Source organism: Chenopodium album, chromosome 11 (assembly GCF_948465745.1).
Source record: "Chenopodium album chromosome 11, dcCheAlbu1.1, whole genome shotgun sequence".
NCBI classification, from domain to species: domain Eukaryota; kingdom Viridiplantae; phylum Streptophyta; class Magnoliopsida; order Caryophyllales; family Amaranthaceae; genus Chenopodium; species Chenopodium album.
In genome coordinates, this window is record NC_137844.1 from 26,452,234 (window position 1) to 26,517,518 (window position 65,285).

The 65,285-nt window shown below is 38.7% G+C and overlaps 1 long non-coding RNA gene and 1 other non-coding gene across 3 annotated transcripts; one reads left to right on the top strand and one right to left on the bottom strand.

Moving 5' to 3' along the window:
• The first annotated feature begins 37,394 nt into the window (after positions 1-37,394).
• LOC145569763 (small nucleolar RNA R71) lies at positions 37,395-37,501 on the top strand. Its single transcript, XR_014096296.1, has one exon. It is a non-coding gene; the product is annotated as a small nucleolar RNA R71 (small nucleolar RNA).
• Positions 37,502-38,883: 1,382 nt separating this feature from the next.
• LOC145568764 (uncharacterized) lies at positions 38,884-42,639 on the bottom strand. 2 transcript variants are annotated; one of them, XR_014095939.1, is made up of 3 exons: positions 41,859-42,639; positions 41,390-41,471; positions 38,884-40,064 (listed from the first exon to the last, which is right to left on the bottom strand). It is a non-coding gene; the product is annotated as an uncharacterized LOC145568764 (long non-coding RNA). The 2 variants fall into 2 exon arrangements; XR_014095938.1 differs by having other exon boundaries at positions 38,884-39,433; positions 39,993-40,064; positions 41,390-42,639.
• Positions 42,640-65,285: the final 22,646 nt, after the last annotated feature.

Sequence of the window (65,285 nt, forward strand, 5' to 3'; positions counted from 1 at the left end):
CGGTTTTTACCAGAGGTTTATCAAAGATTTTTCTTCAATCGCCAAACCTTTGACCGAATTGCTCAAAAAAGAGGTTGTTTTTTACTTCAATGAGGCTTGCCTTGAGGCGTTTCGTAAGCTCAAGGAAGCTCTCATTTCTTCTCCCGTTGTGCAAGATCCGGATTGGAGCTTGCCTTTTGAGCTAATGTGCGATGCTAGTGACTTTGGAATAGGTGTCGTTCTTGGTCAAAAGAAACAAGGAAAATCATGTGTCATCTACTACGCAAGTAGGACTCTAGATGAGGCTCAAAGGAATTACATAACAACGGAGAAAGAGATGTTAGCGGTAGTGTTTTCATTCGATAAGTTTCGATCCTATCTTATATGCTCAAAAGTTATTGTGTACACGGATCACATTGCGGTGCAGTATCCCATGACCAACAAAGAAGCAAAGACTCGCTTGATCCGTTGGGTTCTCTCTCTCCAAGACTTTCACATGGAAATGAGGGACAAGAAGGAATCAGAGAACTATGTAGCGGATCATTTGTCTAGGCTACCATTTGAGAACAAGGAGGATGTACCGATTAATGATGAGATAGGATTCGAGGCTCTCATGGCTATGGTGTCAACTTCTACCCCTTGGTACGCGGATATAGCCAACTATCTTGCGTGTGGAGTCGTTCCCCCGGAGTACTCTTCTCAACAAAAGAAGAAGTTTTTCAAGGAAGTAAGAAGGTACTTTTGGAATGACCTATACCTTTTCAAGCAATGTGGAGATGGCCTTTATCGGAAGTGCATTCCAGATCATGAAATTCAAGGTGTTCTTGAGCATTGCCACTCACTACCATGTGGAGGACATGGTGGTGTTGACAATGCATAGAGACGCCCACCAATTCGTTGCGCAATGTGATAGATGTCAAAGGAGCGGAGGCATTACCAAGAGGGACGAAATGCCCCAACAATGTGTTTTAGAAGTTGAACCCTTCGATGTTTGGGGGGTGGATTTTATGGGGCCTTTCATTTCTTCTTGTGGGAATCTATATATCCTGGTAGCGGTCGATTATGTGACAAAATGGATCGAAGCCATACCCTCACCTACCAATGATCACAAGGTTGTGCTTAAGCTCCTAAAAAAGATCATTTTTCCTAGGTTTGGAGTTCCGAGGGTGCTAATTAGTGATGGAGGCTCCCATTTCGCCAAAAAGCAATTTGAAGCTCTTCTCAAGAGGTATGACGTTCATCACAAGGTTTGATTACCTTACCACCCTCAAACTCAAGGACAAGTGGAGGTCTCGAATCGTGAAATCAAAAATCTTCTGGAAAGGATGGTGAACAAATCAAGGAAAGATTGGTCTCTCAAACTTGATGACACACTATGGGCTCTTAGGACGGCGTACAAGACTCCAATCGGCACGACCCCCTATAGGTTGGTCTATGGAAAGGCTTGTCACTTGCCGGTTGAGTTAGAATACAAGGCTTGGTGGGCTATCAAAGAGCTCAATATGGATTTATCGTTGGCCAGTGAGAAGAGATTGCTTAAGCTCAATGAACTTGAAGAGCTTAGAGATGATGCTTATGATAGCTCAAAGGTATATAAGGAGAAGACCAAAAAGTGGCATGACCAACATATTCGAAACAAGAACTTTAAGGTTGGAGATAAGGTTTTGCTTTTCAACTCAAGGCTTCGTTTGTTTCCGGGTAAACTCAAATCAAAGTGGTCGGGTCCTTTTGTGATATCAAAGACTACTCCTTATGGCTCCTTTGAGTTAGATGCGGATGGTAACAAGTTTATGGTTAATGGTCATCGTTTGAAGCATTACTTTTGCAAGGAAGAAGTTGGTATCATCGAATGTATAATACTTGATCCTTTGGATCCCAAGCCTCCCACTTGAAGAATTTTTCTCATGGTCAAGCTAGTGACCTCATAAAGAAGCGCTTCTCGGGAGGCAACCCGAGTCTCTAACCCTTTTCTTTTTCCTCCTTTCTTGATGCTTTGTTATTTTCCTATCTACAATGTTGGATTGTCGGATTTTTGAATTTTGATTGTGTTGGAATTTTTGATATGCTTTGCCTTAGCATGATGGTATGGTGTTTAGTGTGTTTTGAAGAGAGGTGTTTGTGCATATTGTGTTGCAAAATGGCATTCTTTGAAAAAGCTAGGTGGTTCGACCGAAATCCCTGAAGGTTCGGTCGAACCTTTTGAAAGGTTTGCCCGAACCTTCTTGAGTTCGGTCGCACCTCCTCTAGAACCTTAAGTTGAAAACATTCTGCCAGAACTGCAGAAATTCATATTCTAGAGTAGGTTCGACCGAACCTAGGTTCGCGCAGACATAGCTGTGTTTGGTCGCACCTGCTCTGGAATCAAAACTTGAAAACTTTCTGCCATTTTTGAAAATTTCAAGTTAGAGAGAAGGTTCGACCGAACCTTGAGCAAGTTCGGCCGAACTCACCCATGGTTCGACCGACTTACCCATGGTTCGGCCGAACCTTTGTCGATTCTTTTTTTAAAAAAAAAACGGGGCTGCTCTTCTTCTCCATTTCATTTCATTTGACCCCCTCTCTCTCTATTCTCCTCCTTCTCACTCTAACCTCCATTACAACCCCCTCCTACAACCTCAAACCTCCATCAAAATCACTCCAATCTTCTCTTTTTCTCACTTATTTTCCATCCTCTACTCCATTTCTACAATCTCCACCAAAAATTCCTCACAAAAATCCCATCTTTTCATTTCCCCCAATTTTTAGGGTTTAAGTGTTTTGGTGTTTTTGGGTTTCTACTCACTTACAATCAATTGTAGTATGATTTTCTTAACTTTTGCAAGTTTATTTCTTCAATTTCTCATAGTTATACCATGTTTTACATGTTTAAATATGAATTATGGTATTTTTGAAATTGTTAGTAATACCTTACTTGTTTCTTGTGGTTGTTTGGATTTACATGTTGCAATTGATTTGTAATTGATAGTAGGACGTGTTATTTTCATGATTATGCATGTATACCTTGGTTTTGTTTGATCTCAATGTCTTTGCTTAAAAATGTTGATTTCATGCTAGGGTGTTCATGCTACTATTTGGTGATTGAGAAATTCATGAATTGGATGTTGTTGGAGAATGATTCTTATTGTTTTTGGTTTGATTTTGATGGTTTGGTGAATGATTATCACATAATTAGGAGACATCATGCCAAAATTCACCTAGACTTTATTAGGACTTTTATATGAATGTCGTAGGATTTCTTGCCCATGCCTTGATTTAAACGTATCCATTTATGCCTTGATTGTATTATTGTCATCCTTTTTATCTATTTCACAACTCAAGGCAACCACTTTCACGCATACACTTTTACCGTGGCTAGCGTTCTTATGACATCTCTTATCAAATTTTCCTAATAATACCTCTTGGTAATTTTGTAGAATCATGGTTCTCGGAAAGAGCAAGTCAAAGAGGAAGAGAGTGGGTGAATCTTCTTCAACTAATTCCCGCCTCCTCCCGGCATCAATGATCATAGCATAATTTCTCCGAATGAGCATTTTTGGGACGTTTACAAAGCCCTCATCAAGCGTGCCATCCATGCAACACGGTTCTTTTGTCCTACCACTTTGCAAAAGCTCGGTATCTTGGATGAGGTAGTCCGTTTAGCACAAAATTTTGGTTGGGGCAACTTCATCTATCTTCACGCTCACACCTATGAGCGAGTGACTTTGGAATTCCTTGCCTCTCTTCGCAAGGAAGTCATTGAGCCGGAATTTAATGATGAGGTGCCTCAACTTGTAAATCATTTCCGCATGTTCAATGAGGATCACTCCCTCACCGAGAGTGATCTAAACGAGATTTTCCATTGGCATGCGACCGGGCTAGATCATCCATGCAAGATGACATCCACTCATCGCATCCCCTACAACGAGCAAGAATGGTGGAGGAGCATATCCACCAGGGATGGTTTTCGGACCAACACATCTAAGGTTAACAACATCATCCACATAGCCTTGAGATATTTTGCTCGGCTCCTCCAATATGTCGTGTTCTTCAAAGAAAACCTCGGCTCAATGGTTAAGGATGAGTTTGCTTGTCTATTCTTGGCCGACAACCCTCAGCGCCTCAAGTTCCAATGCTCCTCCACCTTCATCCAAAGGCTTTTGGATACTAGGGACAACCGTCTTGGTGACGATATTTTTATGGGGGGCATGATCACTATCATTGCCCTCTCCTTGAAAGATGGAGCTTACAAGGAGCAAATAGAAATGCTCCCCTTTGTGCACCAAACCCAAGAGGAAGTCACCGACGAGTTCCCTCCCTATTCTCTCTCCCTTAGTGCTCTCCGTCACAACTGTTTCATCAACTACTCAACAAGCAAGCGCAAATTCATCCTCTTAGTGGACAAAGAGGTTGAATGGTGTGTCCTTCCGGACCCATCCCTCACTACGGTGGACCACTCCTCTCCTCTCAAATGGAAGATCCCCCGGCAGCACATCCCCGATGAATTAAGAAGAACAAGAGCCCGGGACGCAATTCCTCATCCTCCACCAGTCCATCGCCAGGAGCAAACTGTTCCCCCCCTTAGCGGGGGAGGTGAGGCATCTTCCTCTTCCTCCGTAGTACCCTCGAGGATATCCGTCGGGATAACCAAGCTTCCATTGAACAATGGGGGTACTACGGGAGGATGAATTATGATAACCTTGTACAAACGGGCATCCAAGCGACCTATGTTAACTACCCCTACCACCCCCTTCAAGAGGGTCTGGTTCCACATTGGGACCCCTATGACCCCAACAACCCTACCCCCAACGTCTACCCCTATTGGGAAGGTCCCATCGACCCTTCTCAACGCATTGGCACCCCACCTTATGATCCTTATCGCCCGGGTAGGTGTGATCCGGCTCGCACAACCACCCCAAACCCTTTTGATGGTGGATGGGGTGACCAGGGGTGGCCCTATGAGCACTTTAACCAACCCTTCCACCCACTTATGGACACTCCCGGGTTCGATTTTGAGAACCCCCCTCAACCTAGATGGCAAGGAGACAGGACCCCATGATGAGGGTTCCCTTCGTTCCCCCCGGAACTTCTAACTTTTAACTTTTGCTCGGGACGTGCAAAAGACTAGTGTGGGGGAGGATGTTCCTTTTGGGTTTGTTGAAGTGTACATAGGAGGGGAGGGTAGTGTGGTAGGGTAGTGGCTTGTACATGAGGAGGACTACTGAGGATTGTGGCCTTGTTGTAGTTGATGATGTTGTTGATGATGTTGTTATGGTGATGTGATGATGATGATGATGATGTGATGGTGATGATCGTGATGTTTTGATGATGTTTTTATGATGATTTTTACTGATTTTTGACGTTTTCTGATGATTCTTGAGCTTTGTGTAGGCGAAGATGCTCCCAAGAAAAAAAAATCCAAAATTCCTGACAATCCAAATTCCCTTAATCCAAACTTTGTAGATAAATTTTTATTTATTTTTCTTTACTTTTTATCTATAACTTTAGTCTTTTTCTTTGGTTTCTAATTTTTTTTTTTATTTTTCTTGTTTTGTCATAGTTTCTTTTGTTTTGGCTCACTTTTCTTGAAGCTTGAAAGCGGAAACGAAGGAAGTTAAGGAGCAACACAAGCTCCCTTGGTGAGATTGTATGAAATATCTTGTCTCCCATTTCAAGCGGCATTTGGTGAGACATTTCCTCTCTTTTATTTGCTCTTTCTTTGATTGTTTAGTCTAGGTTAGCTTAGGAAGAAGTTGAATGGTTCGAGGATGTTTGCTTTTGGTTTTATGGAACCTAGGATCGTTGATGTTGTTATTGAACGATCTCTTATATGACGATTGGGATTTGAGTGAATTATATGCCTCGGATGTGAACCTTTTTTATTTCTTCCTCTTTCTTTTGTTTTGTTTTCCCCTTTTTGTGTTACAAGCATAATATGACAATTTGAAATGATTTTTAATGTGTAATTTGCTCACTCTTTTGGATTAGTTTGCCTCGATGTGTCTTTGAATGCTTATCTTCCTAGTTGATGAGGGTTTGCACGGTTTGAGAATGATTTGGGTTGAGTTAGACACATTGTAAGCTAAGGTAGCCCGGTTTAGAACTTTTGAGGCTGTTTGAACCCCTAGTTCACGGGAAAGTGGTAAGATGGTGTTGCTTTCTATGGTCGATAGGATTCCCTTAGTTAGTATTTGCTATATTTCTCATCCCGTGTGAGCGTCATTTGTTCTAGCCTTCATCATTCTTGTGAGCGGAATTTAGGTGTTAGGGTTTGGTGAGTCCGACTCACCGCAGAAACAAACCCTCCCAAGGAACCACTCGAAATAATTAAAATCACAAAGCATAAATAAATATTCACAAAGAAAAGATAACGAATCTTACCCTCAAAGCGAGCTTCGCCCAAAACCCGGGGCTCTTACTTGAAAGCTACTAGCACGTCAAACGCCGCGCCTCCGACGGTATCCACCCACAAACGGGCGAACACAACTTTAAGGTCTACTACCTTGGGGTTATGTGAGTTTAAGAGTTTTCCCAAAAATTATGGAATGCTCTTTTTAACTTCCACTCAAGCACTTTACTCCAACTCCTAAAGTTTGGTATTTATAGAGGAAAGTATGAGTGGGAATTTCTATCCCATCAATGTGGGATCATGAAATTCCACAAATTAATTTAAAGCTAAATTAAATTAAAATTGCAAACTAATAATAAATCTACAAGTGGCATTACCATGTGAGATGGGTTGGTGAGGACCACATGGAGAGTAGGGGACCATACTTGCTCCCCACTCAATACTCTCCTTGTGCCACATGTCCTCTCCCACTTACTCCCATATTCCAAGCTTCCCCTTATTCATGGCCCTATGACCCGAGCCAAGCCACGAGCCAAGCCCGAGCCCGGCCCGCACCAGCCCGCACCTGGCCCGAGCCCAGCCCGCACCTCACCCGAGGCCAGCCCGCACCAGCTGCTGCTATGCGGCTGCTGCTGCCGTGGCACGGCGCGGCTGCTGCTGCCGTGGCACGGCGCGGCTGCTGCTGTGCCTAGCCGCGGCTGACCGGGGCTGCTAGCACGGTGTGCTAGCTCGTCTTGCCCCTAGCATTCGGATGCTCGGGGCACACCGATGCTAGGGTTATTTTCGGGAATATGGTCGATTTATTATTATTTTGCGCGTCTCGTCTTTTATCATTTTAGACTCGACTTCCGACGATCGGTTTCGACGCTCTAAGCTCGAATTACCGACGTCTAAATATTTAACACTCAGGCGACGAATTAATTCGTCGAGTTGGTTCGCATATATTTGCTTGGGTGTGAACCGAAGGGTTCAGTCAAGATTAAGCTGTAATATTAATTATATTAATATTACTGATCGGAAACGGCCTCCACCCAGGCATTCCGATCACTTGACCTTACTGAATATATTAGTTTTCTAATAATTCTGAACCCGCTATCAGAATAATACACTTGTTCGAAGGACATCATTCCTTTCAATCTCCCACTTGTCCTTCCGGACAAGTGTGCAGTTAGTGTATAGCCCTTATCCTATGTCTCTTCATGTCTCTTCATGAACTACAGAGTAAGATTACTAGTTATCTCTATTACGTCCAGAAGTGTTTCTCGAAATCCGAGTTTGACTGTCAATAAGCAGATGATTTCTAAAATCCATCTGAGCACGGCCATGCATTTTTCACAGTCTCGCTCTTCGAGAGGCCTTGTAAACAACAAGACACGTTCCCTATTGTTAGTAAGGGGACATTTCCAGTCTTGTAATGTAGCTTCTCTTACTAAGAGGACTCACCCGCCCGATATCTGTCGTTATAATCCCCAGTTACGGTAGACGTTTGGCGGATACCAAAGCGGACCAGTACTCAAACAAGAGATCTCCCACTACTCATGGTCAAAGGAAAAGAGTTCCGATAGTAATAATGAGAAAATACTTATGACGATTTTTTAAATCTCTTAAAGTATCCTCATAGGTCTATCCAGTATGGTTCTAAACCAATACCTGTGCAAATGATTTGTATCCTCATAGCACAAGAAACGGTGCTACAAATCATACTACACACTAATCTCTAATGGTCATTATTCGTCCACAAAATACGACCTTGATTAGGGATAATTTTCGATTAAAATATTCAACGTTCACTTAATAGGTGTTTCTTTATCCAAGCCATTGACTTGATACCCTATTTTGAATATTTATTAAAATCGAATGGACTCATTATTTAATTCTAAACCACAATTCTAAACCACAATGTTTCATCTTATGATAAATGGTTTTTTCCAAATGTTTTAAGAGTAGTACTCTTCATAAAACATTCATAGAAATCACACTCATATTTCATATGCTTGATTTCTTTCATGCAATTATGAATGTTGTCGTTCACTTATTGCATAGGTTTAGTTATAATTACTTTGCAAACCTTAGCATCTTCATTATCCACCATTTCCATAATAAGATGATAAAATTTTGAGAGTGTTAATGGATTACATGTGATTCAGGATTTATTGTCCAAGCAATGGCTCCCACTCATTTTCATGATTTCAGACCTTCTACTTGACAACCTACAATCATTAATGTTCAACAAGGAACCTTTCCATTTAACATCTATCTTATTATTGCCTTTAAGGCAACAATATTCTCAACATATATTTTAGTAGACTCCCTGATGATGCCTTGCTTGGGTTTCACTCCAAGCGACTCACAACGATTTGGGATACCCTAATCACTTGTGATTGTGGAAATTTTACTTAAATTCCCGCACATTATACATGGACGCACATCCATGTTACCATTCTCAAGCCACGACGCTTCTTGCCTCGTGCTTATAAATGGATTCCTTGCTAAGGATCTAATCCTTGTTAAGGTTTGTGCTTGCAACATCAAAACTCAAATTATATTTGTTTCCATGCGTCAAGAACTCATCCAACTACTTATCTAAGTTCTTTGGATGTTCTTGACTATAATCTAATGATCTAATACTTAGATTAATGTCGATTGGTATTATATACGTACTTCACATGCTCTAAGCATGTCAGTCATTTTACGATTCCATATCATAGCTTTACATGATGGATTTAATTCTAGAATTATTCTCAATTTTATTCCATCCATGTGACATTTAGCTCATACAGTTACACAGAGTCTTGCCAAATTGTTCGCTATATGATATGATTGAAAGTCTCTTACTAGAGTCTTTCTCGTTTGATTTAGTACTTAGCCTAGCTTATACTTAGTTCAAACATTTACTTAGCTTCATACATATGGGTCGAAAGCCTTTCAAAGTCCTTCATGTTTAACATGGTAATTTCCTTTACTCATTTAAACATTTTAATTAAGTCTATACCATAGAACTTAATTCCCAACATGTACTAAGTATCGTCTTTAGCTCGGTCCATTGTCGAAAATACTTTCAAATCTAAGCATTCAGCATTTGATAGTTATTTCATAATAGAGTTCGTAAACATCTTGTTGGACCATTACTTTTACTCCCACTAAACTTCTTGTTCATCAGAATTTCTATGTTTCTCCATAAGTCAATCCTCTTATTAACTTTATGAGAAAACACGTTCCAATTCCTTCATGCAATGCTTCCTTTAATCCCATGACGGATTCCATGTGCTTGCTTTCAAATCTAGCATTATTTAGATTTTCAAAACCCTTAGACTATTCCATAGTTACTTCCAAAATTCCATTTTGGGAAGGCGGTTTTGGTATCTATTTGCCATATTTCATATACGCAATTTTGCTAGATCAATCACGAAAAGACTTGAGCATTCCGATTGGGGAATGGGATTTTATTAAAATCAACTCCTTGAAATTAATTATATCCTTTTCAACCAACCTAGCTATGTATGCATATACATTTCCACATTTTTCAGTTTTCTCCTTGAAAACTTATTTGCAATCGATGGGTCTTTCACCTTTCATGCAGATTAATCAAGTTTCAAACATGATTTTCAAACATGGAGTCTATTACGGATTTTCATGGCTTTTAACCATTATTCGGAAATTGGATTTGTCGTAGCTATCTTACAAGACACTATTCCTTTACTATCTAATAGTAAATAGTATGCTTGTAAGTCTTAGGTTTGTTTCTAACTTAATAGAAAATTTATAGGATTCAATCCAAGCCTTTGGTGAATTCTATACCTATACGGGGTAATTGCATCAATCACTGAGTTTTAAGGCGCTTTCAAAGCCCTTTTATTATGTTGATCTTACTCCAACATCTTTAATGTTTTGTGAGTAATGAATTCTCTTTGAAGGCACTTGTAAAGTCCTTTTGAGTATTCTTGATCAAGCATTATCTCGAAGTCCTTTAAGGTCTTCCGAGATTCTCAGTTCTAGTTTGTTGCTAAGCTCGATGGTCATCGAGTTCATTTTCCTCCCACTTGTCGTTTTGGAAACGTGTTACTTTCCAGAAAGACACTACTTAGAGCAACAAATAATTTTTTTTTTGTCCTCAATTAGGATGTGGAGGTAATACCCGTAGTCTCACTTGAATGCTTACAAAGAGAAATGTATATTGTCTTTGGGTAAAAGTTCGTTGTGAAACAAACAGTTAGCTCCTACTTGAGCTATCTTAGTCTTTATTGAGCCATTCAGCTCCCACTGAGTCACTTAGCTCCCACTGAGCCACTTTGCTCCCACTGAGCTAGTGAACTCCCACTGAGACTAAGAGCCTTAGATATATACTTGAAAAGACTTTTAGAAGTTATTTCTATCCATAACTAAATATGGCGTCCGTTCTTAGCTTCAACATTTTGTTTAGTGTAACATTAGTCATTTGTGCAAATCTTTAAGAACTTTATAGGAAGGGTTGTGAACCATCATCGTTCGAGTCATTTTCAAATGACACCGAGGTCTCCGTGAAGACACACCATGTTCTTTGTGGAGTTATTTATGAAAATTTCCATTCATAACTTTGAGATAGTCACGCTTGGCTCAAGCAAACATCGCTCGATCTAATCTAGACGTTTTGATATCTTGCCAAGTCGATTCTGTACTTCACTGAACTCTTGAGCTACTCAAGTCAAGTTTGTTCACATTTGATGAATATAGCTATATCCTTTCAAATTCTTTGTGAAACGTTGAAGTAATTGAATCCTCTTTAGCCTTCGGAGTCAATTGTCTATACCAAGAACAATAGCTCTCTGTTTTGTCGGTTTCAACAAGTAAGACTTTCTTGTCTTAGAACGATTCCAATTCGAGCAACTATCAAGAGCCTATCTAATAGAGCCTTGAGTACGTTCTTGTCGATGTGACATTTCTAAAGATGTTTGGAACGCAAATCAAGCCCATGACTTGAACTTAGTGAGTTTATCATGTTAGGGAAATGTTTGTTTATAATCAAGCATTCTTGACTCAACGCTTGGATAGACATGCCATTCAAATAAATCTCGCAACTATTGCTCATTATTTTGAATGTGAGTCTTTCCGTGTGTAAACGGATCAATTGCTGATTATGGAACATAATAACCATTACTTGTTCCAGCCTTTGGCTTAAAAGGTCTTTAAACAAAACATACGACCTTACAACTGATGTAGCTCTTCTTGCTTCATTCTAAGCTTGTAAGTCGATAACTTAGCTTAACTTCAATAGTTTGAGGTCACTATCATAGTGGAACACTCAAGCAGTATCCGATACTTGTGAAGATAACGAATTGCTAAGTTAACTACAATAACATGAACTCATGAGTTGAAATGAAATCTAATTCCTTTTCTTCGTTCCTTCTTTCCTATATTTCTTATCATACAATATCTCATAATCTTACTTTGAGAATCATTTCTTTAAGTACCTTGACTCTTATACTTTGTTAGGCATAATCAAGCACCTAGTGCGCCGTTAAACAAAGTTCCATCTTTTCCATTAATTCTTACTCGAATTACTACGTCAATGAGTCCAACTCAATTATGTATGATGCGAAAAGATACGTTGGTTGTCAAACATTGACAATCTTGAGTTTGCAACTCAATACCTCATGTTTTATCAAAATTACCTAGTATTTTGATTACATGATGTCCAACCGTCCTTTCGGACTTAGTCATAAAAGTCATTTATGAGAATTGTATTTTAGAAATGCTTTTCCTGTCTTTCAGAACTATTCTCAAGGATTTCCTTTACCAATCATGGAAACAATATTATTTGATTTAGCGTACTATGAATATAAGTGCAACGTATAACCATTTATCAAGAACATAATAAGTTTGAAATTTAATAGCATTCATGCAAACTTCAATCTTATTAAACGTCTTATTTACGCACAATAATTGTCCCTATTTGGCGAAAATAAGGCGATTCCAAGATCCGAAGAAACAAAGAGTGGTTAAGCATTCTTTGGCTTGTCTTAAACACTCAATCTTCTAGGTAAGCATTGCCTTGCTAATGGCTCTATGCCACTCTTGGTTAGACAATCGTCGCATCCAATGCATCTTTGACGATGTATCTCTTTTGCCACGGTATGTGAGGACTCCTCACTCATACCGATGAGTTAAACCAAAACCAACGTGCACACCCGGTGTGCCTTATGCCCCTTAGAGGAGTGATGGCACCTCGCTTTGGCGTAGCCTACCATCACCATCGTCCGGTTAGTAAGTGTTGTTTTGGAAAGGCAAGTTTGACTCAATATTATTAGGGACCTAGGATTTCTATGTTGGTTGATTTAAGTGAACTTAACTAATCATCACAACATCAAGAAAACCTAAAAATGCATCTAACGAATATTTCACACACATATATATAACCATAAAATATAAAGCGAAATAATAGATGCATATTGGCAACTAGCATGACCCCTTGAAATCTTCATATCTTCAAAAGGTCTTCATTTGCATTTCAAGGCTTTGTCTTCCAAGATACGCCGTCTTCAAGACTTAACCAAACTATGCAAAAAGTAGTGTCTATAACTAGGAATAATCTAAATATTAAAGTACAAAAATACTTAACGGTGCGTAGACCGTATTTAGATTTACAAGAATACATAACGGCACGTAGTCCGTATTTTCTATCATAGTCGGGTCCCACTAGTTGCCATTTCATAAAACCTGTGAGAGAGAGAGAGAATATATATATATATTCCATTCATCCATTCACTATTTGTGAATGGCCCATGCAATTTACAAAATTAATAACAAGTAAAATGCATTCAAACAACGCGCGCACTAGTAACTAATCTAGGTGGTTAATCCGATTAACACGCCTAATTAAAATTAGTCAAAGTTGTTTAACCGATTATAAAAATTACGTCATTAATAATTGAAGCTCCCACTAAAATTCCGCATTTCCTTAATTAATCCAATTAATTAAGTCGGTAGCACCCAAATTTGTCAAAATGAAATTTTGCCAATGCCGCTCAATAAACCCGAGGCCTAGCCTCCCAAAATTTTAATTTAAATGAACAAAATTAATTAAAATAAATAAACGGCAAAATGATTAACTTCAAGCCTACTACGGCTAGTCACCTCACCGCACCAAGCATACGCACATGCCAAGACCACGAACACACGACCCACGGCACACGGTCGCGAGCCGCTGCCACAAACACAGCCGCGCGTGGCTGCTGCTGCCGCGCGTGAGCTGCTGCTGTGCGTGGCTGCTGCCGCGCGTGTGGCCCACCATCGAGGCGGCGCAACCACCGTGGCAGACACATGCGGGCTGCTGTGCAGCCCGGCTCGCCATGGTGGTGCATTGCCTCGTTTTGCGTGCCATTACCTTGGGATTTGATCCCTTTTCCGCGAGACAAAAATAATTAATTCTAAATTAATTTTAGAACTAATTTAGTGAGCAAAATAAAATTTTAAACAAGTCTAACTTAATAAAATTTTCAAAGTGCAATAACCAAAATAAGTCCAAGAACCATCTTTAATTAAATTGGTTTAGCTTGATGCAAAATAAAATTGAGGCAATTTCTCACTTTCAATTTATTCAATTTAAATTAAACTTGAGAATTTGACAAAGTAAAGGGAAGTTGGAAAAATATGAACTTTAATGTTCAAATGAAAATTCCAACATCTAAAATTTGTGAATCCTTGAAAATTATATCTTCCAACATGAAGATAACCAAATTTCTATCACAAAAATCGAAACTTTACGTTTCTAATCAATTTAAAATGATTAAAACAACAAAGTTCAACTCAAAATAACATGGAACTTAGTGGTTTTCAAAGATTCAATCACTTATCATAAATAAAGATTGAATCTTTAACACTTAGGAAGCCTCAAAAATAAAATTTTCACACTAAAAGGCAATTAGTTTGCAATTATGTGAAAATAAATCAACCTTTAAGCATCAAATACTACCAAGTAAGTGTGCTTTAAGGGGACATAAAAGTGCGGAAAATTATGCAAATAATCAACCATATAGTCAACAATTTATGCCATTAATTTCAAGGTTAGAAAAGACTTAAAATTTTTCGTCAAAAACGAAAAACCCATCGAAAAAGGCATTTCCGGTCAGAATTTGGCTAAAATCACAGCCCCATAGGATAAAACCATTTCCAGAACACGTTTTCCACCCAAAATTCACTAGTCTTGGGCGAAAATCTGGGTTCTGGGCCAAATTCGACATTAAAAACGGGATTAAATAAATAAAACCGAGCTACTAATCTAATTAGCAACATAAACCAGAAAATTAAGCCAAAAAATAAACCTTGAAAAACATGATTATAAAAATAAACGAGCGGGGCTCTGATACCGCTGTTGGGGTTTGGTGAGTCCAACTCACCGCGGAAACAACCCCTCCCAAGGAACCACTCGCAATAATTAAAATCACAAAGAATAAATAAATATTCACAAAGAAAATATAACGAATCTTACCCTCGAAGCGAGCTTCGCCCAAAACCCGGGGCTCTTACTTGAAAGCTACTAGCACGTCAAGCGCCGCGCCTCCGACGGTATCCACCCACAAATGGGTGAACACAACTTTAAGGTCTACTACCTTGGGGTTAGCAAGGTCCGACCCAAACCCGAGTGTTATGTGAGTTTAAGAGTTTTCCCAAAAATTATGGAATGCTCTTTTTAACTCCCACTCAAGCACTTTACTCAAACTCCCAAAGTTTGGTATTTATAGAGGAAAGTATGAGTGGGAATTTCTATCCCATCAATGTGGGATCATGAAATTCCACAAATTAATTTAAAGCTAAATTAAATTAAAATTGCAAACTAATAATAAATCTACAGGTGGCATTACCATGTGAGATGGGTTGGTGAGGACCACATGGAGAGTAGGGGACCATACTTGCTCCCCACTCAATACTCTCCTTGTGCCACATGTCCTCTCCCACTTACTCCTATATTCCAAGCTTCCCCTTATTCATGGCCCTATGACCCGAGCCAAGCCACGAGCCAAGCCCGAGCCCGGCCCGCACCAGCACGCACCTGACCCGAGCCCAGCCCGCACCAGCTGCTGCTGTGCGGCTGCTGCTGCGGTTTGGTGCGGCTGATGCCGTGGCACGGCTCAGTTGCTGCTGTGCCTAGCCGCGGTTGGCCGGGGCTGCTAGCACGGTGTGCTAGCTCGTCTTGCCCCTAGCATTCGGATGCTCGGGGCACACCGATGCTAGGGGTATTTTCGGGAATATGGTCGATTTATTATTATTTTGCGCGTCTCGTCTTTTATCATTTTAGACTCGACTTTCGACGATCGGTTTCGACGCTCTAAGCTCGAATTACCGACGTCTAAATATTTAAGACTCAGGCGACGAATTAATTTCTTCCAAATTAATTCGTCGAGTTGGTTCGCATATATTTGCTTGGGTGTGACCCGAAGGGTTCAGTCAAGATTAAGCTGTAATATTAATTATATTAATATTACTGACCGGAAGCGGCCTCCACCCAGGCATTCCGATCACTTGACCTTACTGAATATATTAGCTTTCTAATAATTCTGAACCCGCTATCAGAATAATACACTTGTTCGAAGGACATCATTCCTTTCATTAGGATCCTTAACTATGCATGTCTTAATCTTTGTGTTGGCGTCTAGCTCCCAAGATCGTGACCATATAACTCTAGAGGAGGAAGAGGGCATTTCTTCTCATTTTTCTTTGTTTTCTTTTTGTTTTGTTACAAATTTGGTTTTCATTTTTACATTCACCCTCTTGCTAACCAATTTGAGCCTTATTTCCCCTTTCTTGACTTAGCCATATTACAAACCTATCGACCTATGTTCTACCAACCCTTGTAGTTAGTGAAGCATTGGCTTGTGAGGTTCGAGTTTGATAATGTTGAAATTGAGCGAGAAGGTTGTCTAATTTGGTTCAAATAAGGTTTTGAAAGACTATTCATGAAAAGAGTACGCAAATAGGTTTGGCAAGAAAGTTAAAACTCATGAAAACCAAGCAAAAAAAAAAATGATGAAAAAAAAAATTTTAAGTAATGTGGTGTGGTTTGTTTTGAAATGTTGTAAGTTTGAAGAATAGGTTCAATTCTTAGGATGTTCTTGAGAGATGGTCACTCTTACGCTTCACTTAGGAATTGCCACAAAAATTTTCAAATTGTTTCCCAACCATAACCCCTAGCCATGACATTACAACCCTACTTAAGACCCTTGGATTCTAGAGGGGCGTGGTCAAAGAACGGTGGAAGGAGATAGATTTCAACCCTATGGAGAGAGTATGCATAGTTGAGATGTAGGGATGACCCTATGATTCCACATAAATTTTTTTTTTCCGGTTCCCTCGAGGAACCATGAGGAGCTAGCTAGGGGATGAATTGAAGCTAGTGGAGAGAACGCGGACCATCTTGGTTGGGGGTAGGGCGGAGAATGAAATCATTAGTTCTCTACGCTTAGCTTAGGTTTGTCTTTCTCAAACTTGGGCATCTTGGAACGTGTTTTCCCTCTTTGAATTGAGAAAGATAAGTATTCTTTGGTGCATTTATTTGCAAATGAGTCCAAATTGAGCATTTCATTACCTTGAGGCTTGATTGGTTTTGCTAAAAACCTTGTCATGTTATGTTTGTTGTGTTTGTCTTTTTGTTCCAATTTTCCTTGCTTGAGGACAAGCAAGAGGCAAATGTGGGGGATTTTAATGAGTGGAATTTATGCCACTCTTTTATCCTTTTTTCTCTAAGGATTCTCCCCTCATTTGCACTTGTTTGGCCCTTTCTCTAAGCATTTTTACTTAGTTTTGCTTCCTCCTTTCTTTTCTCCTCTATCTTCCCTTTTCTTAGTCTTCTCGCTTTGTTTTTATTGTGATTTCCATGCTTATGCTTTGTAGGAACCATCGGGATTTTCAAGAGGAGGAAGCTAAGCTCAAGGGAAGCTGAAGGAAGCATGATTCAGAAGAGGTTCGGCCGAACCTCCTGAAGGTGTGGCCGAACCAAGGTGTGGCCGAACCAGCTCAGTGGTTCGGCCGAACGTCGAGGCAGGGACAAGATGCAATATGGCAATTTTGCAGGAGTGGTCGAACCACAGAAATTCGACCAGGCCCGGATCATGGAGGTTCGACCGAACCTACCCATGGTTCGGCCGAACCTACCCTGTAGTCCGGCCGAACCTTCCCTTTGTTCGGTCGGACCTCTCCTTTTTTCAGCTGGCTCTGTACGGACTATATAAGTCCCATCTTAGAACGTTTTGAGGGGATTTTTTTGGGAGGAACTTAGTACTAATTCCATATAACATTAGCCTAATAGAGAGAGAGAAAAATAGATTGTTATTCAAGTTTCCTTTATTATATTCAACTTTTCCCAAGTTTTAATCTTTCTTCAATCAAGCAAGGATCCAAGTTTTAATCTTTCATTAATCCCTTCTTTAGTAACTCTTTTCCTTTCCTTTAATATTATTTATTTGTTTTATTGTTACTTATTTTTGTCAATCTTATTAGTTTATCTAGTTATTATTGATTTCATTGATTTCAATCATGTTTTGTTTTAAGTTTCTTGAGTTTATTGCTAGTTTTGATATTATGTTTAATCTCCCTTCTCTAGGCTAAACTTTTAGCTAGGGGAAGGGGGTGGAAGATATGATTTGATATTGGATGAATGATGATGGTTGGATTGAACTTATGCCATATATTGATGAAAGACATGATTTTTATTAGCTTGGGATTATTGTTGCACTCTATTTGATGTTTTCTAGTTTAAATTCATGAAAGTGATTTGAACTAGATTAGGATCACCTCTATTTTAATGATTGCATGAGAATGAGTTATTAAAGTGGAGTTTTTATGGATTGTGCTTCTTTATTCTCTTGATTTGATTGTAACTAATAGGATGCATGAGAATGATCCTTATTAGTGTAGACCTCTTTCATTGATTTTCCTAGACTATTGCATGAGAATGAATTGTTTAGGTAGAACCTTGTGTTCTTTGGCATATGTTTCATGATAATCACCATTATTCTCCTCTTTCTAATCATATTGGACACCCCCGTATCCCTAGCGTCATTGTCTATTGATTTTAATTATCATTTTCTTGCTTACTTGTAGTTTTAGTGTTCTACTCAACAAAACCAACAAAAACAATCCCCTTTTTACTCTTGCATTAGTGATATTTGATATTAAATTAGCGTGCTTCCCTAGTGGTTCGACCCTTTACTTGCTACTAACTAGTTTAGTGTAGGTTTAGGTATTATAAATGATTAATTTTGTTAGGGTGGTAGCATAACGACCTATTTAACCCGTGATCATATTCTGGACCCATCACCTTTTGCCATCCTAGCAATGACCCTCCCGAACCTACTACTCGTCCTAGATGGTATGGCCTTCCCAAAGCCATGGTGAAAGGGTCATTCTCCACACTTGGGACCAATTTTCCCTCCACCAGTTCTTGTGTGTGCTCAAGCTGTAGCAAAAGGAAAAAGGATGTCAGTAATACAGTTAATGGTTTGTATAGTGATTTTGATGCAAAAGCGACTTAAAATTTAACAGTTCATACGTAACTAACAAGTTTATCTGCCATTTTTTTGGTTTTCGGACCCTTAATGACCCATTTTCCGGTTTCCTTATCAAACGTATGGAGAGAACAAAAGAAATCACCAGCACGACTCACCAAAGTAGTGACCGTGGAACTAGAGGGTTCCTTCGATGCCACTAGAAGCGATTTAGGGTATAAACCCTTTTTTATCCACTCGCGTCTCTTTTCAGCAAATGTCTTAGCCCCCATACGATGGGTGTACTCCTTCTTCAATGCATTTTTTTTATTTTGCTCTCGAAGTTCCCACATAAAAACAAATGTTAGTATCAGTACTACAAAAAGAGTAAAGGTATTATTCAATTGAGATCAGATTTACACAAACTTACAATGGCTTTCTTTTGAGTCTTCTAAATAACGAACTCTTCCCAGTCTTCTTTTGACACGGTCGGCCATTTTTGCCACGGGAGAAGGTCATCCTCAACAGCTTTCTTCTTCTTTGATTTCTTCTTCTTGTAGATCCATCCATTAGTCAAGGTAGTCTTAAAGCCTCTGAATCTTTCTGCTAATAAAGATTCAAACACCCTTCTCTTCTCGGCATCATTACGAATAGAAAACAGACTCTGCAAGCACAAATACAAACCGATTATTAGTTTCTATTTACTAACAACCATAAGGTGAAGGTTTCTTAAATTGTCTAAATGTGCCAAAAACACACTTACCCTTGTATCATCCCAAAAGGTTTGAATCAAACCCGGAGGTACTTGCCGCATTACAAATGTAATAGGGATTTTCCGCGCACACATGCCAACATGATTAGCATATTGTCAACGCCATTTGCCCCCGGGTTGGCCGTTGTTGTCATACTCCAAGACCATGGGACCGTCCGATTTCATAAAACTTCTCGTCGGACCCCTTCCCTTTCTTTGAGCTGGTGCGTTTACCCCCCTTCCACCACCTGTGTTGTTTTGATCTTGCCCTTGGCCATAAGTTTCAGGAGTCGGGTTTTCACCAACAATCTCACATGCTGTATTTACAATAGGCGGTGCACGTTCAGCTGAAATTTCAAATTCTTCAAGCCTACGCTCAAACTCATCTTGAGCCTGATCCTCTAGCTCACCCAAGTCAACCACTATGTTCACATCATAAGGCTTATCCTCATCCTCATCCTCGTACTCGTCATCATAGTCATCATCCTCAATGTCCTCTACACAATCAGGGTCATGATCGTCCTCCATGAAATATAAGCACCTGTCAAAACAAACATAAAACAATATTAGTGTATAGTAAAGTATTAGTGAAAATGAGTACACTTAGGCAATTTCAAACTAAAAACATGTTAAATATAATGAATATGAGTTTTTAGAATGATTAAATGTTGGTTCATACACAAAACAAAGGACTTGGGTTAAGTAGAAGATCATTTAAGCCATTTTCACCTACTTATGGTCCTAGAACCTTGTATATGCATGATAATGAGTACACTTAGGCAATTTCAAACTACAAACATGTTAAATATAATGTATATGAGTTGTTAGAATTATTAAATGTTAGTTCATACACAAAACAAAGGACTTGGGTTAACTAGAAACTCATTTAAGCCATTTTCACCTACTTATGGTCCTATAACCTTGTATATGCATGATAATGAGTACACTTAGGCAATTTCAAACTACAAACATGTTAAATATAATGAATATGAGTTATTAGAATGATTAAATGTTAGTTCATACACAAAACAAAGGACTTGGGTTAAGTAGAAGGTTATTTAAGCCATTATCACCTTCTTATGGTCCTATAACCTTGTATATGCATGATAATGAGTACACTTGGGCAATTTAAAACTATAAACATGTTAAATATAATGAATATGAGTTGTTAGAATGATTAAATGTTAGTTCATACACAAAACAAAGGACTTGGGTTAATTAGAAGCTCATTTAAGCCATTTTCACCTACTTATGGTTCTATAACATTGTATATGCATGATAATGAGTACACTTAGGCAATTTCAAAGTACAAACATGTTGTGGTCATTACTAACTTTTAATCATACTACCTCAATCCGAAATTCCTTCGTTGTGGTCTGATCGCATATAACCTGCTTCGTTGTCTATGTCATTTAGTACAACAGGTCTAGGAATAGTGAAAGGTGCAGAATCATCAAACGCATCATATTCTTCCTCATCCTCAACATTTCTAATGCTTAGGATTCTTCTTTTGCCAGCTAGCACTATAGACCATTTTGAATCGGCTGGGTCAGTTATGTAGAACACTTGCTTAGCTTGAGATGTAAGGATAAATGGTTCCGCACTATCATTCAAGTGGCCAAGATCTACAAGAGTAAAGTCCTCATATTTGACGTTACGCCTGATATTATCAACCCACTTACACTTGAAAAGAGCAACCGTGAAGTTATAATAATCAAGCTCCCATATTTCTTAAATTCGACCATAGTATGACAACTCTGCATCGACAAGTGATTTATCCTTAGCACTTGCAAACTCCCTTGACGATGCCACAAGCGTTACACCATTGTTTTGGGTGGAGGAAGATTTTAAATCACGACCCTCGGTCCAAAATGTTTACCCATTGATGTCATATCCCTCAAATGAACGAACATCATCCCTAGGACCGTACGCAAGCCACCGTATTGTATCAGTCACATTAGTATCATCCAATCGACTCATTACTCGATCACGAAACCAATTAACAAACCTCTTATTATGGAACTGCATAAGTGCCCTTTCACCTTTCGATGGAAATTCGTCACGCAAACTAGCCATGTGCTCGTCTAAATATGGGTACACATCTGAAACATGGTGCAACACATAAATGTGTGCTTGTAAGAACTGATCTCGGTCAGGTGAAATTCGTTTCGACCCAATTGTGCCATGACCATCAAGTCTACCTTTATGTCGAGAAGTAGGAAGACCAATAGGTTCAGCAAGGGTTATGTAGTCCGCCACAAAGTTACCTATTGATGAGTGACATTTTATGTCACTCCTAGGATAGTGTTTATGCCTTGTTTTAGCTTGTCTTAGGGTGTTCTGCAGTTGTTTTGTTCAAATAATGCGTGCATACATGTCTCGATGTATTTTTAATGAAATCGCGTATATTGTTGAATGCTTGCCTTCATTGCGTGTTTGCACCATTCACTATACCTTATTGCTTCCCTTGGTGTTTGTGCTTAGGTATTTGAAGTCTTGGATTGCAAAGAAAAAGCCAAGGAAGCATGAGAGAAGAATCGAAGAAAGCAAGGTGCAAGGGCACGAATAATGTGCGGGCGCGCAGCCCTGTGAGAACCCGCGCAAAATTAGCGAAATTGCATAATCGAGGCATAAAGTTTTGCGCGGCCTGTGCGCGACATGTGCGCGGGCGCGCAGCTACGGTGCGCGGGCGCGCATCCAGCAGCACGGGCGCGCACACCCAAGCACAAGTCGCGCAACCCACCAATGCGCGGGCGCGCAGGCCGCAAAGAGGGAGCGCAGGCCGCTGCGAGGGCGCACAGACCGCTGCGACGGCGCACGCGCGGGTGCACAACTACCATGCGCGGGCGCACAGATCCTTGCGCGGGCGCAAAGCGGGTCCTGTTCAGCGTTTTTGCGCGATTCTTTATATATTGCGGGGCTTGTTTTGTACGAAAAAAGAACTTCATTCTTTTAGATCTTTTTCCCTTGTTTTAGGAGAGATTCTCTCTCTAGGTTTAGCTTAGGATTAGAGTAGTTTAGAGAGAGAAAGTGAGGGTTTCACCATTGTTGATCTTGGATTTTGAAGAAGAAGATTGATCATCTTGTTTGTAGACTTTCATCTTCAATCAATGAGAATCTCTAACTCTCTCTCCTCCATTTTGATTAGAGTAGCTTAGTATTGCTTGTTAATCATGTTGATTCTTGATTATTTGTTGATTAATCTTGTTATTATCATGATTAGTGAGTAATTTCCCCATTGAGGGGATGGTTGTGGTGTAGTTGGATCTTGAGCATGTTCTAGGTTAGAATTGATTTATTTGTGATTAAAGTCTTTATATGCTTGATATTCTTCAATCTTCTTGCAAGTGCACATTGTTGGTTGATTAAAGGTGAATCTTCGCTAACAAGGAACAAAAGTTGACTTAGCTAAGGTTCATTATTATCGATTGTTATTTAATAGTACCTCCTAGTATATGGTTCTAATATGGAAGCATAGAGGCTATGTTAGGAGAAGCCAATTGACCCCGGAAGGCGGCTAGATTGGATCCTTTATTTCGATATTTGAGCATGTTTAGTTCATAATTAATTCAATTTCTATGCCTTTGTTTATGTTCAAGTGAATGACCTAAACCATTTCCCTTAATGTTTTATTTCTTGTTTTAGCATATTTAGACTTTAGTTTATTTATCTCCTATTCCGGACTAGCTTAATTATCGATAACATTTGGTGGTGTTTATCCGTTCTCTGTGGTTCGACCCCTATGCTTGCCTTATACTAGTATTAGGTTTGTTTAGGTTGTATAAATTGTATTTGATCTAGGGATAGACAATTGACGACGCGTTTATTCCCTTGTCAAATTGGCGCCGTTGCCGGGGAACGACTTCCATTACCGTTGTGTTATCTTATTGAGACTAGTCCATTGTATATATTTTTCCTTTGATTTATTTTTGTTCTCTTTGTTTTGTTTTTGTTGTTGAAAAATGGCATGTTTTTCTTTTCCTCAATATGATGGTGAGCCTTTTTATGTCTATTTCCATAGACTTGTAGAGTTTTTGAACTATAATGGTTGTAATTCTTGTGAAGCTTGTGAGATTTGTTATTACGGCATGAATGAACAAACGAGATATGAAGTTGAAAGTAGGTTTAATGGTGAATTTCAAGCATTAACGGTTCATAGTGCTTGGAGCTTTTTTGTACGGTTCGCTAAGGATGTACGCAATAGGGCATGTAATGTTGCTATTTTTGATTCTCAATGTGATAATAGTTTCATTGGTGGCATGAATCCCCATGATTTGTCTTGTGATCCTATATGTGAACCTAGTATAAGTGATTTCAACTCTTTTTCTCCTATTGTTGATGATGAATCTCATTTGCTTGATTATGCCCCCTTTCCCCAATATGATGATGCTTATGTATATAATGTGAATGATCCTCCCTCCTCATCTTCTTGTTCTTACATGGCTCCAAATGATTTACCTTATGCTTCTAATAAATCCTTTTATGAGGGTAATTCTACGGAAAATTTGAAGGAAGAGAAGATAATGAAGATAATGGAGATGATAGAGAGGTATAACGAGATAAGGGAAGTTGAGAATAGGGAGGTGGAAGCTAGATAGAAGATGCTTGAGAGCCAAATTCTCCAATTAGCCAACTCTCAAGAAAATGCCCTTCCTTCTTCTTCTCATCCCCATATGAGTGAGGATCCCATTAGAGAGCATTCGAGTGATGGTGAAGGAGTAGAAAATGAAGAGAGTGTTGAATTTGAAAATCCTAATCCTCTTTCCCATCTTGATGAGTCTAAAGTGTATGTTTGTGACCCTTCAATCTACAAGTATATAGATTCTTTTGAGGTAATGTCCTACATATTTTTCGAGAGTCATATGAGGACTTATAGATTATTGGATGATTTCATCGAGAACGCTTCTTGGGACTTAGATGAGTTTGAGATGAATCTACCTCCATTCATGCACGATTTTGGGACCTTGGGTTTTGAGATAGTTGAAGGAAAGGTTGTCTATTGTGGTGAAAAGGAGGATAAGGTTGATTCCCTTGGAGTTTTTGAGCTTGAGGGAGGTGTAGATCGTGAGTGCCCTTCGTTTGAGGACTCTATGATTGATTTTCATGCCCTCATTGGTGATGTGAGGCCTTGTGGTGAGGGAGTAGGTACCCCTTTTCCCGTTTCTCATACCCCTTTTTCTCTAAGGTTTGACCACATCCTTCCTTACCCTATTTCTCTCCCTTCCTATCTCAAAGAGCCTATTGGGGAGCCGCCCTCTATGGATGATTTTCATGTCCCTCCTTCCGTCATTGTTGAGGATAAGAGGAATTTTGCCAACAAAAAATTTTGTGATGAGGATTTGCCTTTTTCCTTTTCTTTCCATTCTTCTTTTCCTTCTTCTACTTCTTACTTTCTTGAGTTTCCTTTCGATCCTTCTTCTTCTTTCTTTTGGCATCTCCCTCTTCACTTACGTGTAATGATTTTATTGCACGTTCTTATTCCGTCATTTGCCTATTTACACCCCCATGAAATGTGTAGTAGTGCATTTGACAAGCTCTTGCGTGCGTTGAATTATTATTTCCTAGAGCGGTCTTGCTTGGACGTTAAACAAGCCTTTGCGGGAAGTAACCCGTGTTTTATTGCTTTCGTTTTCTTTTGTTTTTAGATTAGATTTTCTCTCATGGACGTGTTTGTGTTCCTTGCTAGGTACACAACTTGATATACTCTTGCGCATTGGTGATAATCAAGAATCAAGGAAATGTGCCTCAACTTACCTATCATGTGGAATTCAAGCCTTATTTGTAGAGATTGTGGCCCATATGAGGTTATTTCGGGTTTTTTGTGTGATTTTGCATTTATCCCATATCCGGTAATATCCTTCTTTTCCCTCTCTCTCTTACTTATTGTGACTTGAAGATCATGTGTTGGTAATGTTGGATTAATTTTTCCTTGTTTTCCCCTCCTTGGTTTCATCGTTTATGATTTGAGAGCTTGGTTTCATTTAAGCTTGGGGGAGGGTATTCTATCATGTGTTGGTGGGATGTTGATTCATATATGTCATGCACTTGAGTATATGCATTTCCATGTTTTTCATGCTTTTGGAAAATCCAAAAATATTTTTGTTTACTTCTAGGCAAGTTTAGCAAAATGTGTTTTGTTTGTACTTATTTTGGACATTATATCTTTTGGATTTGTTTACTCTTGAATGTCTTTCTTCCTAAGTGGTTATTGTGTGCACGGTTTGAGAGTGTCATTGGTTGACTCTAGGATATTACATGCTAAGGTAGCCGCGTTAAGAACTTTTAGGAATCCATGAAGCCCTAGTTCACGTGGTATGTGGTAAGATGGTGTTGCTCTCTATAGTGGATTTGGCACCCTTAGTTGGTATTTGCTTAGTTATAATCCCGTGTGAGGTAACATTGTTCTAGCCTTCATCACTTTGTTGTGTGGAACATTTGGATCCTTAGCTATGCATGTCTTGATCCTTGTTTTGACTTATAGCTCCTAAGATTGTGACCAAAGAACTCTAGGGGAGGAAAAGGGCACTTCTTTCTTATTTTTCTTTATCTTTTTTTTTGTTTTGTTACAAATTTGATTTTCTATTTTGCATAACCCTACTTGCTGACCAATTTGAGCTTATGTTTCCCGCTCCTGTTTAAACCATGTTACAAACCTAATGGCCTATGTTTACCAACCCTTTTAGTTAGTGAAGCATTGGCATGTGAGGTTTGAGTTTTGAGTTGTTGATCATAAACAAGATGCATTTTGAGATTTGGTTAGAGTTGAGCTTGTAAAGAAATATGCAAATTTATGAAAATCAAGTGAAGTTTCAAGAAAAAGCCGTCCAAAATTAAAAAAAGGCAAGGACAATGAATAAAGTTAAAAAAAAAAAAGAAAAAAAAATTTGAAAAAAAAGCAAAACAATAAAAATATTTTAGATGGATTCATTTTCTTGCTTAGTTTAAGCATTGAGGACAATGCGTTGAACAAGCTTGGGGGGAATATTATGTGTTTGTGTTGAATAAGCTTGGGGGAATGGCAGGAGTGGTATTTTTGCTTGATATTTAGAGACTTCTTGAGTTGTTTTTGAGTGTCGGCCGCACTTTTTGCTTCACTTAGGAATTATCACCAAATTTAAAATTTTTACCCCGCCTTAACCCTTAGCCTTACGTTACAACCAATAAAAAGACCCTTAGACTCTAGTGGGTTAGGTCAAAAGAACGGTGGAGGGAGATAGACTTCAAACCTATGGAAAGAGTATGCATAGTTGAGACATCGAGATTACCTTCTCAAAGTTTTTCATTTCTTTATCTTTTTCCGGTTCCTTCGTGGAATCTTGAGAAGCAAGCTTAAGGGTTGATTTGAAGCTAGTGGAGAGAACGTGGCCCGATTGGTTGGGGTAGGGTGGATTGAGTCCTAAGTAGTTCTCTATGCTTAGAATGTCTTATGTTTCAATCAACCATTGACATCTTGGAACGTGCATACGTTTGTCTATTTAGAAAGGTTTGCATTCACTAGTACTTGTCCATATCTCTTGTCCATATATGAACTTATGTTTTGCTCTTTCTTTTCATGTTTCTTTTTCTTTTCCTTCTGTTGCCTTGCCTTGGTTTTTGTCAAGAGTTGTGGGTTAAGCTCTTAGGAAACCCTCACGAGACCTCACTCGTCCTCATAGGCGACTTTGGGGTTTTAAGGGCTTGTTGTAGCTAAAAACAACCGTGATTCCTACGTTAGTGAGTTAGTGTACATTCTTTCTCCTTGTTTCTATTTTGTTTCTTTTGCTCCCAATAATTTCGTCTTGTTCTCTTTTGCTCTAGCTTTGCTCGAGGACGAGCAAAGGTTTAGCTTGGGGGAATTTGATGAGTGACATTTTATGTCACTCCTAGGATAGTGTTTATGCCTTGTTTTAGCTTGTCTTAGGGTGTTCTGCAGTTGTTTTGTTCAAATAATGCGTGCATACATGTCTCGATGTATTTTTAATGAAATAGCGTATATTGTTGAATGCTTGCCTTCATTGCGTGTTTGCACCGTTCCCTATACTTTATTGCTTCCCTTGGTGTTTGTGCTTAGGTATTGGAAGTCTTGGATTGCAAAGAAAAAGCCAAGGAAGCATGAGAGAAGAATCGAAGAAAGCAAGGTGCAAGGGCGCGAATAATGTGCGGGCGCGCAGCCTTGTGAGAACCCGCGCAAAATTGGCGAAATTGCAGAATCGAGGTAGAAAGTTTTGCGGCGCAGCTACGGTGCGCGGGCGCGCACACCCAAGCACAAGCCGCGCAACCCACCAATGCGCGGGCGCGCAGCTACATTGCGCGGGCGCGCAGGCCGCTGAGAGGGAGCGCAGGCCACTACGAGGGTGCACAGACCGCTGCGAGGGCGCATGCGCAGGCGCACAACTACCATGCGCGAGCACACAGATCCTTACGCGGGCGCACAGCGGGTCCTGTTCAGCGTTTTTGCGCGATTCTTTATATATTGCGGGGCTTGTTTTGTACGAAAAAAGAACTTCATTCTTTTAGATCTTTTTCCCTTGTTTTAGGAGAGATTCTCTCTCTAGGTTTAGCTTAGGATTAGAGTAGTTTAGAGAGAGAAAGTGAGGGTTTCACCATTGTTGAGCTTGGATTTTGAAGAAGAAGATTGATTATCTTGTTTGTAGACTTTCATCTTCATTCAATGAGAATCTCCAACTCTCTCTCCTCTTTTTTTACTTGTTTTCTCTTGACTATTGTTTTTGTTGTTGGTATTGCTTGTTAATCATATTGATTCTTGATTATTTGTTGATTTATCTTGTTATTATCATGATTAGTGAGTAATTTCCCCATTGAGGGGATGGTTGTGGTGTAGTTGGATCTTGAGCATGTTCTAGGTTAGAATTGATTTATTTGTGATTAAAGTCTTTATATGCTTGATATTCTTCAATCTTCTTGCAAGTGCACATTGTTGGTTGATTAAAGGTGAATCTTTGCTAACAAGGAACGAAAGTTGACTTAGCTAAGGTTCATTATTATCGATTGTTATTTAATAGTACCTCCTAGTATATGGTTATAATGTGGAAGCATAGAGGCTATGTTAGGAGAAGCCAATTGACCCCGGAAGGCGGCTAGATTGGATCCTTTATTTCGATATTTGAGCATGTTTAGTTCATAATTAATTAAATTTCTATGCCTTTGTTTATGTTCAAGTGAATGCTATACCTAAACCATTTCCCTTAATGTTTTATTTCTTGTTTTAGCATATTTAGACTTTAGTTTATTTAACTCCTATTCCGGACTAACTTAATTATCGATAACATTTGGTGGTGTTTATCCGTTCTCTGTGGTTCGAACCCTATGCTTGCCTTATACTCGTATTAGGTTTGTTTAGGTTGTATAAATTGTATTTGATCTAGGGATAGACAATTGACGACGCGTTTATTCCCTTGTCACCTATCTCCTCACCCACTGTCCCTTGCATCATACTTCCTTCAGGGTGAGCCCGGTTCTGTACTTTATCTTGTAATGTACCCATGTGTCTTTCAAAAGGGTAGCACCACCTTATGAACACTGGACCACATAACTTAATCTCACGCACCAAATGTAGAATCAAATGAACCATTATGTCAAAAAATGATGGTGGGAAATACATCTCAAATTTGCACAAAGTCACAACCACATCTGCTTGCAAAGCATCTAGTGTACAAGGATCAAGCACTTTGCTACAAATTGTATTGAAAAACGAACAAAGGCTTGTAATCGCTTCCCTCACGTGCTTCGGTAGAATACCACGAATTGCAATCGGTAGGAATACTTGCATCATAATATGACAATCATAGGATTTCATACTTGTCAGCTTCAATTCTCCATTCAAGGTTACAAATCTTTTCATGTTAGATGAGTACCGTGATGGAACCTTAATGCCGTACAGACATGCACAAAATATACGTTTCTCTACCCTTGACAATGTATAGCAAGCCGGGGGTAAATAAGTCTTTTCATCCTTCCCTTTAACCTCAACTTTCTTCTTTGACGCATTTGTGGCCTTTCCCTTTCCCTTTCCCTTGCTCTTCTCCTTCCCTTTTTTGAAACATTTTCATCTTCTTTTCTCGGTTCCTTCCCCTTTCTAACCTTTTCCTGAGGCCACAATTCTGGACGAATCCCCATCTCTTTCAAATCTAACCGTGCACCCTTTCCGTCCTTTGTTTTGCCTTGGATATTCATAGCCGTTCCCAAAAGAGCATCACACACATTCTTCTCTATATGCATTACATCAAGAAAGTGCCTAACGTCATGTTCTCTCCAGTACGGAAGCTTCCAAAAGATTGATTCTTTCTTAAATAGAGTAGCTGAGACCACAGTTTTTTCTGATTTCCCAAACACCGTTCGTATCCCTTTCACCCGAGCACAAATCTCAGCACCAACCAATGGTCTAGGCGTAGTATCCTCTTCCATTGTTCCATCGAAAGCCTTTTTCTGCCTACGGTACGGGTGATCATGCCTAAGGAACCTTCGAGTCCGCAAGTAGACATCTTTGCGAGAATAAGTAAGGTATACGCTTGATGTGTCATCAATACATATGGGGCATGCTTTTTTCCTTTTGACCTTGTACCCACACAAGTTGCCATATGCAGGGAAGTCATTCATGGTCAACATAAGGGTTGCACGCAATGTGAACATCTCGTTCTAATGAGCATCGAAAACGGAAACCCCTTCGTCCCACATCTTTCACAAGTCGTCAATAAGTGGCGCAAGGTAAACATCTATATCATTTCCAGGTTGCCTAGGCCCCGTTATTAGCAATGAAAGCATTACATACTTACGTTTCATGCACAGCTAAGGAGGCAAATTATAAATCACTAAAAGTACCGGTCATGTGCTGTGTTGGGTACTAAGAGTGATAAATGGATTCATCCCGTCCGTGCACAACCCAAGCCTTAAAATTTCTGACTTCATCACCAAATTTCTCATACTTCAAATCAATGTTCTTCCACTGTGGAGAGTCAGTTGGACGCTTCAGCATTCTGTTTTTCTTTCTTCCCTCTACATGCCATCTCAAGTTTTTAGCGTCTTTTGGTATTGAGAATAGACGCTTAAACCTTTGATTAATGGGAAGATACCACAACACCTTAGCAGGAGGTCCCTCCGTACCAGGATTGTAACTCATGCGCTTGTAGCGCGACAGCTTGCATCGTGGACACTCCTACAATTGTTCATACTCATTTCGATACAGAATACAATCATTAGAACATGCATGTATCTTCTTATACTCTAAACCAAAGGGACACATAAGCTTCTTTGCGTAATAGTAAGACTTAGGAATTTCATTCCCATCAGGCAACATATCACTTAATGCGGTCAACAAAGAAGTAAAACTAATGTCTGTCCACCCATGCTTCGACTTAATGTTGAAAAGTGTTAGCACGGCCAATAGTTTGGAGTATTTTTTGCACCCAAGATACAAAGGCTTTTTGGAAGCCTCCGATAATAACTCAAACACTCCACCTTCAACACCATGCAACATCTCATCCACGTGTTCATCCTCGACCTCATCCGCCTGATCATCATCGGCTCCATCCTCACCATTATCAACAATATAGTCATCATTCTTGTATTCCTCGTCCACATGAATCTAACTACCTCTAACACGCACATCAATCCGATCAAGATCCCCACTGTACTCTCCACCTTCTCCGTGCCAAATCCACACATGGTATTTATGCCTAAACCCACGACATAGTACATGATCTCTAATGATTTCAACACTATCGACCACATTCACGTTATTACAATCAATACAAGGACAATAAAGGCCTTTGTCACCCAGTTTGCGTTGATAAGCTAAAGCCCTCTAGCAAAACTCTTGAACCCCATTCAAAAATTCCAATGTATCGTGTCTACCATACATCCAACCACGATCCTTCTCCATTTAGTAAATTGTCTCTAAACATATATAGCAACATATAATGAATAATGTGTAATTGCTACATATTTTATGTAAATCCCATTCAAGTACAAAACATGAATATACCATTCATATAGTGAAAAATGCATGTTTCCAAAGGGTCCTTATCACTCCAACCTAACCCATCCTTGAATGTCTACTCTGACTAGTGAATGTATGTCAATTTTCCAATTTTCAGGAAAATCCGGCAGCATTTCCTCCTAGTTCTCCAAGTACACGATGTAGATAATTAATTACCCACATATGTACCTAGAGAACATGGTGAGGAAATGGTAAGCCAAGATGTTCCTTAAAATCAAAAAGAAAACATACATTCACCACTTAAGTGAGAGTACACATTCAAGAACAGTCCCAACCGGGGACTATTCAAGACTTTCTCCTAATGAGAAAGCCTTGAACGGGTATCTAGGCATATGATGATGCAAGTATTCTATATATTGTTGTATTTATTTGCAATTAAACAATACACAAGTTGCAATATCATGAATAAACTTTTATTAAATGGATAAATAGAAAGAAATATAGCTTAGTAAAGTTTATAAGTCATACCAATATAGCAAGTACAATGGATGTACACTTATGAACTACCCACTTGAGCTCAATATGTAGTCCTCAAGATAAACTCGTGCTTCAATTCACATATGAATCTATTAAAGAAAAACAAAAATTAGCAACGTCACTAATTCTCTAATATATTCACAATTCTCTAATGTATTCACAATTCTCTAATTTATTCACAACTAATTAAGTGGCAATATCACTATTTCTCTAATTTAATCACAATTCTCTAAATTATTCACAATTCTCTAATGTAATCACAATTCTCTAATTTATTCACAATTCTCTAATTTAATCACAAATAATTAGTAGCAAAGTCACTAATTCTCTAATATATTCACAATTACCCATTAAAACAACCTAAAATTACACATTAAAACATACCAAAATTCAACTAATTAAGTAACATTTTTACTAATCTCTATTATATTCAAAATTACTCATTAAATCAACTTCAAAATAACCCATTAAAACATACAAATTTTTCAACTAAGGAACAAGGTAATGAAAAATTATACTAATCTATAATATGTATTCAAAATTACTCTAAACATACAAAATTACTCTAATCTATAATATGTATTCAAAATTTCTAAATCAACAACCAATTCAAAATTAAAAAAATTAGGGTAAAATTATATACATTCCTTGACTTTAATTAGCTTAACAATAATTGTTCAAAATGCTATTGAAAATAATAGGATTACAAAAAAATAAAAACTTAACCTAAACTAGTTGGAGGTGGAAGAAGCTAAGGGGAGGAGAGATTGAGGACGACCCTCGGTGGTGGAGGTAGCAGCGGTGGTGCGCAATGGTGGAGGCAGCGCGACGGTGGAGTGGTGGAGGCGGTGCGCGGCAGTGGAGCTGCTGTTTTCGAACAATGCTGGTGGAGGCAGCAGCTTTGAAAGAGAAAGAAAGGGAAAAGAGAAGGGTTGGGGAGAATTGAAAGAGAAGGGCGGTGGTTTTCGACACCCCTGGTGGCCGGTGAAGGGGCAGCTTTGGTGGAGGGAAAAAGGGTGAGGGTTCGTTTCTCTGATGAAACAGTGAAGGAAGTCGGGGAAATGATAGAGAAAGAGAGGAAGGAGAAGTAAAGGCGCGCTTTTTTTTCTAGAAAAGGCACCGGTTCATTTGGCATCGGTTCAAACCGGTGGCCTTTACATTTTTGCCACCGGTTCACACTGAACCGATGCCAAATGTCTGGCCCGGTTTAAAGCTGCTTCAATCTTAGCCTTTTTGCCACCGGTTTGCCTTGAATCGATGGCAATATAGGGGTGCCCTTTGCTGTTTTTCAACTAGTGTAGATTTAAACTAATCAAAGAAATTAAACAAGTCATGATAAAATAAAGAAATAAAATTACTGAAATTAATAGAGACGAAATCGTTACCAAAGTTGATGGAAATAAAAGATTGAATTAAACCAAGAGTTGTAAAGAGAGATAACAAAAGAGAAAATAATAATAAGAGTTTAATTAAGGGGAGAGAAAGAAAAGTTAGAGAGAGAAAGAGAGTAAGAAGTCGTCCTCAACTCGCTTAACAAAAGCGTACTTATACTAAGCTAGAAAATCCTAAGTTAAAACAAAGTAAAACGACGCCTAATCTCCTTCCAAAAACACCCGCCCGATCGGGCTAAGGGCTGCCCGATCGGGCCCGTCTTTTTCCTTTCCCTTTGATTCTGGGCAGCCTCCCGATCGAGCCAAAGGTTGCCTGATCGGGCCCGGCTTTTCTTGGACTTCGATTGGAATTCACTTCTTAGCCCATTCCGGATTTCCACTTTGGGGCTTGAATACTCGGTGTCCAATGCTCGGTATCTCATATGTCGAGCCCTTAATCAATGGTTTGATGACTCTAATCGGCCCTGGGCCAAGAAAACTGGTCGTGCTCCTCTAATGCTCGTAGTCACTGCATAAAATCCCGGGAAGATGCTCCAAATATGCAATTTCGTACAAAACTCAACCAAAACTACGAAAACACTAGAATTCACAAATTAATAATAAAAGTGGCTCTAAAGAGCCAAAAACACTACCAATTATGACTAAGGGACGGGGGTAAAATACTATATAAAATAGACATATCAAACTCCCCCAAGCCAAACCTTTGCTTGTCCTTAAGCAAAGATCTCATCAATGAATACATAAAACACGCCTCACCCCAATTAATCAAAATCAAGAACAACCAATTCAAGGCAAATCTAACAAACATGCTTCAACATCAACCAATCTTATCCGTCCAATCACTCATCCTCCCCAACAATTGTCAAATAGAGCAAACCACAAGAGCATATAGAATTCAAGACTAGTGCTCACACACTCAACTCTCATTTATTTGGCGAGTAAAAGATGTACTCAATCGCTCTCCATCCCAACCCCTTTAATGTGAACAATTCCCTCCCAACTCACACTCTCGTGTGTTTAAGAAAACATACACTCAACCTAAATAGTCGACTCGGAATATGTCAAGTCATTCTTTGCATTGATAAACAACTAATTTCACATTCACATAACACTATGCACAAAGGTCAGAAGGTCTTTAAAGCTTATAATGTAAGGCTAGGGTAAATGGTAGGAAATATTTGGGAAAATGTGAGAGTAAAGCCATGCATAAGGGAGCCATATCCTAATAAAATTAAGGTCAAAAATAAATAATGATCAATCATCTCCAACGTAACTCAACTCCACCAAAAATTCACCAAACAACTCCAATCATATCAAACAAATCACAACACTTACAATTTCACTCACAAAAGTATAACAATGTAAAATTGAATGAATAACAAACTTTAACTTCCGCACTTGAATTTTTCATTGAAACTCGTCATCTTATTTTTTTCTTCTTTTGATCAACCTTCAATTAGAACATTTGAACATTAAACATTTTTTTCTTCTCTTTTTTTCTTTTGAGGTACACTTTTGAATTTTTTCAACCTTGAACAACAATTTTTCTATTTTTTTCTGATCAACAAATAAGAACAAATAACTCCACATATCCACCCATATTGTGTAAATTATGTGCACATTATAACTCCCTCACCTCACTAACTATTAGCTCCCCCAAGCCCAGCTTGGGACTAGTAACCAATGCGGCTTAAATAGGCTTGTAATATGGCTAAATAAACAATAAAAAGGGCCGCAAGCAACAACATGGGTAGCAAGAAGGGAACAAATGTATCTACAATCATCTGAAGGTCACCTAAAAGAACAAATGCCTTTGTCCTCCTCAATGTGCATAATATTGAGTAATACAAACACTACTCAAAGATAAAAATCAATACTCAAATTCATTGATATACTAGGAACTAATACACAATTCCTAACTAAGTCAACTAGTCAAGCACTATATTCACAAGTGGTTGGGAAAAATTGACGCATGTTCAGGCATCCGAGCAATAAAACTTCAAATCATGGCTAACCTATCCACAATGCTCATCATCATATACCAAGAATCAAAACAATTTTCAAGTATGGGGCACAGGGAAGCATGATTTACAATTCATTGGAACGTATTTTTGGATTTTTTATTTTTCAATTTTTTTTAAATTTTTCATTTTTATCAAAGCAGTAAAACTATACTAGAAAGCAATAAAAAAAGAAAGAAACCATACCTCAATCCAAAAACTCCCCCAAGTCAAAATTAGACAATGTCCTCATTGACTCAGGGATTAGATACCGCCTCCAAGGGATCTTTAACAAGAGCTTGGGGCTTATTAGAACAATTATCAACCACATCAATACTAAAACATTTCTCCTCTGTCATGGGGCTTTTAAGGGCATTATTCAAATTAAAAATAATTTTATCTTCCCCTACTGATAGCCTCAGTTTACCACATTTCACATCTATAATTGCTCCTACAGTATTAAGGAATGGTCTACCCAAAATAATTGGAGTTTGCAAATCCTCAGCCATATCAAGAACAAGAAAATCAACAGGTATATAAAATTTACCTACTCTGACAGGAACATCCTCTAAAACACCTAGGGGGTATTTAAAAGAATGGTCGGCCATTTGCAGAGTAATATTAGTAGCTTTTAATTTACCCATATTTAGCTTGGAACACACAGACGATTGCATGACACTAACGCTAGCACCCAAATCACATAATGCATTATCAATCATTAGATTGCCAATATGACAAGGGATGGAAAACCTACCCGGATCTTTTAGTTTAGGTGGAGATTTATTTTGTAGTACAGCACTACATTCTGCAGTAAAAGCGACTGTCTCTACCTCACTAATAGACCTTTTTCTAGTCAATATTTCCTTCATGAATTTAGCATATGCAGGAATTTGTATAATTAGTTCTGTAAAGGGAACCGTTACCTGCAAATCTTTCACCATCTCCAGGAACTTATCAAACTGCTTATCCAAATTTGTTTTTAAATGTCGATCGGGGAATGGAAGTTTGATAACTGGCTTTGGAGCATTACTGCTCTTATCTAGAGCTACTACCTTCCCTGGAGTTGTACCCTGCAATGTATTATTAGAAATATTTGTACTACCCTTGAGCCCTGTAGGGCTATTAGCAATATTGTTTGGTTTAACAGAATCAAGATTAGCATTTTTCATTGATACAGGTTCATCATCTCTGGGCATAGGAGGCTCATCATAGTGTGAACCACTTCTCAGAGTAATTGCAAAAGCTTGATTTGTAGGTCTAGTTGGCTGCGATAGTAGGGCTCCCTGTTGACGGGCTTGTAGAGTAGAGGAAATCTGCGCAATTTGATTATCTACGATTTTTTTATGGGCTATGATTGAATCACTTGGCGCATCTCTACTCTCCATGTGCTTTTGCATACTAGCTAGCATCGCTCTAAATCCTGTCAAAGTAGGGTCAAAAGATGAGGAGGGTTGTTGTGGTTGGTTTTTTTGGCTAGCATTGGGATGGTAATATTTCTGTTGTGGTTGTTGTGGTACCTGTGATTGTTGTGGAGGTGGCGGGTTTTGAACATTGGTGCTCCGGTAGGAAAGATATGGATGGTTCCGGAAACCAGGATTGCAGGAGTTGGAGTATGGGTCATTCTGCCTATAAGCTTGAAAGGCATTAACTTGCTCCACGAAACTCTTGTAATCTTGTTCCCAATGACCTAGAATTCCACAATTTTCACAGAAAGCATCATTAAAATTATTAATAATAGCAGAAAAATTAGCTATATTTGCATTGCTAAGATTATCTAATTTCTGACAAATAGAGGTTAATTGAGCTTGCAAAAAAGATACAGAGTCAACACTATGTTTCCCTTTGTTAGCAAAACCTCTAGGATTCCCATATTTGGAATTGTGAATTGCCATATCCTCGATAACTTGAACTGCAGCATCAACATTAACATTCATAAACCTCCCACTTGCTGCAGAATCTATATTGTTCTAGATGAATTTCCAATCCCATTATAAAAGGCTTGGATCAACTGCCACTGCGCTAAATTATGGTGGGGACACTCTCTCTACAGATCCTTGAATCTTTCCCAAGCCTCATATAAAGTTTCATCTGGCCCTTGGGCAAAGTTCAAAATTGCGCTTCTTAGCAAAGCTGTCCTCTCTACAGGGTAATATTTATTATAGAAATTCAAAACAAGAGTCTCCCAGTTAGTTATACCAAGTGCAGTTCTATTCAATCCATTATACCATAATTTAGCTTTTCCACATAAAGAAAAAGGAAAAAGAATCTCCCTGATTTGGTACTGTGTGACCCCAGCTTGCCTGATGGTATTACAATATTGACAATAGTCTGCAATATGAAGATTTGGGTCTTCACCCTTAGCTCCACTAAATTGCTTCCTTTCTATCATCATGATAAATTAGGGTTTAATCTCGAATTGGACTCCATAAAGAGCCGAAGTGGGAGTAAGGTATGGAATATCGGTCAGCAACGACTGCGAATAATCGCTGAGCTTGATAGGTGTTGTCATCTCTAATTCTGAATCTGAAGGAACTTCTGAATCACTAGAATCAGTTGGAGGGTCTCTGTGATTATCATTATCCCCAGAACCCGCCAGGATTTGCCTGTAAAGATTCTTTTGTCTTGGAAAGAGCACTCGATTTCAGGATCGAATGAAATATAACCTGATCTGGAACACCTGGGCATAAAAAGAGAACTAGACGACAAATATGAGAAATGCCCTAAAGAACTCACGTTCTCTGGGACGAAGGAAAATAATCTAGACTACCAAAACAATTAGAAATAAAAAATAAAATTGTTTCCCATGTAACGACGCCAAATTTTGACAGGCTAAAGTCGTATCACCCAATCAAAAATAATTCCTAAATCCTCTAACAAATGCACATAGGGAAGTAGGGTCGAATCCACAGGGAAACAAGTCTTTCTATTCCTAATTAATCTAAGAAATCTAAATTATTAAGTAACAAAATAATATAATCAAAGGGAAACTAAACTACTAAGATTAAGGGATAGAGAAAATCAAGGATTAAAAGCCTAAGGCATTTCAGGGTAAAACATAATTATCAATCATCAATGCATTAATTAATCAAATCATAAAGGGCTTTCGCTATGTATTACAATCACAGAATTAATCTACCGGTGTTAAATCTCATCTCTCGAATCTCGACTTAACCATTTATAAATTAACCTGCCTATTGAAACTAAGCCTAAATATCAATTCTCATCTCTCGAATCTAGAATCAATATTGCTGAACTCATACATAAAGGATCTGCGCAAATCTAGTTGCATAGCATTAAATCAATCAATAAGAAATTAATTAAACATTGACAATCAACAACAATAAATTACCCCTTCATATTATTTATGGATCTCCATAAACCCTAGAAAGAAAACTACTCACGCATAATTAGATCTAAACTAATTAAAGCAATTAAACAAGTCGTGATAAAATAAAGGAATAAAATTACTAAAATTAATAGAAAAGAAATCGTTACCAAAGTTGACGGAAATAAAAGGTTGAATTAAATCAAGAGTTGTAGAGAGAGAAAACAAGAGAGAAAATAATACTAAGAGTTTAATTAAGGGAAGAGAGAGAAAAGTTAGAGAGAGAAAGATTGTAAGAAGTCTTCCTCAACTCGCTTAACAAAAACGTACTTAAATTAAGCTAGAAAATCCTAACTTAAAACAAAGTAAGAAGACGCCTAATCTCCCTCCAGAAATACGCACCCGATCGGGCCCGCCTTTTTCCTCGCCCTTTGATTCTGGGTAGCCGCCCGATCGAGCCAAATGTTGCCCGATCAGGCCCGACTTTGCTTGGACTTCGATTAGGCTTCACTTCTTAGCCCATTCCGGATTTCCACTTTGGGGCTTGAATACTCAGTGTCCAATACTTGGTATCTCATATGTCGAGCCCTTAATTACTGGTTTGATGACTCTAACCGGCCCTGGGCCACGAAAACTGGCCGTGCTCCTCCAATGCTCGTAGTCACTGCATAAAATCCCGGAAAGATACTCCAAATGTGCAATTCCGTACAAAACTCAACCAAAACTACGAAAACACTAGAAAACACAAATTATTAATAAAAGTGGCTCTAAAGAGCCAAAACACTACCAATTATGACCAAGGGAAGGGGGTAAAATACTACATAAAATAGACATATCACTTATCAGAACAAATATCAATTTTTTTACAAACTAAAATACACAACAAAGCAGATTGTGGTGGCATACTTTTAGTCATAAAACTGAGGAGAGGTCAATCATTATAGCCATGAAACAGGAATAAAAGTTATAGGTATAGGATTTACTATATGAAGTCTAACCTATCGATGAAATTTTCATTGAAAACTATTTAAAACTCACTATATAATAATAAAAAATATAAAAAATAAAAAATAAATAATCACCCACAATTATACAATTAAACCAACGAAATCAAGGATGATGAACTATTGGAGATACCAAATAGTTATAAATCTCTAAGTTGCTTTGTCAAAGTCATTACAAACCATATAAACAAAATTACAACATGCTTACTCAATAATTACAATCTTAAAGCTTGATCTCAAAACTAAACCGTCATAACTTGAACTAGTAGAATATAAGATGTGAGTAATACCTTGGTATAACTGTCTTCAAGAGTCTACTAAACTAAGCAAGCAGTGACCAAAAGAATCCAAAAGGATTAATACTGAAAAAAAAAATACATGAAGTATCCATACATTAGATGATATATTACATAATATAAAGAATTATGTTCGAATGACAAAAAAAAATAAAAAAAAAAAACTCAAAAGACACTTCAATTCAAAACAGTGATAACAAAAACAAATATGGAAATTCAATACTAATGCAAAGTTTACATGGGAGATAACAATCGAAAAACACACATCAGTAGTGGAATCAAATTGGGAGAGTTTGAAGTTGTTAGAAAAATACTCATTGAACGAATTTACTATGAATTTGATAAATTTGAAAAACATGAGATGCTGGTTCAGGTGGCTTTTGTGTGGGCTGTGTAGGCTTTTCGCAATTCAGTGGTGTTTGGTGAGACTTGGAGTAATGAAGTAGTAGGAGCTATGGGTTTTGTGAAACTTGTTCTCGATTTTAAAAAATACAATTCGAGAGTTTTCTCTGTTCCTGGCTTCCTGCTACCAGAGCTGTGATTTTTAGAAGTTATTGGCTTCCTCATGCTCCTGGTATTATAAAAATCAATACAGACACTGCAATGTTGGAGGAGAATGGCGTGGGATTAGGGGTGGTTTTTAGGGATGCTGCAGGTTGTGTTCTTACAGTGGTGGTGCATAGGGAAGTCTGCAAAAGTTCAGTTGAGGTTGCTGAAGCTCTCACTACTAGATTGGGGTTACTGGTTGCCTTAAGTCTTGGTTATCAAAAGGTGGAACTAGAATGTGATGCTACTAATTTATCAGGTGCAATTAATTTGATGTTTTTTGGGAGGTTTGTTTTTGATCTACTGGTGGAAGATATATGTAGCTTGGGGGACAATCTTGATAGTTTTTCTTGCCATCATGTGAATTGGAAGGGTAATACAGTAGCACACTTATCTAATAGACTTACTCCTTCAAATGGGGTGGAGCAATTGTTTGTAAATTCCTTTCCGGGTCTTGTCCTTGGCGGAGCTTGATGTAATCTGATTTGTGGTTAATATTATGCTTCCTTTCCCATCTTTCAAAACCAAAGTTATAGGGAAAACAAATACTTATCATGCTAGAAATTTTAATAAAACAAAGAGATAGAAGACATTAGAAGGTACATCCTTAACTACATCTTGCACAAGCAGCTTATCCCCCCTCTCTATTTTTATAGTTATCCCATTTAGCCGAAGAAGGTAATAAACCATCACCTATTATGAATAATCTAATGAATATTCATTAACTATGGATCTAGAAAAAGCTTAAGCTCAAAACTTACAGCCAACTATAGACATTTAGGGAAACACAACTAAAATTTTCATTCAGAACGATATTATATTTAGGTAGTGCATCTGTACATTACCTCCAATTCTTGGAGCCGTTTCTCCTCCTTTTTAGCTTCTGATTTTCCACTTCTTTGCACTTAAAATACCACAGCTTCTCCTCTAATGACCAGTGCGTTAATGAGGTCAAAACAAATCTGCTGATTAATTGTACTTGTGCATTTTGTTTCAATTAAAAAAAGAATCTCAAGTTTGAATGTAATGTATGTGTAAACATGTAATTAAACGACTAATTGAATATGTATACAGCTGAAAATTATCAAAGAGTTACAATTTTCAATGAAAAATATGCATAATTCGAGTAACAATTGCAAATGGGTAACCAATTCTTTATCAATAAAAAAGTTAGAATATAATTAACCAATTCAATCACTCAATTAATTCGTTAGTTTAACCAATTCTTCAACTATAATGGGAGATTATAATGATCATGCATGTAGCTATCAACATACATAATAATTAAAGAAAAAATTTGAAAAAAAAACTTACGAGATCTTTGGGCTGAATCTTGATAAATTTTCTCCAACAAACAATAAAAACGATGAATCCAAAGTCACAATACAAATTAACCCCAAAACTCAATTAAGAGAACCTTTTTGGCAAATTATGAAGAGTATTAATGCAATCTGAAATTCACATCATACGCTTCAAATATGTAGAAAAAAAATTAAAGAGGTACGTAAGAAGTAGGTTGAGATGATTATATGCTAACCGAAATCAATCAATTAGGGACTTTTTTTTAGAAGATTTAAATTTTTTAGGCAAAATTCGGAGCGGTGAATAAGGTGGATATTGGCGAACATTATAGTGAGGATGTGGGAGCTGATTGTAAGGATGTGGGAGCTGTATCCCGGGATATTAGAATTTTAATTTTTGGGTGAAATTTTAATTTCAGCGGGTTATGTAATTGACAGTTGAGTGACATGTTTCACTATATTCAATATAATGACGCTTTTGAGGGTCACAATATATTTTGGCTCTAAAAACGTCAGAATATATAAATTACGTATTCGTGGATGGAGGAAAATTATGGCCCATTACAAAAGCGTCAAAATTTACTGTATTTTCTTGTAGTGATTTAAAACGAAGTTTATTATATTGCTAGACTTGCTCCAATGCTATAGCTAACAGGCTAGAGTAACATCTACAACTATTACTATAAAATGATTAAAACAATTAAAGTTATCCATACGTACTCAGTAGCAACAAATGACCTCAATAATGAAAAAAATCATTAAGACAAAAAGCAACTCCCAGTAAGCGAACATAAACTTTCTTCAATTTTTTTTTTTTTTTTTTTTTTTTTTTTTTTTGCTTTGATGACTCATTTTTTATAGCATGTAGCAAATTCACAAAATTGACAGTTATGATTACTAACCCAAAAATGGAAATAATAAAAATTCAATCAAAAGCAATCCCTATATTATGAAATTGACAATCAATGATTTTACAGAAGAAAAAAACAAAGCAGAATTTACCTAGGTTGTGAAATTGATACTCGATGAATTCAAAATAAGACTTCAATGGAGGATTCAGAATAAGACCTCAATGGAGAGGAAAGGAGAAAGAGACGAAGCCATTTGCATGCATAACAGAGGTGGCCGCTGCGAGCAGTAGAAATGTAATCAAACTGATGAACACTGAATTCATGAAAACCTAACTAATTTTATGCAAAATTTTATGAAAACCCCTATTTAAACCTTAATTAGAAATACCTCCAAAAATTATGAATTTACTTGAACGAATTGAACAATCCCCAAATATGTCGGAAATTCCAATGTCGTCACAAATTGTGATCTTTGTGAGGAAACTGCAGAACTGGGTTCTTTGTGAGGAAAATGCAGAACACGGAAAAGGAGGAGAATTGGGGTTCTTTGTGAGGAAACTAGGTTCTACTAAATAGGGTTTCGTTCTAGCTTCTTCAATGGAGTGCAGACACAAAAACTTTGGGGAAGAGGGCTGAGCGAAGGAGAGAGAAAGCTGGAGAGGGCTGAGCAAAGTAACAAACTTTGGGGAAGAGGGCTAAGCAAAAATGGAGGATAGCAAAAATGGAGAATGTTCAGTAGAAAATAGAGAAGAGGAAGGCGGGTGTTTTAAGTTTTTTAGGAGAGAGAAGGTGACAAGGGAATAAACGCGTCGTCAATTGTCTATCCCTAGATCAAATACAATTTATACAACCTAAACAAACCTAATACGAGTATAAGGCAAGCATAGGGGTCGAACCACAGAGAACGGATAAACACCACCAAATGTTATCGACAATTAAGCTAATCCGGAATAAGAGATAAATAAACTAAAGTCTAAAAATGCTAAAACAAAAAATAAAACATTAAGGGAAATGGTTTAGGTATAACATTCACTTGAACATAAACAAAGGCATAGAAATTGAATTAATTATGAACTAAACATGCTCAAATATCGAAAGAAAGGATCCAATCTAGTCGCCTTCCGGGGTCAATTGGCTTCTCCTAACATAGCCTCTATGTTTCCACATTAAAACCATATACTAGGAGGTACTATTAAATAACAATCGATACTAATGAACCTTAACTAAGTCAACTTCCGTTCCTTGTTAGCAAAGATTCACCTTTAATCAACCAACAATGTGCACTTGCAAGGATATTAAAGAATATCAAGCATATAAAGACTTTAATCACAAATAAATCAACGCTAAACCTGGAACATTCTCAAGATCCAACTACACCACAACCATCCCCTCAATGGGGAAATTACTCACTAATCATGATAACAACAAGATTAATCAACAAATAATCAAGAATCAACATGATTAACAAGCAATACCAACAACAAAAACAATAGTCAAGAGAAAGCAAATAATATAGAGGAGAGAGAGTTAGAGATTCTCATTTATTGAAGATGAAAGTCTACAAACAAGATGATCAATCTTCTTCTTCAAAATCCAAGCTCAACAATGCTGAAACCCTCACTTTCTCTGTCTAAACTACTCTAATCCTAAGCTAAACCTAGAGAGAGAATCTCTCCTAAAACAAGGGAAAAAAAATCTAAAAGAATGAAGTTTTCCCGTACAAAATAAGCCCCGCAATATATAAAGAATCGCGCAAAAATGCTGAACAGGACCCGCTGTGCGTCCGCGCAAGGATCTGTGCGCCCGCGCATGGTAGTTGTGCGCCTGCGCGTGCACCCTCACAGCGGTCTGTGCACCCTCGCAGCGGCCTGTGCTCCCTCTCAAAGGCCTGCGCGCCCGCGCAATGTAGTTGCGCGCCCGCGCATTTGTGGGTTGCGCGGCTTATGCTTGGGTGTGCGCGCCCGTGCTGCTGGATGCACGCCCGCGCACCGTAGCTGCGCGCCCGCGCGGTGTGGTTGTGCGCCCGCGCACAGGCCGCGCAAAACTTTCTGCCTCGATTCTGCAATTTCGCCAATTTTGCGCGGGTTCTCACAGGGCTGCACGCCCGCACATTATTCGCGCCCTTGCACCTTGCTTTCTTCGATTCTTCTCTCATGCTTCCTTGGATTCTTCTTTGCAATCCAAGACTTCAAATACCTAAGCACAAACACCAAGGGAAGCAATAAGGTATAGGGAACGGTGCAAACACGCAATGAAGGCAAGCATTCAACAATATACGCGATTTCATTAAAAATACATCGAGACATGTATGCACGCATTATTTGAACAAAACAACTGCAGAACACCCTAAGACAAGCTAAAACAAGGCATAAACACTATCCTAGGAGTGACATAAAATGTCACTCATCAGAAGGCAAGTTAATAAAATTAGAAGGAACTTTCAATTGGCAGCTAGCATTACAATGTTAGCTACAATAAAATTGGTCAAAATTTTTTGTTAACCTAGTATTTGTAGTAGGCATTTCATAGGCCAGATGCGATTAACTATTCTTTTATTTAATTAACTATCATTAGCAGCCTTCATTAAAGCGCCAGTTGCGAATGTTGTAGTAATTTGCAACTAGCGTTGTAGAGGCCAGTTGCTACTATGAATTTTAATTTATAAATTTCAAGTATTAGCAACGTACATTATTAGGGCAGTTGTTAATGACATAGTATTTATAACTGACATTAGTTTATCTAGTTGCAATTTAGGTATTAGTAGCTTACGTATTTAACGCCAGTTACTAATAGGGTGCATCTAATAGAAATTTTTCCACTAGTGCTTTGACATGAGTGGAACATTGATTCTATTCAATGATTTATTTAACTGTGGTACATTCAAACGTCTAACTGTAACTGAAGATTATAAAGGATGTTTCCTAGTTACTTCAAAAGTTGAGTGGGAGCCTTGTTGCTACAAGATTGGATTGAGTCTACCTATAAAATTAGGGAATGTGTCATGGCCACTTGAAGAGGGAGAATTCAGAAAATATGTAGCCGCGTTCAAATGCATTCCTCAGTAATAGTTTTGTTTTTTAATTCTAACTCAGATTTCAAGAAATGATTTGTGGATTAATATGATCTCGACATGTGATGAAATCATATTATCAAATCGACACACATTGACTTAAGGAATTTGAATATTGCAAACTTGTCTCAAATAAGTGGGAGATTGAAGGATTTATGTCTTCGTCATGTGCAATTACTAGATATATAAATGGATCAAATAATGGAGGTAATTAAGTTCATTCATTTGGGTCGTCGTTATATCATAGCTAGAGGTACCAACAATCTTTGGGCAAGTAAAATAGGCAAAAGCCCAATTAGACAGATCCTATAAGGTCACACAAAGGGCCTAGATCAAGTATGAGAGGACGAGGCCCATGATGAGCCTCTTCCTCAATAGTGGCCGGCCATAAGAAGGATTTAGAGAGGTTTCGGGCTTCCTAACCTAGTCTAATTATAATATTATTATAAGTAGACTAGGTGCCTAGGTAATTAGACAGAACAGTTTTACTGTTAAGTTGAAACCCTAATTAGCAAACACGAAACCAGCTTATCTCAAACTCCTCTCTATCGCTCATGGCTCTCTCTCTCCTCCTCAACGCCGGTTGTGGTGGTCGATTCAGTCCATTAAAGGTGATGATCGAGGTTTTCCTCTTTCACTCGACCAATCTAGTATTGGTGGGCGGCTCGTTCGAGTCCCGTGGACTAAGTAGAGGAGCAACGCTTAGGGCTCTATTCTCTCCCTAATTTGCCAGTCGAATTGCTACGTGGAGATTACGCTTCAAAGGTATGATTATGTGTCTTGTGTGTTATGCATGCAATCTTGGGATTCCTCCCTGGATTCCGGGGATGCTTACTAGGGTCTTTCAACGGAAAAAATCCCCTTCAACCCAGGTCCTCCGCAAACCAACCACTTTTGAAAAAGGGCATTTCCAGCACCAGGATTTGTAGTACCTATAAACTCTTACATGGAGATGGGATTCCGACTTCTACTGGGAGCACAACATCGCTTCCATACACTAAGGCAAAAGGAGTTTGCCCCATAGCCTTTTTGGTAGTGGTACGAATGGACCACAATATCCCGGGCAAGTCATCCACCTAAGAGCCTTTCGTACCCTCCAGCATTGTTTTTAGCCTTTTCAAGATTGTTTTGTTTGCTGCTTCAGCTTGCCCATTTGTTTGGGATCGGCATACAGCGGAGAACCTTGTTTGAATTCCAAATCATCCATAATATTCCTTGGTTGGCCTGCTGTTGAACTGACGACCATTGTCCAAGATCAAGATGCAAGGCACCCTGAAGCGAGTTATGATGTTTCTCCATCTGAACTTCTTAGTTTGTTTATCAGTGATTGTTGCCACCGGCTCGGCTTTAACCTACTTGGTAAAATATTCAACAACCACTATCAGAAACTTTCTTTGTCTCGAAGCCATGGGAAAAGGCCTTAGGATATCCATGCCCCAACGATCAAAGGGTAAGACTGATTGAATACTTGTGAGTGCATTGGCTGGGAGATGAGGGATGTTAGCGAAAATCTGGCATCTTTCACACTTCTTTACAAGTTTCCAAGCGTCATGCCTTAGGGTTAGCCAATAAAACCCGGCCTTTAGCACCTTTCCTGCTATGGTTCTTCCGCCCTGATGGCTACCACATGCCCCTTCATGAATCTCTCAAAGGACATAATTTCCCTCCCCCGAGGTGGTGCACTTGAGCAAAGGGTTACTGAGGATTTCTTGAAAAGGATCCCATCATGGAGTATGAACCACTCAGCACGTTTCTTGATGGTCTGATAGCTGAGGGTGTCGGTTGGGAATTCCCCCTTCAAGCAAAGAATCATTTGGTCCATCAAAGTATCCCCTGTATTGATTTCCATGACGACGGGTTCATGAGTACTTGGTTTTTCTAGGACCTCCCACATGATGTTTCGAGGGGCTATATCCTCGGCAGGGCTTGCCAATCGAACAAGGGCATCGGCTTATTTATTTTTCAAGCGAGGGATGTGCTTGATCTCAAAGTTTTCAAATGTTTTTGTCAATCTTTCAGCCTTTTCAAAGTAGGCCTTCATATTTTCTTCTTTTACTTCAAATTCTTTTGTCATTTTCCCCACAATAAGCTGGGAGTCCAAGCATACTTAAACTAACTTGATTTTCATAAATTGACACAAGTTTAGCCCCAAGATAAGAGCTTCGTACTCGACTTCATTGTCTAATGCATGGAAAGCGAACTTGATAGCATATTCAAACTTTTCTCCCTCCGGGGATGTGATAACTAGCCCAGCCCCACTTCCAGCTTTACTAGACAACCTATCTACATAAAGAGCCCATGGGGCGGAGGTTTCCATTGGAGTAGGCCTATGGGCACACTCGGCTATGAAATCAGCTAAGGCTTGTGCTTTTATGGCTTTGTGGGGCTCAAATTCAATTCCGAAATCAGCTAATTGATCTGACTAATCTGTCATCCGAGAAGAGTGATTTTTTCTTTCTAGCACCTTCTTAATTGGTTAGCTGGTGAGAACTTTGATCGGGGGTGCTTGAAAGTATGGCTTCAACTTCCTGTTAGCCATCACTAAAGCGTACACCACTTTTTCAATGAGAGTATATCATGTCTCAGCCCCCCTTAGGGCATGGCTGACAAAATAGATGGGAATTTGACCTTCATCCCTTTTAGCAACAAGAACCGCACTTAGGGCATAGTCGGATATGGCTAAGTACACATACAATGTCTCCCCAGACAGGGGGCTAACAAGTGCTCTTTTAATTGCTGGAAGGCTTTCTCAGCTTCTTCATCCCACATGAACTTAGGCCTCTTGAGGGCCTTGAAAAGGAATAAGCTCTTGTCAGCTGATCGAGATAAAAACCGTCCAAGCGCAGCTAAGCAACCTATAAGGCGTTGTACTTCTTTCACATTCCTAGGGGATACCATGTCAAGGATTGCTTAAATTTTGTCCGGGTTAGCATCAATGCCACGCTGATCCACCATAAAGTCGAGGCACTTTCCCCCTTGCACCCCGAAGACACACTTGCTTGGATTGAGCTTCAATTTATATTTTCTAAGGGTGGTGAATGTTTCCTTTAGGTCTGCTATGTGGTCTGAGCTCTCTTTGCTTTTAACGATCATGTCATCAACATAAGCCTCAATGTTTCGGCCCAGCTTCCCTTCAAATATTTTGTTCATCAAGCGCTGGTATGTAGCCCCAGCATTCTTCAAGCCAAATGGCATAAAATTATAGCAGTATACCCCTTGGCTGGTGATGAAATCGGTGTGGGCTCGATCTTTTTCTAACATGGGTATTTGATGATACCCGACATTGGCATCCATGAAGCTTAGGAGGGCGTGACCAGCAGTCGAATCCACCAACCTATCAATTTTTGGCAAAGGGTGATCATCCTTTGGGTAGGCTTTGTTCAAATCTGTAAAGTCCACACACATACGCCAAGAGCCATTTGGCTTTCTAACAAGCACAACATTAGATAGCCACTAAGTATATTGGCATTCTCGTATAAAACCCGCTTTGAGAAGCTTTTTGACTTCTATTGCTACCGCTTTGTTTCTTTCTAGCCCGGCTCACATAGGAAAAATGTAGGTTGTTTTCTACCCTTTCCTATATCCAACTAAATTCATAAACACTCGACCAACCTAATACGAGTATATGGTAACTCAAGGGTCGAACCCAAAGGAATGAGTAGGCGTAAGATATAGCCTAGGTCAAGCTACTTCGAAGATTGTAGAAAGATATGGTTGGTCACTAAGGTATCAAGAAAGCTAGATAAATAGAGAAATTCAATATACTAAACACTAGGGATATAGGTTCCACATGCAAGCTCAATGATTATGCTAATTGATGGATGACTCAATCGTTTTAAACATTGCAAAGGACAAACAATAGTTGCAACTAATGGAATTCAATAGCTATATCCTATAAGCCAAGCTAGGGTTCACTATGAATGGCTAACAAGGAAAATCACAATCAAATTCAATCAATTAAAGCAATTCTCAAATCAAGGGTTCATATCATTGAAATTTGCAATGCAATCTAGATTAATCTTATAGGTTGATCACTCCTAGTCTAATTAATCACATGCATAACTATGTCAACCAATTTAATTGCAACAATTTAATCAATCAAGGATCATCAACTAGCAAAAATAATCAATCAAGCATGCTTCCCCTTCTCCCTAGCAACTAATCTACTCACTAATCATGGTGAAATTGAAAAAAAAATACAAATTGAATCAAGAACATTATCATTTCAAGTTTAATCAAGAAGAAAATCAATCATTTAACAATTTCTGAACAAAAGATTAAATTCAAATCAAACATTCAAGAACTAAAGGAAATTGCAATAAAAGTAAATTCAAAGGAAAGAAATCTCACAAACTTTCATTGATTTAAAGATGAAATCCAAGATCAAGTTGAAATCAAAGATCAAAGTGAAGTATAATCAAGTAATCCTAAGCTTCTCTCTCTACTTTCTCTCTCTTCTTTTTCTAGAAAATAAGTCTTACGTACAAGATAAAGTCGTCTCCCCCAAAAAAGGAAAAGTAAAAATCTATAAATAGAAAATCGAGCGAAGAGAATCGGGGGCTCTTGGTGCGTGCAAACCACTCAGGCCGCGCGCGCGCACAGCAGGGTCTACGCCCGCGCACCCCTGTTGTGGTGCTCGTGGCTTGCCTCCTTTTCTTCCTCAATCGATCTCCGCGCTCCCAAGCATCCCTATCATCGGTGCACTCGAGGCAATACCCGCGAGAAGGGAAGCTCTTTTATTCTCTAAGCACTTGAACACTTCGAGCCAAAGCATTGCTTCCATGGTGCTTGCGCTTGCGGAGCTAGCTTGAATTGCATGTTTGGATTCCCGAACTTAGCTCCATCAACCTCCTTGAATGCGCTCGAGCTTCCTCCATGGTAATCAAACCTCGGGAAACTCAAAACACCTACAAAACAAGTCAAAGAAACGAAAAAGCGAGAGAAATAGTCGAGAAATGAATAAAATAATAAGAAAACCATCAAAAGCATGAATTTCTCTAAACTTACACACAAACACGCAAAACAAGCATTATTATGTAAAAACACAACATAAAAGACTAAAAACAAGCATAAAACTACAAAGAAAACCTAGCCTTAGAGTGACATGAATGACACTCATCAAATTCCCCCAAGCTAGACTTTTGCTCGTCCTCGAGCAAAACAAAATCAAACTTAAAAGAAGATGATGACATTATTTAGGCAAGCAAGAAACGAGAAAGACTAGAGAATAAAAGAATGTACACTAACTCACTTACGTAGGAATCACGGTCAATTTTAGCAACAATTGACAAGCCATTTAAACCTCTAGATCGCTCTAGAGGACGAGTAATGCTCTCGTAAGGGTTTCCTAAGAGATTAACCTATAACTCTCAAGTAAAAGGAGGCAAAGAACAAAACGAGAAAAGAGAAAGTTAAAACATAAAAGGAAGAGAGGTGCTCTTACAACGGACTTTTGCAAATGGTCAAGACACGAGAGGATACCAAACTTCCTAAAACAAACAATGGTAAGCATGTTCCGAGATATCTAGGGTTGATTGAAACATAGGACATGCTAAGTATAGAGAACTCTCAAAACGCAATTCACTTTCATCTCAAAACATTTTTAGCACATTTTCCCAATTAGCTTCAAATCTAAGCATGTCTATGGTTCCTCGATGGAACCGAAAAAAGAAATAGATTTGAGGTTTCTTGACGTCTCAACTATTTCATGCCGCTCTATAAGCTTGACCTACATCTCCCTCCACCGACTAGAGACTCAACCACAAAGGTCAAAAGGTCTTGGAAAGGGTTGTAATGTAAAGGCGAGAAGGGTGAGGGTAGGCTACAATTTGAAATTTGGCGGTACACCTAAATTGTGAAGCAAAGATTGGCCAAATCTCAACACCAAAACCAAGTAAACACCAAACAAAAAACACATCACCCCCAAGCTTATTCAAAGCTAAAAATCACAAACATATGTACAAAAAGCGTAAGACGTTTCCCCCCAAAGCTAGAACAAATCATTGTCCTCAATGCGAATGAAAGGGAGAAAGAAACTTACATCAAAATATTTTTTTGAATTTTTCATTTTTCACTTTTTTCAATTTTTGCCAAAGCTTTTGAATTTGCTTTGCCTTTTCTTGTTTGTACATGTTTCATTTTTATATTACTTCATTGTCCTCGCCTCTTTTAACTATGGACGGCTTTTTCAACTTTGCATTTGTTTTTTATTCACAAAATATTTATAACACAAACTTGCTTTCATTATAAGAACCACAATCAATCTCATCCACCAAAACTCCAACAATAGAGACCAAATGCTTCACAAAAACCCACATTGGAACAAAAATGAAACAAAAGGCTCAAGATCTAAAGATGTGGTTTGAAAATAAGGTGTAGACACCCAAATGTGTCTCCCCAAAGCCAAACCCAGTGATGAATACCTTTCACGTCATTTGATTATCGAACGAGGTGAAAGTGTTAAAAGTCTAGTGATGTGGATGTTTTTATTAAATATCTCTCTTTCTGTTTTTGAAAATATTTCTTTTATTACTCTATTTATGAAAATAGTCAGTCCAATTTAGTATGGTCCTTTATAAGGGCCCAATAATAGTGTAGTTGGATCATGCTCGAAAGAGCTTTCCATCGATATATTATAAGCCCAGTTCCGATGAGTAATGAGGAAGTTATGGTCAAAATATTAAATTGGGCTTGAAATGAATATGCGGGCCAATGATCTAGAGGAGGGCCTATTAATTATTATTCCTAAAGTTATTAGGATTGATTTTAATCTTCTAGAATATCTAAAAGGTTCTTCTAAATTCTAATAAGATTAGGATTAATAATTATATTTTAAAGAGTTTTATTTTGAATAAAATAAGTGATTTGTCACAAACATGATCTTAATCTGGTCAACGGGAATTAGCTACTTAATTGTATTAAGAAGAGGATTCCGCGTAAAAAGCGCGTTTTAAATTCTAACTTAGGGCGAGACGACAAGGCTGTCGCCTGGCGCTAACAGCTGTCACCTGGCGCTAAGCCTGTCGTCTGGCGCTAACTCCTGTCGTTGGCGACAGGAGGTATTTTATTCCGAATAGGACTTGATTTGTTATCGGACTATTTTTCTATAAATAGGGGTCGTATCTCCCCGTTTTCATTCACCAACAATGAACAATCATCTAATTCTATTCTTTCTCTCTCTAACTGCTAGAAGCTTTCTCTCTCTCTTGTAAACCTTCCCTCATACAAAATTCCGCATTCACAAGTTCTAGACACGCCTAGCCAAGTTCGAAGTTGCCTCCACCTAGACGTGAAAGGTTGATAATTTTTTAGGGTTTGGTCCCAAATCTCTATTTCAATTATTTGATTTATTTGTTTGATTTATTATTTTCCTTGAAGTTACTAACGCCTGTATTTTGTTATTAGAAAGAGATGCGAGGCATCCATGTAAATAATTTAATTGTTATTATTTTGATATAGAAATCATGCTTTAATTCCTAGTATCATGTTTAGGGTTAAATAAGATTTCTAATATCATGTATGTTTCTATGATGCTTCCTATCATGTTAGTATCATGCTAGGGATAAAGCTTTGATCTTTATTTCTTAGTGACATGCTAGGATTTGTTATTAATCTTGTTAGTATCATGCCTAGGATCTTGCTAATAATATTATCATGCTTTGATGAAATTGAGATTGTTATGATGATGACGATTGTTATTATGTTGCTTGATATTTCTATTGTTATTGCTTGATCACGCCCTCTCTTGCAGGATTAAAGGGAATTCGTAATTGTAATCATGCTTAATTAGATAATTAATAATCTTGTTTAGGCTAATATGGTTATGATTCAAGTGTTCGCCAATAATAGATTTTATTGTGCATTAATATTCAACCAACATAGATAAAACAGGTTTAGGGTTAACCTATTGATTGCATGTTAGTCAGAAAGCGCACATGAATATGAGAAGAATAAAGTTGAGGCCTATTTTTAGGGCAGGATCAATCACTTTTAGGTTGGATTTGTACTTGCATCCCCGAATATCCAGTCATGGTTCCAGACCTATGGAGTTAGCGATCTCATGGATCGTGAAGGGGTGTAACCTTCACCTTGTGAACGGTTTACAAGTCCCCAAAACTTGTTAGCGACTCTTTTACTCTAGCTTCCTTTCCTTTAGACACCACCATGCTTAAGTGTATGATCACAGTGGGGCTTAAGTGTGGGATGCTTGAAATATTCCCTACAGATTTTTAGCAACTCCACTGGGGAGGATTTCTATTTTAATTCCTAAAATTTATTTTGGCAATGATATAGAATGAGTGGATGAGACTCGAAAAGTTCTAAGTATTTCATGTGCGTAATTTTGATTAACATTATTAGCATAAGCATAAAAAGGTCCGCATTGGAAAGACCATCTGTAATGCGTCAAAAACATAGGATTTTTACACATAGGAAATTAGAGAAATATCTTTCACAACTAAAGTCGAAATAACGCTGCGAAAAACTGGAAAATTCAAGAATAGAAAGTTGTCGAGGCATGTAGGAATTAGCAGTGAGAAAACAGCGCCATCGCCAAGCGATGGCTCTGTCGCCTAGCAACAGTAATTATCGTCTGGCGAGAGTGCCATCGTCTGGCGACAGGCACTGTAGTCTCGCGCTGAATTCTTCCAATACCAAGCTAGAAATCTACCTTCTTGTTTAGACTAGTTTCTAGTACTGTTTGCTCGGTTTTACTTCCTGATTGAGTTTTTCCCTTTTTTCTGAAACCCATATGTGTTTTACATTTGGTCATAACCCTCTGGGGATTCATGCTCCATCTACCCAATCGAACGCTCCTAGCAATGAAGGGTACATCCTAGTTTGTTGAATTCACCAAACCGTGGAAGCGAGTTTAACTCGCGGGGTCCCATCCACTCACGCCAACCCTTACAAAGGTATGGCTTCCGCGCGGTGCATCTGGACTCATAACCATGGACCCTCTTTGAATAACCCATATCCTGAACTTTAGAAAAATAGAGCCATGGTTAGGTTGCAAACGCATTGCATCATATTGTGACTATTTGACTATTTAAGCATTATTTGTTTGTGCATAACCTATATGTGTTTCCGCTTACCGTTTGTTTGACTTGTGAATGTCTTTGAATGAACAAATTAATGACTAAAGGACTTTGCTTCATTAATTAATAAATGATTAAAGTCTAAATAAATTGATCAAACTTGACTTAATACGACTTAAGGCTTGTCCCTTTAGAGTAAAATACTGGAAAAAGTGCCTAACTAATGTCACTTTGCAAGGAGGGTGATCCCATCATAAGGGGGTCCTTCCTTAGATTCCCAAGGCCATTTAACAGCCTAGGACTTTACACTTGTTAAGGTATAGTAGGATTTGAATTCCTGACTGTTTTGGGGGACCTTGAATTAGAATTGATTCTATCATTACGCTTTTTTTATAAGAAACAAGTAGGAGTCGCCAATGTAGAATTCATGGAATAATTAGAACGAATTCATGGAATAATTAGCACGAATCGTAAGTTTACCCATACCCAAATAGGTCTACATAAACCAGAAATGAGTTTGGGAGCGAGGGTACTAAAATAATGTTCCCTTTAGAGGGGAATTGCTATTCTAGCCCTAGTACGGCCTCTACTAGCTCTTCACTTTTTACAATTTCATCACCAAACAATATATGCAACGCGATACCTAAAACTAAGTTAGTTGATTTTATTTACACATATTAATTCATGTAGGAATTACATTGCAACGTTGTTATTCATTATTTAATCAAATTCGTGAATATGACAAGAAATAAACAATATTCTCCTTGGCTTAAGTGATCAACCAACAATTAATTATACAATTCTAATCTTATTTAATGCAAGATACTATGTGGAATTGATCAATTAAACCTTTTAAAGTGATCAAGCAACACTAATTAATTAAATAAAGTTCTTTTAAACAAGAAAATAAAAATGATTTATCTAAGTGCTCGGGAATTTACCACTTCTCTTTGCTAGATCTCCGTTTAGAACACTTATTGACTCCTTCTTGTTGAGGAACCTCCACCGTAGAAACAAAATATCAAAGGGGTGAGTGTTTAGGACAAGAGGGGTTAGGTAGCACAAGTTCACAAGTTTTTCGCCAGAGTTTAGGGTTAATTTCTGTCTGTTTAAGCCTCGGATTAAGCCTCTATTTATAGGGAATGAGTAGGTTTAGTGTTTTAAACATTCTGCCGCAGCAGGTATCGCGCGCAACTGGATTAGTGGCGCGCGACCACCCAGCGCAAGTGGTTGAGCGGCGCTGCTATAGGCAGCGCAACTAATTGTCTTGCGCGCGGCTTCTATGGCAAGATTCGATTTTCCAATTTTCTGAAATTCTAAATCTTTCACGAGCGCAACTCTGGAAGTTGCGTTGAGTGTCACGCGCAACTAAATTAGTTGCGCACGCTTACCCAGCGCGACTCCTTGAGATGCGCGCGTTATTTTCTGCGGCAGCGCTTATTTTGACCTAGGCGCTCCTAAATCCGTCATTATTTGGGTTTTAAGTACGGGCTTTAGCCTAATTATGATCGGATTTAATTAATTGGACTTTATTTAGCATTGTTTCTTGGTTTGGGCTAGTCTTTTGTGTTTTGTGGTTTAGCCAGTCATCCATAAACATTCTTCACTTCGATCCAACACAAAGATGGTTTTATTTATCGTCATTGCACTTCCTGTCGGGACAGGAGGCCAAAAGTAGGTGTCTACAGTTAACCCCCACTTTGATCGAGTCTAGAATAGACGATGATCAAAGTAGTTAAGGAAATAAATCCGAGACTCACTCTGCAAAGTTCTCAAAGAGTAGAGAATCTTTCAGAAATGCTAAGGATGTAGAAACGATCCTTGATTCGCTAAGTGTATGAAACAAGTAGCTATTAAGGCCAGAAAAAGTTATTTCTTGTCTTAACTCGGTAAAGAATCTAGATTGATCCTTTGCTTTTGTAGAACGCTTTTACATGTAAAGCTGTTCTGGGTGATGTCAAATCGTGAGAAGAGATCGGTTTAAAAAGAGTAAAAGGGGGTGATTTCCTCTCAATCATGTCATCGTTGGTCTAAAGTCCCTCGATATGTCATTGAAACTTTAGCCTGACTTTAACAAAGTAAAAAGATGAAAAAGGCGTTTTCGGCATTCGAGCCTAGACGTTTTCGGTATTCAAGCCTAAATGTTTCGGCATTCGAGCCTCATCGGTATTCGAACCGGATGTCCACAAGATAGAAATACATGTCTCAGGACTGGAGGCACATATCCAAATCCAGTAAAAGAAAAGAAAGCCAGCAACTCTCTCAGCAGTTTTGTCCACATGATGAGTACACGTGTCTCATGACTGGGGGCACGTGAGTACATGGGCGCGACATTATCTCGTCGCTCTTTATACAGGGAGTGGAAGGACACCCTAACTGTTTGGTAAGCTAGTAAGCTCACTAACTACCATATTTGCTTCCAATCAAGAAGTGTATGTTCCTGATGGTTCGGCGCGCCTGTCGACTCGTGAGCTAACGCCTAAAGTAAAGTAATTCTCTACCTTTTAGTTCCGAGAGGTAGATCTCGCAAAGCTTGGGCTGAAGTGAAATTTTGCGCAACACCTACGCCATATAATTTTACGTTGTACTATACGCCTTGCATTTTTACGCTACACGAGGACGCCTTCCTTTTTGCTTTGGACGTGAAAAAAGAACAAAAGCCAGACATTTATAATGTCAGTATAGTAAAATGACAAACTTGTCTATGGGAGCTTTTACGTAAAGCACCACTACGGACTTAAGACACATTTACGAAAAACTTTTAAAACGTATGCTTAGGGAAGGCACAAAGCACGGTGTGCATGTAGAATGATGCAAAAAACTAAAAAAGAAGAAAATAAACTACAAAATGCAAAGCAATTAAAAGATTTTGATAATTTGCGCGTCATTACGTCTAATAACGAGCAAAAAACCGCTAAAACATGATCAAACGGATCAAAATCTGGATACCGTTATTTTAATGACCAGTATCCGCGCGCAACTCAGTAGGTCGCGCTGGCCAGGCACGCGCATCATTCTGAGTTGCGCTGGTCTGTCATGCGCAACTGATTCAGTTGCGCGCGACATTTAAATCAGCAAAAAGAAATCGCTGAGCGCGATTTTCAGTTCGCGTTTTCTTTCTTCTAACCATTTTCGACCCTTTCTCTCTCTAGAAAGCTCGGTTTTTTGCGATTTTTTGAAGCCAAAGGAAGTAGATCCTGTCCCTTATTCATTTTTTCCATAATCCAATGTAAGTTTTTTACTAAATTTCGTTCGTTCTTGGCTGAATTTGGGTGATTTTCGAATCGTTAAACCCCAAATTTCGAATTTGGGGGTTTTTGATTCGGTCCATTATTCTTGAAATTGTTTGTTCCATGAAATTTGGGGGTTTTTGATTCGGTCCATTATTCTTGAAATTGTTTGTTCCATGTTGTTATACCATGTTTAAGGAGTATTTTGCAACAAATTTCATGAAAAATGGTTAAGTATTGAACCTTGTATGAGCATTTCTTTGTTTAAGTCCGTTCTTGCTCTTTTCCTTCGAATTTTGCTCGAATCTGTTGCTTTTCCTTGCTCATTTTGGTTACATTTGATGATTATGAAGTAGATTATAGTAGTGGAACTAGTATTACTTTCATAATTCACATTTTGTAAATTTTGAAATTAAAAATGGCGCAAAGTATACTCTTAGCTCGTTTTTTGCCATGTTTAAACTTCAAAATTGTTTGGTAGACGATAATCATGTTTGTATTACTGTTATTCGTCTAGGAGTAGTTGATGCTTTGAGATTTTGAAATACAATCCCTTGAATTCTTATTTGAAACTAGTATAGGATGGCTTTTGTGGGTGTTAGAAGCCCCCATTTACTGAGTTTAACTATAGATATCGTAGCCCCCAAGTATGGGTGGCATTCGATTTTTGTGTTTTTCCTTATCGGCAGTCGTTATGCTGCCGAAATGGGTCTAGATCACATATATTAGCTTAGAAATAAACTAATAAAGAAACCTTATCCAATCACAGCATGGACTCGCCTCCATTCGTTAATGTTGAGGAGATTCTAGAGGGTCCTGACGAGGCGGTCCGCCCTCGAAAGAGGGTGACCCATCCTCGTGAGGAGGTTCGGGAGCGACGCGTTGCAACCGATCGACGTCTCCAGGAGGTTGTGGTTTGGGAGGCTCCTCCCAACTGGGACCCTAGGGTCCTTAAGTGGGACCCAGACCATCATGTCTCGATCAGAAGATGGCGCGGCATCGTGAGTTCTTTGCGCCTTCGTTTTTCTTTTTTTTTTTGTTTTTTCTCCTTTTCAAGCTATAACCATTTATTTTATTTTATTTTTTACTTTTCCTTAGAGTGAGCCTAGCATGCGTCTATACGGTTCTGGTGACCTACGAGCCCGTTTTGCGAGTTTGCCCGAGGTGGCAAAGGAGATTGTGGAGCTTTCGGGGATCAGCCCCCAGCTGGCTGCTCTTCGGGATTTATCAAGTCAGCCTGCGTCGTCAGCTTTCCACCTTTTATTGTTGGAGTTTTGGTGGGATTCCACCAATACTTTCCACTTTCCATGGGGAGAAATGACAGTTACCCTTTGGATTTCTCTATTATTACGGGTTTTCCTTTTCGAGGCGAGCCCGTAGCCATAGATATCTTTAAGGGGTCAGACGAGAGACTGCGTGATCTTGTGGGGGACCGTCTCGCGGCGGCCCTTCACGTGTACGCGCAGTCTTGTCCGTACTCGGTTCTTGCTGATGAGTTGTCGGCCGAAGAGCTTGATCGGCAATGTACACCTGAGCAGCTTTCTCGGATATACATTGCTCACGTTCTTTCCATCACTATCTTGAGTGATCGGGGAGAACGTTTCGCTATCGAGTTACTTATTTGCCTCAGTGATTTGGAGCAAGTAGGTAACCTGAGTTGGGCGAAGGTGTCGTATGCTCGTATGCTTACAGCTATCGGCAAGGCGACCCGTGTGATGGATTCCGCGGCAGCTACTGAGGTGCCTCGGATCTTCCTTACGTGGCACGGTCGTATCCTTGAGGTACGTACTTTAAGTTTCTTTCAATCATTATTTTTGCTTTTCCCCTTTCAGCTTATCATTTTACGGTTTTCTTTTAGGCTTGGGGATACTCGTACCTGCCTTTCTTAGTCCCCAGGATGCTTGGGGTTGCTCGTTTTCCTATCGGCCATCGACTGGCACAATTAAGAAAAGACGAGCCACTTCAGCCGGCAACTTTCTCCAGAGGATCTTTTCGGCGACTCGTGCGTCAGTGAGTATTTCGACCACATGTGCGTCTTTTGATTTTCTGTTTATTTTCTGATGATTTTTCATGTGGCTGTGTTTATAGATCGACCTCCATCCTTGGAGTTTGATCGTCGGAGTCCCTGAGGCTGTCCAGTCTGGCATGTTTCGTTGCCGTTTTCGGGCCCTTTATCAGGGGCTTCCAGTCTTTTAGAGGACAGACGCTTAGTTTTTAGGCAAGCGTGTTCTCTAGCAGTCTGCATTCGAGGAGCCCAGGGTTCATGTGGATCCTTCGATCCGTATGTTACGTCCGGATTTGCTGTCTACCGAGGATCGAGCTCAGGCGATCCTACGTTATCCAGCGGAGCAACCGGTGCTGCCGAATGCATCTTATCCGACTTTCATTGCATCCAGGCTAACTACTTTCCCAGCTTTTGTTCCGGTTAGTACTTTAACTATATCTTATTATTTATATTTATTTTTCGGAACCTTGACCCTTTTATTGTATTTTTAGCGGGTCGAGCTAGGTGGTTGGGTGCCTCCTACGGCGGAGATCACGTATACCAATGCTGTCGGGTCGGTAATTCGTGAGATCCTTCCAGCAGCGGAGGATGAGGAGGGGATACCATTTGTTGCTGAGACGGTTGAGTCGGTATGTTCCTTATGCATATGTATTTATATATATTTTTTTTCATATACATTTGTTTGCTAACTGTCCATGTATTTTGGAACAGGATCCGCGAGAGACCGTGAACAGCATGGTGAGAACTTTGCGCGCTCTCCAAGCTTCTTATCGGAGAGCTCTCATCACTTTGTCATGCCGTGATCATCAGATGGTCGCGGTAAGTTTTTATATATATTTTTTTCTTTTAACGAAGTTATCACACATTTTATGTATTAATATTCGTTTGGATTTTGCAGGATGTGCAGCAGTCGTCTGGGAGTCGCCGAGCATCCTCACCTCCTATGTACACACATTTTTTTGATTAGGAAACCGATGTACATTTTTATTATTTTTGTTGTACATATGACACTTTTTTTTGTATATATATATATGTCATTATTATTTTCTTTTGTTTCCATGCGTATATTTTTTTTTAATAAAAAATTATAAAAAAATTCCGAAGGAGGGAAAGGTTCTCGATTTACCCCCCTCGAAAAATAACAAAAAGAGATTAAAAAAAAAAAGCGAAGAGGAAAGGAAAAAAAAAAGGGAAAGAAGAGAAAAAATAAAAATAAAAATAAAATAAAAATGGAAAATAAGAAAGAAACAAATAATAAAGAGAAAAAAAAGAGACACAAGAGTTAGCAAAAGGCAAGCGTATAATTAGTCTTAAGATTTCGTCAATATTCCGTCATTATGCAGTCCAAAATACGGAAATAAATCTAATTTTCATGCCGCGACAGACCAGACGCGCGCAACTGGATGAGTTGCGCACGGCTGCCGCGCGCATGTAAATTGGTTGCGCGCGCCATGCGCCACCTGCTGGTGAACTTTCCTTTGAGCGAAAATTGCCGAAATTTTGCCCTTCTTGGGTCTATTTAAACGTGGTTTTGTGTTGGCTTTTGATCATCTCGCATTCATTCTCTTAATGATATCATAAGAAACTAAACAGAATTAATCTCTTTAAATTCTCTCTTCTTTTTTTTTCTCTTTTTTTTTTAATTTGAACAATGGTGAAAACCTTTGAACAACGTTTGAAGCAATGGGTCACTTCCCTCTCAACCAAGGACAAACTAACTTTCAAAATTTACCACCTAGACCCTCTATTGAATTACATGCAACTCGTGATTAATTTTGATTTTCTTCATGCCGTCGTCAATCATTGGGACTCCAACCACCATCTTTTCTTGTTTAAAGGGGACGAAATTGTCCCACTACCTAGTGAGTTTGAGGCCTTGCTAGGCTTCCCTGCAAATACTCTCCATGTGACCTATGCGTCTACCTTGTCGGATCCCAAACCTATATTCCAAAGATTTTTTGGTTTGTCTGACAATGATATGACTAACAATGGAACTGAAGAAGGCGTGAATTTGATCCAATTTATTGAACACTTCGTCGCCCCTCGTGACAACATGACTAAACAACGCTTTGAAATTCTTGCTTTATGTTATTGTCTTGTTGTTAATTGTTTACTTAGGACAGGTAAAGAGTATGGAGATTATTCCATGGTGTCCATAATAGAGCAAATAGAGGGATGTCATTCACCCGCTTCGTTGGCTTTGGCGGAAACCGTTCTATGCTTGAATCGCCTTAGAGGAGACCCTGACGAAAACGGTTTCACGGGAAGTCCACTCCTATTACACGTACGTTTTTTTTCGTCGTATAGTAGCGCAAGCTCTGAAGTTGCGCTGGCAAATCTTCTGAAATGCGCGCGGATGGCGCACACAACTGATTTTGATGCGCGCGCCACTTGCTTGTGTAAATTTGCAATTAATTGTTCTTTTTTTTCAGATTTGGATCATGGAGCGTTTGCGAATTATTAATCAGCCACAAAACCTTGAGGCTAATAGAGTAAGGACATTCCCCGGACGTCGAATTCTCTACAAGCACAAGAATGAAGAAGAATGGACGTCGTTTTTCTGTCACGGGGTTCCTAGCATACGCTTTGTGATTCCTTGGTGGAACATAAGTAGTATGGTTGGAAATAGTTTTAATTGCCCTTATATTAGGCTTCTAGGCCTATCTAGTACTACCTTTATCTTTCTTTGCAGGGTGATGAGACAGTACGAGATAAAACATATTATTCCCCCGCAAGATTGTGATGCCCCTAAAGATGTGATCTTTAAACCCGAACGAATTGCTCGTTGGATGGAATATTGGTCAAGTCTCCCTAGATGGGTAGTACAAAATCCTACTGCTAGTATTGTATTATCTTCCTTTTACAAGGCTTGGATGAATGCGGCGGATAAGGGCGAATTGAAAAAGGCTCGATCACAACATCAAGCGCCCACGGCTCGCAATCCACCTAAGCCATTGATGCATTCGGCCACCACTACTCCTCCTAGCGGTCAAAAAAAGGAGTGAGAAGAAAATTGGACTTCTCATCTCCTAAGGCTCGTTCGAAGGAACCAAAGAGAAAGGCTCCTCCTAAACATGCGCAACAAGGGGTGAAAATTAAAGAACCTTAACCAAATACTCGCAAGAAGGCTTCAATTGTTAAAGGAAAAGGAAAACAAGTTGCAAAGGCCCAAATCCCTAAATTGAAGAACAATGTTTGCGTGAAAAAGAAGAATGTAGGGGAAAGCTCTAAGGTTTATGAAAATATTGCGATGGAAACTACTCCTCCATCATCCGTGATAATCGAGGACATAGTAAAACCTTAGAGGGTTACACAATTTTATCATTAGTTTAATTTGAATAAAGTGTAATCACTACTATGTTTTTTTTTATTAATCATCTAGTTCAATAATGTCTCTTATTTTGAATTTTGAATGAAATAAAATGAGCTTTATATTTTTTATTTTGATATGACCGAATCATAAAGACTGCCTACGTATTCGTATTACGAAATCAGGTCTTTCCGTAGTTCTTTGCAATTATTATTATTATTATTATTATTATTATTATTATTATTATTATTATTATTATTATTATTATTATTATTATTATTATTATTATTATATATATATATATATATATATATATATCTTAATCTCTTATGTAGAAATTAAATGAAAAAAAATTATCAAACTATGTTTAGACAAAGCTTAAATCAAAGTTTAATTTTTATTTTCCGAGTATATGTTATTTCAGAGAAACACCCTCTTTTTATCGCAAGTAAAAGTTGTAACTTTAATCGAGCGTAAAAATTGTAGGTTCGCAGTTCATCATCAGGTGGCGCGCGCAACATCAGAGGTTGCGCGAGCCTGCCGCGCGCAACTAGATTTGTTGCGCGTGACATCTGCGCGCAACCATTCTAGTTGCGCATAACACCTGTACTACGGGTGTTAAAAATTTCTTTTTTTTTATTTTCTGCATTATTACCCCCCAAGTGTGAAGAGTTTTTCGTGATGTTTGAAAAAATCTGAACACTTAGAATGGTCTATTATTTTTAAATTAATCCCCCAAGTGTTATGTATTTTACCGTGTTATTCAGTAAAGTGCATAACACTTAGAATCTTTTCAATTGAATGCTAAATTGATTTATTTAATGAATGAACGAGTTTATCCGGATTTCATATGTAATAGTTTTTAAGTCGATCAATGTTTATTAATTGGGGAATTTCATCACCTCCAATATCCATTAATCTGACGGCTCCTCCTGATAGGATTTCAATTACGCGATAGGGACCTATCCAATTAGGCTTGAATTTCCCTCTTGGATCGGTTGGTGGACCCCTAACTTCCTTTAGTACAAAGTCACCTTCTTTGATATTTGTGGGTCGTATCCTTTTGTTAAAATGACATGCAATGCATCGTTGGTAAACTTGTACATGATGCGAAGCTCTTAATCGTCGTTCATCGAGGAATAAAAGCTTTTCATACCTCGCTCTTACCCATTCAGTTTCTGGTAGCTTACTTTCGAGTACGATGCGTAGGGATGGTATTTCCAGTTCAACTGGTTGAACTGCGTCCATTCCAAAAACTAAGAGTATGAAGTTACTCCTATTAATGTTCGTATGGACGTTCTGTAACCCCATAGTGCGAAGTGTAGTTTATTCGGCCAGTCTTTATAATTTTCTACTATTTTCGTAATGATGACTGTTATGTTTTTATTTGCCGATTCTACAGCTCCATTCATTTGAGGTCTATATGGAGATGAGTGATGATGTTTTACTTTATAACGAGTTAAGAGGGTCTCGATTTCAGCTTTGAATTGAGATCCCTGATCACTAATTAGTTCATGTGGAACTCCATATCTACAAAATATGTTTCGTTCGAGAAATTTTGCGACATGTTTAGAAGTGATATTCACGTAAGAAGCAACCTTAATCCACTTGGTAAAGTAATCGATGGCTACTAATACGTACTCGTGTCCTCCTGCTCCTGTTGGAGAAATTTTACCAATTATGTCAATTCCCCAAGTTGAAAAAGGCCAAGGGGAAGAGAGATTGTATCGTTCGGATGGTGGAAGGTGTTGTAAATTAGCGAACACTTGGCACTCAGGACATTTTTTAACATATTGTATGCAATCATGTTCCATAGTGGACCAATAGTACCCTTGTCGTGAAATTATTTTTGCAAGCATTTTACCATTCATGTGAGGTCCACAAACACCTTTTTGAGTATTCTCCATAAGGCGTGTGGTTTCAGGTTGGTCTATACACA